The 72,089-nt window shown below is 33.1% G+C and overlaps 2 protein-coding genes and 1 pseudogene across 3 annotated transcripts; 1 reads left to right on the top strand and 2 right to left on the bottom strand.

Moving 5' to 3' along the window:
• Positions 1 to 7,432: 7,432 nt before the first annotated feature.
• LOC130965280 (VIN3-like protein 1) lies at positions 7,433 to 14,760 on the bottom strand. Of its 2 annotated transcripts, XM_057890021.1 has the most exons (5): positions 13,422 to 14,760; positions 12,174 to 12,249; positions 9,943 to 10,570; positions 9,225 to 9,535; positions 7,433 to 9,110 (listed from the first exon to the last, which is right to left on the bottom strand). In XM_057890021.1, the coding sequence occupies exons 2-5, from the start codon at positions 12,202 to 12,204 to the stop codon at positions 7,921 to 7,923; spliced, it is 2,160 nt and encodes a 719-aa protein (XP_057746004.1). In that variant the 5' UTR covers positions 12,205 to 12,249; positions 13,422 to 14,760; the 3' UTR covers positions 7,433 to 7,920. The 2 variants fall into 2 exon arrangements, with proteins under 2 accessions (XP_057746004.1, XP_057746005.1); XM_057890022.1 differs by lacking the exons at positions 12,174 to 12,249; positions 13,422 to 14,760 and adding an exon at positions 10,996 to 11,165.
• Positions 14,761 to 58,818: 44,058 nt separating this feature from the next.
• Positions 58,819 to 66,827, top strand: LOC130965968 (probable ribose-5-phosphate isomerase 3, chloroplastic; annotated as a pseudogene).
• Positions 61,241 to 62,491, bottom strand: LOC130970181 (protein SODIUM POTASSIUM ROOT DEFECTIVE 2-like). Its single transcript, XM_057896173.1, has 4 exons — positions 62,249 to 62,491; positions 61,842 to 62,055; positions 61,692 to 61,767; positions 61,241 to 61,603 (listed from the first exon to the last, which is right to left on the bottom strand). Exons 2-4 carry the CDS (start codon positions 62,037 to 62,039, stop codon positions 61,476 to 61,478), a joined length of 402 nt encoding a protein of 133 aa, XP_057752156.1. The 5' UTR covers positions 62,040 to 62,055; positions 62,249 to 62,491; the 3' UTR covers positions 61,241 to 61,475.
• Positions 66,828 to 72,089: the final 5,262 nt, after the last annotated feature.

The following is a 72,089-nucleotide window of genomic DNA, read 5'->3' as shown; positions in this document are numbered from 1 at the left end:
AAATGTGCAATTTTTCTTCTCAGAAAGTAACTTTTTGTTTGTATCTCAAATTCATTCAATGTCTCAAAATTCCTGATTTGCCGCTAGAACTATTTCAACCACCCTAAGATATATCTAATGACTCTTCAAACATTGAGAAAAGTGTCACATCGAAACACTGTACAAAGTATTTTCTATTGAAAATATAACAACTTGCGTCTGTAGGATTTGCAATCCTATATTATTTGTTCGTTTACAGAAGCGAGAAGCCAACGTTGCATATGCAACGGAGACATCCAACAAGAACTTGAACATCTATTTATTAAAAAAATTAAACTATAAATAATCTATAGTTACTACTGATCTTGGGCTTTTTGCAGTAGAAATATAGGTTTAGAATTTGTTTCACTTTATATTGGAAAAATATGTTTAGTTAGTGTTCAAATTAGAACTCTTTTCTATAGAGTAAACTACTATTTTTAACCATAAAAGTTATAAACGTTGACATATCTATTCATAAAAGAAGAAAATTACCATTTGTATCCATAAAAATGACTTTTGCAAGTAAAATTATCCAAATTCTAAAAAATTAAATAAAAAAGTAGACAACCTTCTTCCACAACGGACACTCTTCCTTTGCAAACCGTCACCACCACTTGAATAAAAGAACAGTATTACGAACCATAGCATCTCTAACTCCCAACCCACCAAACTTCTTAGGAGCTTGCACCACTTCCCATTTCACTAATGCTATATCATTCCTACCATCCTCCTTGCTCCATAGGAATCTTCTCTGCAATAAATTCAACTTCTCAGCAACAGTCTTCGACATCTTATATAAACTCAAATAATACAATGGCAAGCCATTTAAAACAGATTTAATAAGCACCAACTTCCTAGCTTTATTTAACACCTTAGCTTTTCAAAGGCTGAGTTTCTCCTCCACCTTGTTTATAATAGGCTTCCAGGTCTTGACTAACCTCGGATTTGCTCCTAAGGGATTCCAAGGTATTTAACCGGAAGGGTACCTTCCTTACAACCAAGCAAACTACACATGCGTTGGACCCATTGTGCTTCACAATTCATTGGTATCAAGCTAGACTTATCAAAATTAATACTTAGCCCTGACATCAACTCAAAGCAACGCAGGAACCGCTTGTAATTCTTTATAGTCTCCTCTTCTGGCGAGCAAACAGAATAGTGTCATCAGTAAATTGAAGATGTGACAACTCTATACTATCTCTCCCAACCACCAATAGTAAAATACGCCCGTTTGTGACTACCTCCCCGGCCATTCTATGCAGAACATTTACAACCAGCACAAACAACAAAGGAGAAAGCAAGTCACCTTGTCTCAAACCCCTTTCCATTTTGAACGGCCTAGATGGCAACCCATTTATCAATACCGATATAGATATTGTGGTCACACACTCTATAATCCACGCCCTCCACCTACGTCCAAACCCCATCTTTTGCAACACAATGTCAACAAAACTCCACTTGACTCTATCATATGCTTTTTGGAAATCTAGCTTTACTATTGCTACCTCCTTTTTTCTCAGTTTAAGCCATTGAACAGTTTCACATGCAATGAGAGCCCCATCATGTATTTTTCTTCCCTTTACAAATGCACTCTGAGCCTCCCACACTAGCCCTGATATCACTGATCTCATCCTCCTAACTAGCACCTTCGAAATAACCTTATACACACACCCAACCATACTAATTGGCCTCATGTCTTTAATCTCCTTCGCACCAATGAACTTAGGTGCCAAAGCCACCCAAGTGATATTGGAGTTTGTCGGTAACCTGGATGTCTGAAAGAACCCCATCACCGCTGCCGTGATCTCAGACCCAATCTCATCCCAGCATCTCTTAATGAAATTCATGTTGTACCCATCACAACTTGACCCCTTAGATGACTCACAATCCCGTACCACCTCTCTGATCTCCTCAGTCGAGGGCAACGCCTCCAAATTCATAGATTCATCCTTATCTAACCTCCCTACCAGACCATCTCTAAACCCCACCAAAGGAGAATCTTCCTGATGATACAGCTCTTTATAAAACTCTATAATAGCTATTTTAATTCTAGCTTGATTCCTTATCAGTTTGCCATTAACTACCAGTGTATCAATCCTATTATTCCTTCTTCTTGCTGAAGCTATATTGTGAAAGTATCTGGTGTTTTTGTCCATATCCCTCGCTTGTCGAGACCGCGACATCTGTTTCCAGTGAACTTCTTTCCTCACATACCATCTCTTACAGCAAGTGACTAACGCCTTTCTTCTTGCCTCTATCGTTTTATCATATACTCCACTACCTACCATATCATCAATCCTCTTAATCTCTTCCTTAAACTTCAAAATCTTCTTGTCCATCTCACTAAAGTTGGCCTTATGCCATTTCCCTAAAAGAACCGTCAAAGCCTTCAACTTATCTGTGAACTGTATCTCCCCTAAACCTCTCCATTCCTCCTTAACCATTCTAAGAAACCCTTCATGTGTAAACCATGAATCTAAGCTTCGGAACGGCTTCGGACCTCCTCTCAGCATTTCATCTTCCACTATTACAGGGCAGTGATCTAACAAATCCCTTCGTCCACCTCTTAACCGAGTTTCTAGAAACTCTTCTTACCACTCCACACTAACCAAAGCTCTATTAATATGACTGCATGAATGGCCCCGAAACCAGGTAAACTTCTGATCGGTGAGCAGTAAATCCACTAAGTGCATATCTTGTATTCAAGTCTTGAATTCCTCAGCAAACAAAGGTAAACGATTAGTACCTTTTCGTTCTTCCACACGTACTATCTCATTGAAGTCTCCCATAAAACAACAAGGAACCTGACATAACCCAGCTATGTAACTTGAATCCTCCCAAACATGACTCTTCTCTTTTCTACCATGCGCACCATAGACCAAGAAAAAAGCACAGTTAAAATTATTCTTTAATAATACCCCTTCAATACACAACAATCTTTCTCCCTTACAGCAATTATTCAATTTAAACATCATTCATCCCATATGATCAACAGACCCCCGGATGCACCATCAGAGCCTACAAATTCCCACCCTGCACCATCATTCCCCCATATTCTTGCAACGTCGAACATCGTCACTACTCTCCTTTTAGTCTCAATCAATCCTAACAAGTTTAAACTATGTTTATTCTTTAGGTTCTTCACCATTCTTATCTTTCCATCACCCCGCAACTCCCTAGCATTCCATGCACTAAAAATCATTTAAAACTATTTTGACACACCTGTTTTTTATTTTTGGGTATGCACCGCCTCATCTTTGCCTTCTGTTTTCTGAGCTATTTCCTCATTCTGTGCTTGAAGAATTGCCATGATGTCATCCTCCTCGCTATACAACACAGCACCTGATTCCACCGCCAACTCCTAGGCCATTTTGTTTTCTAGCATTTGTTCCTCCAACTTTGAGCCCTGGGTGTCACTATCTCCCTCCTCTTTTTCAGTTTCTACCTATCCAACGAACTGCATAATTCTGTGTCTTTTGCATACCCAACTTCTTCTCCCCATTGACCTCCTAACGTATTGAATGTATCCAATGACCATGCGTGCAATGGAACCCCAACACATTGGAGCCCCACTCTTCGAGTTTCACACCGCTGCGACTCCTCCCACCTCCATACCTTGTGAAACACTTGTAATAGACAATTCAACTGAAAAGTATAAGTGTCGTCAGCATGCAGAACACTATCAAAGGTCAAGAGAGATTTGTACGCTCTCATCTCCCGAATCTGGACCACAGAAGAAAAGTTCTTTGTAATTGTTTCCTTCAAGGAGATGAAATCAATAGGCTTCGTCGTAGCCCCTACGAGACTTCTCTGCAACCATTCCAGATTTTCTTTCGCCACTGCTACTTCCACCTCCTTTCTCCATTCATCTCTATGCAGGTTTTTTACTATTTCCTTCGTCCGTAATTCTTGTCCAATTGACAAAGAATCATTGTTGCCTACTTATCGATATGGTTGACAAAAATTTGGGTCCTGACTGTCATCTCCTCTCCGTTTCTTATTCATGTCTGTTGTTTCTGACACTCTTTTATACCTAGCCTCTCCCACAAAGATGACCTTACTTCTCAGCCTCATTCGATTCATCTCCGCTATGGCTTTCAAGGCTCCTCCTTTCCTCGTATACCGTATTAAAGGAAAAATGTATAAATCACCATTTTTTTGCTTTCGAGAAAGATATATATCGTTGATGCGCCCAGTCCAGTTGAACAACTGGAATAACTCTCTCTTCTAAATGTCTTCAGACAGATTATTCACAAAAATGGAGAAAGACTCATGTTCTAACTGCCGATACTCTTCTCTGTTCCAAATCCTAGGATCTTTGCCATGTTCCTTAGACCTATCCCTCTCTGTGTTTCCTACGCACACTCTCTCTCGCTCTCATTATTCATGTTTTCATTTTAATATCAATCTCGCTACACATTCAATTTTTTTTGGCAATCAAGTCCAACCAAATTGGCTCAAATCCAACAAAACCATTTTCATTACACAGCGTGTACACACACACTTCACTAACGAAAATGAAACACCCGCTTCAAAGACATTTTGCATGCCGCGCTAAAAAAATATGAAAAAGGGTTCTTATCTTCATGTGCCTCCTCCTTTTTTTTCTATTGGTGCTGCTGTTACGTTGCTGCATTTTACTTTTATTTCTCTTCTCCTCCTCTTTTTCATATTATTACAGTCACTTATTCTTTCTTTTTTTTTCTTGGTTTTATTTCTCTCAAGAGAGTAAAATAAGAAGAATTATGAGAAAACGAAATAAGAAGGAACAACACTGAATTATCCAGAATCTATCAGAACAAATAACACTGAATTTTTTTAACAATAACACGTATATTTCTTAGTTTTTACACCGAAATTTTACCACAAAAGTACAAAAATGTCTCTTTTAATACTGTGTTTTTTCTTCTTTTTTTTCTTTCTTCCTTTTTTCTATTGCTCTTATTTCTTCTTTTAGGAGCATTGCTTCTCATATTAGATTTGAATGAACATGTGTATTGTAATTTTATTTAGTTGAATGAATGTAAGTTCCTCTTCTTCTAACTGATTTTGTAGCATTATGTGTTTCTTCTTTTTCTTTGTTTGATTTTTTTTTGTTTTTATTCTTGTTAAAAGAATAAAATAGAAGAATAATGAGAATGTAAAACAAGAAGGAGAAGATAAACAAGAAAAGAAGAAGAAGATGATGATGATAATGAAGAAGAAGCAGGAGAAGGAGTTTTGAGTTATCATTAAGTAATTTCGTGCATTCTGGATTTAAATAAGCTTTAGAATAATCTTTGTAAAATTTTTCAACTTTTTCAAGCGTGTTAAAATTTATTCCAACCTTTGGCACAAGCTGCTCATCAACATCCCACAGAAACTGAAAATACATCGAAAGTATTTACAAAATAAGCCAATTTATAATTCAAAATACACTGAAACTGGAAAATTCATCAAAATAATAATTCAGATTCAGAACTCGTACATTATATTCAAATTCTAACCATGAACATCAATTTTCACAAACAAAAACAAAATTATTCAACTACAGAATCATTAACTACTAATGAACTACATTAACTAGGTTCGAACTTCACCTTAGCCACTTGATTCGATTCAAAATAATAATACAATTCGCTCTAATTCAATTGACAATCTGAACTTAAAAATATATTGAAAGCATTTTCAAAATATACCAATTTATAAATTCAAATACACCGAAACTAAGAACGAAACAGATTCATCAGAGCAATAATTCAGATTCATAACTCGTACATTATATTTAAATTCAAACCATCAACTATGAATATTAATTTTTACAAACGAAAACAAAATTATTTAACTATAGAATCATAAACTAGTAACAAACTACAACTTGATTCGATTCAAAACAATAATCCAATTTCCCTAGTTCAATTAACAGTCTAAATTTGAATCATTCATTGTCTTCGAAAATAAAATACCCATTCAAAGTTGATTTAACAGCTTGATTTCAAAAACTTTGATCCAAATCTTCAAATCAGATAAAAGAACATTGGTCTTGAACGAAGAGAACATAAAGAAGGAAAAGAAACACATAGATAGAAGAAAACGTAGAGAAATTTCAAAAAATAAAACGAAATCCGCATAAAAAATGTAGTTATATATATTCGTATGTTAAGTCAAAAATTTGTTAGAGATAGTGGCACGTGGAGGTGAATTAGGTTAAAGTTATTTGGTTGGATTTAGTTGGTTAAATGATTTGGATGTAGAGATTAATTGTTTTAATATATCAAATCAAACGCATAAAATGATGTATTTATGATATATTTTACTAGTTATTGATAAATATGTATTTTGCCATATAATAATTAATTTTAACAAAATACTTAAATAAAAGTAGTCATTTTTTATTTGAATATAAATTTTTACATATAAATTGTTAAAATAATTTAATTAATTTTAATATTAGACAAAAATTTGAGATAAAATTTATATTATCTATATTTACTAAATAATTTTACTTACGATCCGTGTAATGCACAGGACTTAGGACCCGGCTTGATTTGGTAAAACTTTTTGAAGAGGTACTTGTAATTTTTAAAAGCTCAAGTTCCTCATTTTGTGTTTGGTAAATAAGAAGGACCATGTGCTTGTATTTACCGCTTTTAAAAGATCGGAGTACTTTTCAAAGTTGGCCTGTACTTTTCAAAATTTAAAAGTCTAATATAACCTCATATGTTAACTAATTTTCAAATTTAACACTTACATTTATGTCTATTATAATATTTTTAAATTTTAAAAGCTATTTTACCGAACGCAGTTGTTGTTACTTATGTTTTGAAAGTTATTTTTAATTTGATTTATCAAACATAAATGTTACAACTTTTAAAAAGTCATCTTTTAAAAATTAGCTTTTATAAGCTATTTTTGAAAAGTAAAAACTTTACCAAACTAAGACGAAAAGTAATAGTATTAATGTGTACAATTTTCAAAACTAAATTGTAGCTTTCTAAAAAGCTATTTAAATACTTATAGAAAAGTTAAAAAAAATGATTTCTCTCGTGATAAATTTTTTTTTATCACATTTCTTTTAAAATAGATACTTTTAAAACTAAAAAAATCAAATACAAAATAACTTATTTATAAGCTACTTTTAATATAAGTATTTATTGTTTAATTATTTTTTAAAAAAAAACTTAATTAAAAACTAGGCCTTAATCTAATCTAATATTCTAAAATCTTAAAACAGCTCAACGATTGACAGAGTATCAAACAGTTTATCAATTTTCAAGCAGCTAAAATAAATCCAACTTTACTCCTCGAGACTTTTTTCAGAATCCTATTACGATTGCTTAGGTATAAATTAAAGATTAAAAAGAAAAAGTTGACTGGTATTAATTAAATCAAATCAAATAACATATGTACTTACTTCTTAGTCACCAAAAAATAAAAAAAATAACATGTCCTTCAAATGAAAAGTAATGAGAAGTTCAACACTAAATAAATAAATAATATCGTCAACAAACTATAATTCAAATGACATAATTTCTCCATCTTAACCTAAACATTTTGGATTCAAATTTCATCTCTAACTTTAAAAATAAATAAATAAATAAATAATATCTTTTTTGATTAAATTCATAATAAAGGCGGTAGTCCATGAAATCGCAAAATGGCTACATCTTGAAACTTCACGTCAAAAGATCCTCCGAACCACGGACAAAAGAATTACAGTTTCCACCATCTTCAATGCAAATCCTTTTAATGCAAGATAGAACTTGTCTACAATAAGAATGAATCACTTGGAATGTGATTGACTAAAAAATTGCCTGTACAAGGAAGGCGAAAACAATCAGAGGGTAATTTTGACATAAAAATGGTTAACGTAAGATCCATGGGAATAGCAGCAGACTTGTACAACAGGATTCCACACCCTTAGTTTGATGCCAAAGCTTTATTACAGAATCCAGTTCTTGGCCTCTTGTTGGATATAATGTCATAAAAAGAGTCAACAAGTTGCCCTGCCAAACTGCTTGGATCATCAATGAGAGTTTGAACGAAGGTGTTAACCACTCTGCGTTCTTGGTCTGTTGACCTCAGACTAAACCATGTTAGCAATTTCAACCTAAATTCCTGTTTTATGTGACCCTCACATTCTAGCCAACGAATTACTTTCACGCAATACTCAAAGTTCTCATCCAGGGAAGATGAACCATCAGATATGCGTACAGGAGAACCATTTATCAAAGTACTGTCACAATCATGTATCTCTTCATTCGTGCTTGCTATCCTTTTTCTAGTCACGTCTATGCGAGAGTCGACAGCTGGCACTTCCCCTGTTGGGCGATGGGTCCAGGTTTGGGAATCACCACTCCCATGGGATCTTGCTAAACCATTCTTCTCAAGATCATGAGAGGCAGCATCATCATCTGCCTCAACAGCCTGCATCAAAGTGCAACCATTATCTTCATCCCTGGAAGACTCAAAAGGAGGTGTTAGTTCTTCATTTAAATCTGGAACTGAAACAACATTTAAATCAAGGCCTCGTGGAACTGAAGGCAACTGCTCTTCTGGAGTTTTAGGCTTGACCATTTCACTTTGTCCACAGCACGTTTTCATATCAGCACAGCAAAAATCTTCAAGATAACCTTGTTCCTGAGCCCAAGCTAGATGCAAAATTTTTCCAAGGTCTCGAACCTTAAATCCAGAGTCTTTCATAGTGCGATTGGGCTCAATCTTCGAGCCAGAAGAACAAGCCCCAATTTGAAAATTCTCTCTCTTTCGTACCATAGCAACAGATGGAGGAACGTTTTGAATTATCTCGATGCTCTTCGTGAAACATTTAGCCTCAGAATGACCCAGGTCTCCTGAATCCGTATATGATACAATGCGAAAAGTATATTCTGTACAAGGCTGAAGGTTGGATATCAAAACCCTCCTCTGTGATCTAGGAATCACAGAAACAGGATCTTTGGTGTGTGATTCTTCCCTACTCTTGTAATACCAAAGCTTGTATCCCTTACTGTTCTCAGCCGCCACATTTGATACTTCAAGTAAAATGATTTTGACAGAGGAAGCTGTTACCTCTTCAAAAACAAACTTGCAAGCAGCAGGAAGTGAACCCTCTGTGATGTTAAAAAAAAGATGTCATCATGAATCAAACAATAAAAGTGATGTGAAGAAACCAGCAAGAAATTTGCACAAGCTATTTTAAACAAATTAAGAGAACCAGATCAAACCTCTGGAATCAGGATTCACATTTGGAACACTAGCCAGCCATCTGTCAGCTTTCTCAATAGCAAGAGTGCAGAATTTCTGCACATCACCAGCTATAGGGAGTCTGCTGACAATGCCTCGTGCCATCTTGGCAGAAACCCCATTAACTGGACCAACTTCTGTCTCCAGTTTAGCCTTCGCCTTTTGTACCAGTTCATGCAATTCTTTAAATTTCAAAGTCCCATCCAAGAGCCTGTAGCTCAAATATATCCTGTGACAGAGTGCATCTACACGTCTAGCATCCTTTGCAATAGTTAGCTGTTTCTTCCAGCATCTGCCATTTTTAACCATGAACCACCAATATTATCAAAATAAGGTTGGAAATTCAGTTATAAAAGTTGCAAATGGTATAGATAATACATAGCTTCAACTGTACTGTAAGAGCTGAAAACACCCTATTAGAATTCATCTTCTAAAATCCAAATTGAAGAAAGTAAAAACCGCAAGAGTTTCCCATGCTTTCATGCCACAAACATGAAATGTTAGTGTGCGGTGGGCAGAGAAGAGGCGGGAAACATACACAAATCTTTTAAATTCTATATTCAAAATAGAAGTCAAGAAGCCTTTTTTTTCCTGCTAGACACAGTATAAATCGATTCACCAAATTGGCAAGACCAAACTATATCAAGGGGGGGGGACATAAATTCCCGATAGATCACCAGGTTAGGAAAATCCACTTACTCAAGTATCCCAGTAACTTTGCCACATGATGCACAACAATAGCCACCATCTAGTTGCATCAGTTGTCCATGATCAACAACTCCTACTTTTTCATGTTTGAGAGCACACTCGATATGGCAAGACAATCCACAATAGTCCCCTTGAGTAGATTCAGACAAGCATACCAACCAAAGACTAGGATCTTTGTTATCATCAAAAAGGTGACAAATACAACAAGAACACCGTCTACAAAATGTGTCATCTATAGATAGAACAGCCCTACAGGCAGCATTTTTGCAGATCCAAGAGTTAGAATGTCCAGATTCAGAAGTCTGGTCAGGATTAGGAAAGATCCGCATGGGGTTTTCAGCCTTCCGATTTTGCTTCCTGAAAGGCGGATTTCCAACATTGGAAGCTTTTTTTGAATCTTGTTTCTTAGTTGTCTTACCAGTTGACTTAGTTTCAGCCATCCTTCCTTTTGCAGTAACTTTCTTATGGTCCTTAGCAAAGCACGTTGGAAGAAGTTCCTTCTTCGGACCAGCCTTCACAAACTCTTGAAGGAGTTCTGAACTTCTTGAAGCATCATCAGAATGGCCATTTTTTTCGGGAGTACTTTGCACACTGGAAGAGAGGCTTTGCACACCAGAAACTGAACAGAAAGGCCAACCAACAGAGAAAACAATGGGAAAATTGAAATGATATAGTCAATAAAAACTAGACTCAGAGAAAGACAGCAACAACTGAACAAAATTAACAAAGATAACAGACTACAAAAGTATTGAATGGAAAAATTTAGCCCCAATCCATCATTAGGGGCACCTAGTCACAATAGTGTATAATACAGAAAACAGAGGACAATAAAAATATGGAATAGGATGGTCAAAACTATGTGCATTACACAGGAAATCAATGTAATTGATGTGTAGAATCGAAGAAATGAACAAGAAAAACATAATATATGTTTGAAGAAATAATGGTTTCATATGCAACCTCTGAGAAATTTCCAAAAGGTTATATGTCATCCAAATATCGATTCATTAAGCTTTTTGTGAGACACTAGAAATCATAAACCACCTGATCAAGAAATAACATATAAACGTTGGCTCCTTAGAGGACACCGATTTTTTTTGTAAAAATTCCTCTTTGCAGTGATAGCAATGGTGTTAAATCAAGCCACCTTCAAATTTAAAAGCTTTCAAAATTCCCAGACATCAGCATTGAAATCATGTGCAGAAGCCAACAGCAAACTACATCAGCCATTCAGACACAATCATTTTCAGAACCAGCCAGATCAAACAGAAATATAAATCAGGTATAGGTGTTCTATTCTACCCACAAATGAACATGCTAAGGACAACACCTGGAATCTGGAAGGGGAATATAAGAAAGAAGAAAAAAAAAAGAATACAAGATACAATAAGGAGGAAGAAAGTATCAAGCCATCCTGAATCAGATTGATAAAACAATCTTCAAAATAAATTCCAAGAAAGTTATCAAAATCATTCAAGCACACAAAGTACTAAACAGAAGAAAGGTTACAGGGAGTATCTTAGAGACACCAGATCATTCCTACCACAGGAAAAAAGAAAAAACTATCTTGAAACATTTCATACAAGGAAGCATCTAAATAGCCGCATACAACATAGCAACCCAAGGCATCCAAGTCTAATGTGTGGCTGCTATGATTGAAACCTATTCATATAGATAGGCATCTATGCAAGTGAGAAAGCGTGTTCCAACACTTCACTTTCTTAAGTTGCTATATATATTCAACTACAAGATACATTGTATATTTTGCACCATCTAAACATGGAAAGTGATTATTCAATGTTATTGCTGGTTTAATAAGAAATCATCGCCTTGACATTCCATATCAGAAATTCAAAGAATTGCAACTCAATACGTACATAATAAAAAGGGGTGATTTTTTTTAAGAGTATAAATAAGCTAATCTTAAATGTGTGAATAAATTAGAAATCTGTCTTGTTGATTTTAGAATATGAAAATTTACTAATATATCTTCTACATCAGCAAGTAAATTATAAAATGAACCATGTATCTTTTCTAAAGCCTGATGCCAAGTGCATTCTATACCATACTCCACCTTTTCAATAGATTAACATATGACACTGTGCAAAATAAAATCACTATAGCTAAGGCTCAGCATTATATACAGCATAAAAAGGGAAAATAGATGTTTGTAATGCTAACATTCGAAAGAGAAGATAAAAAGAGAAAGCTCAGAACCACACCTTTACAAACGAATTTCTCTTCTAAGTCCATTAGCAAGTGCTGAACACTACAAGTATACAACTCAATTGCCCTTGTCTGAAAAATGGGATAAATAACATCATAAAGGTGCTGCTTCTGTTAGTGGGATGATCAAAGTAGCGTCATGTACACATTATCACTACACCTTCTGTCTATATAATAGAAAAAGAAAACTTGCAAGTATAGCCTCAACTACGATATTACACCGAAAAAAGTTAAGAAATGGTAATTATCCAGAAAGGTAAATTAAGCATTGCCCTGATCAAGTTAAAATTACAGTTGTCTAAAGATCAAGGACAAGCAACTAAAAGCAACATCAATAAGGAAGTTTAACTTTTGATTGTAGTACACAACTAATATTACTTCCCAAAAAAAAAAAAAGCGATGATATTTCGTGGGAACAATGTGTATTCATAAAGTCAAATACAAGAATGTAGCTCATGCCTCGTGAATAAACCAGCAACAAAGGAGACTCCAATACAGATTCTTAAAAGTGGGTGGGGAAATAAAAAAACAAGACTACAAATATATGTTTTCTTCTCCATTATTTCATCACAGACCACGATCCCTCATGCACAAATAAATAAATAAATAAATAAATAAATAAATAAAAGGAATGGCATATAAACCTCCCTACAACAATTCAAACACCCAATTACGACGACCAAAAAGAAAAAAGAAAAAAACAATCTTTTTTCCCCTAGAACACCAAATTTAGAAAGTAAGTAGATAGATAAATAGACAGATATTGAAAAAACATAATTTATTAATAAATTAATATATATTGTAAATGCCAAATATGAAGCTGAGGAGGAGAGTGGAAAACACGTTAAAATCGCACATCAAGATTCAACAGCTGTTGTCATATGCATTGTGCCGTGCGCAATAACAACGAGCTAAATTAAAGCCAGCTTTTCTATTTTTCTTCTCCTTTCCAAAAGTAGAAACGATTCCAACACGCAAACATAAACGAAGAAAAAACATGTATTTCTTACAAAATCACGAACCGTAATCACAAATCAGACAAAAGCAAAGTGTGAATGAAACGTAGCAAAGCAAAACAAGAACGAATCTGCGTAGTAATAACAAAACAAAACAAAAAAAGAAGAAAGAAGGGAAGGAAAAAGATAACCGGAAAAAAAAAAAGAAGCAATAAATAAATAAAATTTATAAAAGGAAAGAGAAAATTTTGGAAAAGGTGAAGAAGAATCTTGGAGGAGTGGACGTACCTTGGGAAAAATGGGAATGTATCGAGGGTTTATGGAGGGAGCAATTTGCTCCCAAAGGAACAGGAAAACCAATCCAAAGCGCTACTTCTGCTTCTCCGTTGGTTAGTTGTGTTAGCTTCAATACAACAGAGAGAGAGAAAGAGAGAGGAACTTGTACGAGTTGCTCACGTTTTAGAACTGAGGGGGAAGGTGGGGAACATCACGCGCAGAGGAGGGAGCGTGGCGAAGGGAGGCGGAGTAGCACGAAAGAAAGCAGGGGTTTGGGGTTTTCTGCAGGTTCTTGGGAGTTAGGATACTTGCCTCACTCTCGTTGTTATTGCGTGCCTCCTATGCCTACGCTACACGCCTTTAAACTATTTTCCATTCACTTTAATCAACTGCATGGACTTAAATGCCCTTAAATACTCTTGCACGAAATACAATAACTATGACAAATGAATAGCCTGGCTTAGTTTTCCGTTTTTTTCTGAAATAAAATTTCAAAACGCATTAGATATTAGATGCAGACAATTTTTTTTGTCAAAAGAAAATTCAATCGAATGACGAATTCATATTTCTTATAAATTTAAATCAAAAGAAAAATTTTAGGTAATTAATTCTTTTAGCTAATATTTTAATAAATTAGTCAATTTTAAGCTAAATAAAAAGGTAAAAAACGTAAATAAAACTATTGAAACTCATTAGTAGATCCTAAATAAAAAAAAATGTTACGTGAATATTTTTAGTGGACATTTCTATATAAATCGATATAACTAATATTGATTTACAAATGTTGGTAGTAAATCGAATTAGAGTGATTCGATTTATTAGGATGTCAGATAAATTGAATGGATCTAATTCGATTTATGTATGTATATTGTTAATTTTAGTAAATCGAATGTGCTCAACTCAATTTATTTAGTAATACACTGTAAATTGAACCTGGGTGCTTCTATTTACGACTATTCTATCAAAAAATATAAATGGATCCAGACTAATTCGATTTAGCTTGTATTATTAAGTAAATCGAATTGAACACATCCGATTTGTATGAAATCCTAGTAAATCGATACTAACTGTTTCAATTTATATAGAAATGTTCATTAGGAACATTCACGTAACATTTTTTCACCTGAGAGATATACGTAATTTTAAACTTTAATTGGTTTATTAACATTTTTTATCCTAAATAAAAAGAATATTTAAAATTATTAAAAAAATAAAAAAAATTAACAAAAAAGCATCTAAATTTATAAAAATTCAAAATCTACAAAAAAAATTAAAATAGTTAGAAAGAACATCTAAAACTTAACAAAATAAAACTTCTAAAATTATAAAAAAAACATTTAAAACCTCTAAAATTTAAATATTCAAAATTTAAAAATATTATTTATTTTTATTTACTTTTTAATGTATATTCTCAAAAAAAAATTAAAAACATCTAAAATTTAAACACCTAAAACTTAGGTATAAAAACTATCTAAAATGACTTTATTTTTAATAATTGTTTTTATTTACTTTTAATTATATATTCTCAAAAAAATATTTTAAAACATCTAAAATTTAAATATTTAAAATATAAATATAAGAAACATCTTATGCCTTCTTTTTAAATAGTGTGTTTTTATTTATTTTTTATTATATGATTTCAAAAAAATATTTAAAACTTTTAAAATTTAAATATTTAAAATTTAGATATACATAAGAAATATTTGTAAGTGATGCATTTTTTTTTATCATAATTAATTAAAAGAGTTTTGTGTTCAGATGTTAGAATTTTCTGCTAGGTTTCGTATATTATTTTACAATAATTTTTTATATTTTTTTATGTTTTAAATTTTTTTGTTAGCCTTGGATTTTTTATAATGATTTTAGATATTTTTGTTTAGGTATAAATTTTTTTGTTAGATTTTGATTTTTTTATTTAATTTTAGATATTTTTTGTTACTTGTTTATATCCCAACTAATAATTAGTTATTGTTGACTGATACCTTAATTAAGGAATAAGTATTGTTTTTGTCCCTGACGTTGAGGGTCAGAATCGAAACCGTCCTCATCGTAATTTTTTATTTAGAATCATCCTTATTGTTTATTAAAATCGTCCTTTTTAATAAAATTTTTTATTTTATTTCTAAACTACTCATACTTTAATAAAAAATTATAAAATTTATAAAAAATAAAACATGCGTGGGGAGAGGGGGAGGGAAAGGACGCGGGGGTGGGGTGGGGGTGGGAGGAAGGGGAGAGGGGGAGGGGGACGGCAGCAGCGAAGCTTGGAGCCGTCGTCGCCGGACTCGCCGCCTCGCCGCTTCATCAGCAGCTCGCTTTCTGCTTCCGCATCTTACTTCTGCTTTCTTACTTTTCTGATTTGGCTTCTTGCTTCTGCTTCTTGCTTTTTTGCTTCTGCTGCTTCTACTTCTTGGTTTGGTGATGGTTTTGGTGGTGATGGTGTTGGTGTTGATGTTGATGTTGATGTTGGTGTTGATGTTAGTGGTGGTAGTGTTGGTGTTGCTTTTTGTTTCTGCTTCTTGATTTGCTTTTGCTGCTTCTTGCTTTTTGCTTCTGTTGATTTTGAGTTTTTGCATCTGTTTCTGCTTTTTGTGTTGGTGTTGGTGTTGGTGGTGGTGGTGGTGGGTGGTGGTGGAAGAGGAGGAGGTAAGTGCTGGTAGGGGTGAGAGTATTTTTATCCGAAAAAATTAAAAGAACGATTTTAATACGAAAAAAAACGTTAAGAATGATTCTAAATTGAAAATTATTATGGGGACGGTTTCAATTCTAAGCCTCAACGTTAGGGACCAAAATAATACTTATCCCCCTTAATTAATTATCTATTATAATTAAATTGAAAAATGTTCATCCATATTTTTTATTGTCCTTTTGTCTTTTATATTTCTATCTTATAATAAAAATGTATATAAAAATAGAATGTTTATAACTTTTTTTAGAAGAAAACTTTTATTTAAGAAAATAGCCAAAAGCTATTAAGATAAAAAAGAGATCATTTTTATGTTGAACTATAATTTGAGAGGAGATACAAAGTTTGATTACAAAGAATCTTATATGACATGCATAAACAGAGAATCACAATTTTTTTTATTTCTAATTCTCCACAAAAGTATTGTAACATGGAAAAAAATCTTCTCTTATTCTCTAAATAGATCTGCAAGCTTCGTGAATCTGGAAGTACAACTTCCATAAAAAAAAGTTCCTCTTGTTGCATTTTCATTCCATATATGCAATATCATGTTCAAAATATCCATAAAAAAATTAATATACCACAAAAAAAATATACCACAAAGGAAAGAGACCAACCACAAAAAAAATTATTATGGATTTAGATCTGAATCTCAAATCTAAATCTCCAAAAAAAAAAAAAACAGAAAAGAAACAAGAACAGAAAGCAAATAACCAAGAGAAGAAAGATGGGTGAAAGAAAGAAAAGAAGGGGCGGCAAGGAGATGTGGACGGCGAGAGAGTGGCGATAGTGGGAGGTATGACTTGCTAACAGAAAAGAGAGTTTATGACAGTAAACAAAGAGAAGGATGAAAAATGATAAAGAAGGAGAGACAGAGGAGAGATAGAAGAAAAAGGAAAGTTAAAGAAGAGGAGCAGAGGAGGGTCATCACGGTCTAGACTAAGGCAGCGACGACAGTCCTCAAGAGAGATTCACAGGTTTTTTTAAGAGAGAGAAAGAGAGAGAGAGAGGCATTGCAATGAATTTTAGAATGTTTATGATTTTGATAGATATTACATACTCCTAAGATAATAAACTCGTAGTTTATACTTTATCTTAAAAGATTGTTATAGAATCATAATTTGTAATATTTTAAAATGAAACGTAGATGACTCATAAATTAAAAACAATATAAACATATATAATTTTAAAAATATAAAATTAAATTCAAATTTTTACATATATATTTATTATCAACTTTCTTATTTTAGTTATTTATGCAGTATATTAATATACATTAATTACTATAATATAGTCTTTTTTTGTGAAGAAAGATAATTTTATTAGATGTGAATAAAATTATAAATTTTCATAAATAGAACTATCAGCAAAAATAAAAAAGGGGTTTTCACACTCAAAGAAAATGAATATAGTAACAACAAAAATAAACTAAAGAAAAAGAGAAAATTTTAAAATAAAGAGAAAAATAAAAACTACTATTCAAAATATAACAAAACAAATTTAACGCTAATTCTAACTTCTTTTTTTAAATTCAAAATTTAAAATTCAAACACTAGAATTTTTCTATTCCTATTCTTATGTTTTTCTTTTGTCCATGTAATTTAAATATTTCATTCTCTTCTTCTTAACAATAAATTAATAATACATTTGTCCTGCTAATCTAATTTTATTATAAACCAATCAATAGATCAGAATGAAAAAGAAAAAAAAAGTAGAGCAAAATAGAACTTCAGTGTTGAGAGGGCTGAGGAAAAAAAAATGAGAGAAACATAAGAGCAAAGATAATAATTAATGTTAATAGGAAAATAGGAGAGACTGGAGACAGAGGTGGTGAAAAAGAGAAAAGAAAGCTTTAATCGAGAGATAAAGGTAATACAACAACTTCAAGAACAGAGACTATAAAGACGGTGAAAATGAAACAAGACTAGAGTTTTGAGCATTTTCATCACCATAACTTTGGAATAGGCCAACAAAATAAGCTTTTAGCCTCAAGTTTCTCTCTAGACGTGACTCGCTTGCAGAAGCGCGATTTCAACGATTTTGAGAGTTTTTCCGACAATTCTACACGAACGCCATTCCTCTTACTCAAAGAACATAAACGAGACGGAAGGAGGGAGTAAAATCGCAAACTTGTGCGACTTCACGAGTTAATTCGCGATTTTAACTACCCTGCATATTCCTTTGTGAGGACTCAAATATTGATCTCTCGTTACTTTGTTGTTAATTATTAGTTTTTATATATCTTATTTTTTTTGAAAAAGTATTTTTTTCATTTTTTAACTTTATTAGTTTTTTTCTAAATATTAGGTATATATTAAAATCAATTATCAATGTATAATTATAAAATATATATTAAAAATAAATTAAATTACGTATATATTTATATATAAATATATAATAACTAATTTTAGTGATTAATTTTTGTGTATATATAATTTTTTTAAATATAATATATTTGTACAAATTTGGTTGAAAGATTTAATTTCAACTCCCAAATGAGAGGCCTACAATTAAACTGGGCCATATGAATTATATTTTTGATAGGATAAAATATTAAATTATTTTCTTATGTTTGGGCATAATTTTATTTTGGTACTTAAAATTTAAAGTGTTTTATTTAAATTTAAAAAAGTTTTATTTAGTTTCGATATAATCTTACCATGAGGTCAAAATTAAATAATTAACAGAATGTCTTATATGACAGCAGTACAAGAACAAGGTTGATAATCTAGAGAAAAAGTACAAACTTTAGAGGCAATATTTTCTATAGAACTAAAAAGAATAATAAATAAATATATTGATGACCTTGTTCTAGAGCTTGTATTTATTCTTCAAATTGTTGACCTTGTTCTTTTATTACTGTTATGTAGGATATTCTGTTAATTATTTAACTTTGACTTTACAGTGTGACTACATTGAAATTAAATAAAATATTTTTTATTCAAATATAATACTTTAAACTTTAAGAACCAAAATAGAATTATGTCCAAACGTAAGAGATTAATTTAATATTTTATTCTTTTTGATAATTAAATATAAATACTTGTCTTTCATCTGGAATAAAAAAATAAAACACTTTTGTTTTTATGTTCAATTAACTTTAAGAAAAGCGACTTTTGTTTTTAAGTTTGAACTTTCTTTTTTCATGCCTTAAATTGAACGAGATAATTAAATAAATAAGTTATCGATAAAAGAAAATTGATATCCCGACTAATATTGTTGTTAGATTTGTTCTATAGAATATATAATATTGGAAAATTATCAGATGTACCCGGGAACATTGGTGTTCCAGTTATTCTAACCGTTGATTTTAATTAATATATATTATATATATATTTTTTAATTCAGATCAACGGTTAAAACAATTAGAACATCGGTGTTCCCGATACACCTGATAACCTTCCTATAATATTACCTGTATGCCTTCATCATAAAATTTTTTCTCCCTTTCTACATAAGAAACAAGTCTTTTGGTTTATTCTTGTCAAAATACAGTATAATTTTATCATAAAATAAGTTTATTTATTATTCAAACACGGGGCACATGCTAACATAAAACGTGATTAAAACTTTGACCATACTTTTTCTAAGTTGGAATGTGAACCTCAACACAAAATCATTTTCCTGGTAAGTTCATTATCCATTGAGTATAAAACAAATTACAGGGTCACCATCCATAGTGGAGACTAAACCTCGTGACCGTGACTGGTCTCAGTAAGATTCATTGTTATGAAAGAACTCCTAATTAACTTTAATTATTCGGTATTCAAAATGTTTAGTATCATAGAACAGCGTAATAAAATATTACTACGTGTAAGGGTAAGAATGTCCATTAAAATCTTTTGACAACTTAAAAAAAATGGACCTTGTGATTTGTGAATAGCGAATAACTGGAATTGTACTTTTTATTTTTAATATTAAAGTGGTAATGATATTTTTTTAAAATGTGAATTGTTAGGATGTTATTCTTAATTGTAAAATTATTTAATTAGAGAAGTAGAAATTAGACTGTCTGATTTATTAGAGGTACACAAATTGGATCGTCCGATTTATAGAAGTACAGAAATCGCACCGTCCGATTTTTGAGAGGTACACAAATCAGACGTTTAATTTGTGTTAAAAAAATTAAAAAAATTTGAGGTATAGAAATCGGACCCTTCCGATTTGTGTACTTTTCACAATTTTAAAAAATACAAAAAATTACAATGTTAAAGTATATCACTACTTTTACTTCTATAACAAAAAAAATCAGCCTTGTTTTTTAAATAAATAAAATAAATATTTTACTTACGAATATAGATAATTTAGAGAGTTTTTATCTATTTGTATTGTATTACATATCTCATTTACAATGTAAACAAAATAAGAATGCTTATATCTCATTTATATTGTAAATGAAATAAGACACGTCACGAAATTTACGTATCGTGTTTGCACACATATTATGACACGTAGCATTTTTATTTTGAAAACGAGATAAGACTTAGACGCGCTTCTATAAGAAACTCGTTCACAGCACCTCAAGTGTTAGTCTCATTGTCCCTTAACCTTCATTTTTCCCTTTGTCAGATATTTTTCTTAATATTTTTGAGATACTCAGACGTTATGGTACGCACAGATGCACGAGACAATGACATCAACCGCCTAAATGCGACTTAGCATATCGCAGGAGGTAGGGGTGGCAATGGGTAGGGTAGGGTAAGGTTTGGATCCAACCCTAACCCTACCTGCGGGTTGAGAATATCTCAACCCTAACCCTACCTGCTCTTAACCCGCGAGTACCCGACCCTACCCGCGGGTTATAGAAAAGATACACTATTATTATAACTTGATGATAACTCAAAATAGAACTGACTTTTATGTAAAAGAAAATATTAAATTATCAATTAATATTTTTTTTAGTGGCCAATGATCTTTTGCATTTAGTGAGAGGTCTTTGGTTCAACATCCACTTAAAACATATTTTTATATAAGTATATAACATATACATATATAGAGTGCGGGTTGGTCGAGTAGGGTTGAGGCTTAACTCGCACCCTACCCTACCCACTGCGGATCGGATTAGCAATCCTACCCGACCAAGTGGGGTCGGATTGGGTACCCGCGGGTAAGGTACATATTGCCACCCTTAGCAGGAGCGATTGACTTCCAAATTAGTATTGGTTTTTTCCTCTTTTAAATAAATAAGCATATAACTATAGTTATGATACTTTTACACATTTAGTGCTATTATACATAAGTAGAATAGATTACGTTTTGGTAACATAAAATAGGTTAATTGACATGTTATTAGCATTTGTTAGGTGTTATTAGCATTTGTTAGGTGGTAGAATGTATTCTTGGTAAGTATTAATTAATTAAGTAATGTAACTTATTAGTTAATCTAATTTATTTATTAAATATTAATTACGTTTTCTTATTTCTTTAAATCGAATTTTATATTTTTAATTTTAATTTTGAGCATGTTAGATAACTTGTTTTATTGGATATTTGTTGCAATGATGTTAGATAAACTTTTTAAATGTTTAATTTTTAAAGTTAATTATTCTGAAATATGATATAATTGTGTATTATCATTATTTTTATCTTTTTATTTTGGAATAAAAATATTTACAATTGAAATAGATTTGTTATTGAAATATTTTATTTTTTAACAGAGGCCTCGCCTAATACTCCCTAGACGAGTGAGCCACACTCTTACACCACTGGACGCCATTTTTCCTTACTTGAGGGAGGCTAGGTTTGGCAACACAGTGCATCTCAGGGACATTGTCTTTGACAACTCTCTGATTATTGCATTTGTGGAGCGTTGGCGTTTGCAGACCCATACTTTTCACCTAGCTTGGGGTGAGTGCACCATCACCTTGCAGGACATTACGTACCATCTTGAGTTACGCACTCACGGAGAGCCAGTGAGTGTGTGCTTACGTGATTTTCATACATGGTACCAGCACCCGACTTGGGAGTGGGTAGAGGAGCTCCTGAGTGCCAGGCTACCTCATGCTTAGCAGCAGGAGGCATAGAGGAAGGAGTCATTGTCCATCAAGCTAATGTGGCTGAGGGACCGAGTACGGCATATGTCAGCTACTATAGATGCAGCCACCCTCCAAACAATACATGAGGTGTTACATCTTGTTGTTGATCGGGGGTTACCTGATGACAGACAAATCAAACAATCAAGTCCATATTAGGTGGCTGCCCTTATTAGAGGACTTCAAGAGGGCCACAGTCTCTCTTTGGGATCCGCTGTGCTTGCCTGGACATACCACTCCTTATGCTTTGCAACACATCAATCAATCACCGACATTGCTGGATGCACTCTTCTACTAGTCTCGTGGATCTACCATAGATTTTCTCAGTGGTCTCCACCCGAGAGAATAATTCTGACGTTTTCGCTAGCCATTAGGTAACTATTTTCATGTATGATTATTGTACTTTTTATGTATGTAATTCAAAAGTTTGTTTTGTAACACCCTAACTTTTAGCACCTCAGGATCGTACTAAAAGCCTAGGCGTCACGTACCTCTAAACCTTTTTATTCTATACTATCTTTATTTAATATTGAGCCTTTGCGAATACGAACCGATACTTTAATTAAGAAATCAAAAGGAGACTTTATTTTAAATCACTTAACCATAAAAGTATATATTCACATAGCTTTATATACATATACTTATTTCAAGATTCTCAAAAACAAATCTTATCCCTCTAAAAACTAAAAATAATAAACGATGAGGGGAAAATAAATTATAACAATTCAACTCGTGAATATAATCTTCTATGCTTCTGTAGCTCCGCACTAAACCTTCGCGTCTATAGCAGAAAGGGATGGAAATAGGGGGTAAGAACTGGGGAGTTCTTAGTATGGTTGGCGTTAGAAGTTTAGTTCACTATATATATGCTTGGTCAGCAATAACAGTCAACAAAGGACAATCCAATTCAACAATTATAGAACACATCATTCAAACAGCCATTAGCACACCAACAATCACAGGAAACACACTCACAAACAAAAATGCACAAACAAGTATAATGCATGTCTATCCCTAGTGCAGGTAACGAGCTCATCTATCGGTTTCGACCTGCTCCCGACGTAACTCAGCAACCTTTGTATGAGTTTGGTTTTCAGTGCCATAACCTCTGCAAGCAATTACAGGTGTGACTCTCTTGAGCCGAAGTATGCAAATATAACCTCTGTAAGCAACCTCGATCTTACAGGTGAGGCTCTCTCTAGCCAATGTATGTATCGATAACCTCTGTAAGCAACTTCTGTCTTACAGGTGCGACCATCTCCTAGATTGACCGATGTATCTCTGGAAGCAAATCTCAGTGGACTCACCACCATATCTTTGCTCATTTTCAGCAGGTACACAATCATCTCAACTCATTCTCAATGCCAAACAATATCTTTGCTTATCTCCTTTTTTTTCGTTCTTTCTTTCTTTCTTTTCTTTTCTGTGCTCTGCCCTCCAGTGGCAGAGATTCCTTTAAATTCTTTTAATCTTTGCTCTCTACTCTCCTGTGGCAGAGATTTCTTTAGTTAATATATTCTTTTCTTTTCGCTCTCTGTCCTCTTGTGGCAAAAGTTCTTTAGATTCTTTTAATATTTGTTCTCTGCTCTCTTGTGGCAGAGGTTCTTTAATATTTTTCTTTCCTTTTCTTTTCTTTCCTAACATTCCATAATAAAATTTATCTTCGCATTATTCTCTCGCCTATTCCTCAGTGTCTTATGGAAAAGAATTATAAATTACTTTAATTAAATCTGCGTTCTCTAAAACTTTTAAGAATTCTTCTGTTTGCTCTTCTTTGACTTAAATATTCTTAATAAAATGATAATAATATTATAAATATGATAATTTAAATGGTAAATAATATATATATATTTTTCTGAAAACTTAGTTTATAAAATCTTATTTTTAAACTTTTATTAATTACTTTCTAAATCACAAACTTTTTAATATTTTGTTTTTAACCGTAATATTTTATAAAATTATATTTGAACCCTCACTTAGTTTTATATTTATAAAAGTAACCCTAAATTTTTATAAAATACCAATTTTTATTCCCGTACTTTATTTATTACCCAAAATACCTGAAAACTTATATAATTTACAAATTGTACCTTAATTTTTATATACGAATACAATGTTGTCCTTCAAAAATAAAGTTTAAATACTAATTTTTCTCTTATACCAAAACCAGAACCCTTAGCCCTTCCCTTTCAAAATATTACTTGTGTTTTATTCCATTTTCGGGTTTTTCGGTTACCGGTGTTTTTCCGCTTTGAATTTAATCTTTCAACTATCAAATCTCATCAATTTTCTTGAAATATCATATTACAACAGTCCCAAAATTATTAAAACAACCACAGCTGAGCTGTTCCTCCTAGCCAAACCAATAAATCACAAGCAACAACAATAATTCAACATAAATTCATTCAAACTCAAACAATAATCAACCAAATTAACATTCACTTATAAAATTTACATTTATTTATTACAAAGTTACCAAACCCTACTTCCGTACGAAATCAAAATACTCGAAATTTTGGAGAAGCTTTTTAACCGAGCTGGCAAAGAAGAATACGTAAAAAATCATTTGTGCCTCCTAGAACTCCAATTGGCCAAATTTAAACAAAAGGGAAATTACGTTACCGTCAATTTTTACCGAATAAAAATAATGTCAATGTATAAAGAAAAAAGATACAAACATTTTTATCGAATTTAATTTTTTATTGATATTACAGATCACAAAAAATCGAAGTCGGAACAAAAAATCGAAGTCGGAAGATCGAAGAAGCTTCAATTTCCCTTTTTTCTCTCGGTCAATTCTCTTTCTTTTGTTCCTCAAGTTCAACTCGGTGATGAAGTAAAGAGGATGATGATTATTAAATGGAAGGTAACTACGTGTTATGTTAATATACACATATATATGTGTACTTACAAGCCACGTTTGGCTTTCTTGATGGCATTCGGCCAAGAGAATGAAATTAAATAAATATAATATTATGATAATAATAATAATAATAATAATAATAATAATAATAATAATAATAATAAATATTATTATTATAAAAATCAATTTAAATTTTTGTCTATTAAAATAATTTTTAATAAATAATTTAAATTAATAGAATAAGTCATAATTAAATTAAACTTTAATAATAATAAAATTTTATTTAATTATTTTTTGTAAAATAATTTTTTTAAAAATAAAATCTCAATAAATATAATTACACATAAATAATTAATTATTCAATTTTCAAAAATTCAGGGTCTTATGTGTTTCACAAATTGAGAAATTGTTATTGTTGCATATTCTCACAGGTTGATAAGCATGACCCAGTAGAGTTGGGACCAATTTGACCAGCGAATTCTCCGATGGCGTCTTTTATTGGACCAGTTACAATTGGATGAGGTACGTGAAAGTGTTTTAGTTAGTTATATATAAATGATTAGTTCTCTTATATAATGAACTGAACCTGATAATTGTATTAGACTTTATTTTGCAATTTTTATGGATGTTGTACGACAACCCAGCGCTGCAGGCCATCGGTTTGGACTGGTTGAGAGAGGAGACAAAATAGGGGACATGGATGAGTATTGTTTCCCTTGTCTGCTTCAACATTGTTGAATTTCACCATGTTGACCTGGTGAAATGCCAGTTCGGTAGTGAGCAACCAGTGCCTGGAGACCCGGTTAATGTCTACCGATTCCTGACCACCACACGACGGGATGAAGACGTGTGGTGGCCCACTCGTCATTAGCAGTGATATGATAGATGGAGGGTTCGACTTGAGGAAGGCCATAAGATCTCTTTTTATCCATTTAGTGACTATCAGCCTATGTTGGAGTATCGGGGGCTGGTTCCAACATTCCTGCCGCATTAGACATCTGTCCGACTAGGACGTGCTTGATGATCCCAAAACTTTTTACTTTTCCGGATGATGTGTAGCCTACCACCAGTCAGCCTAAGGACGTACTTGACCTTCTCCGGAATGTCCTTGATCATCGTAGGCGTTCCAGGGAGGTTCGAGCAGCTAGTCGAAGGCTGACTAGGATAGAAAGGGTTGTTAGGGACTACGGAAGAGCTGTAACGCCCCGAAAGGAGTAGGTCAAGTCTCGTAGGGAGTGGTTAGATGTCGAGTCTAAGAAGGAGGCAGAATATGCCTGGAAGAAAGAGCATGGTGACATACCAGCCGCGCGAGGAGGCTCATCACCACCACCACCAGGGTCACACACACAGCTAGTTCAGGACGATCATTTTGTGGCCCCACCTGGCTGGGTGAATCTTGGTGCATTGAGCAATCGTCATGAGGCCTCTATGGTCGAGGAAATCTAGTTTGACAAGGCATTTTAGATTCATACCATTGACCAGCATACTATGCAATATATTACGGAGCAGTTCTACACGAACAGAGGGCAGAGTTGCAGACAGGGTCTCCATCGTTCATCTGCTCGTGGATCTACCTCAGTGTGGGTTAGGGGTGGCAAGAGTACCCGACCCGCCCCTACCCGGTCGGGGCGGGTTTAAACCCGACCCGAGGCGGGGCAGGTTTTGATCGGGGCAGGTAGTTTAGCGGGGCGGGGCGGGGTCGGGGTCAGGGTAAACCTGCCCCTACCCATCCCGGAGTACTTAATATATATATGTTTTTAGAGATTAGGGTTTGCCTCCAGTCCACCAACCATCAAACCCCAACCCCAAGTCCCCAAATCCCAAGTTGGCCGTCTTCTTCTTCATAAAACCAAAGCTCTTTGCTCCTCATCTCAGCCTGTCATCCCCTTCCCGCCATTGCGCCCTCGCTGCAGTTCCTTGTCGTTGCTGCAGCTCCTTGCCGTCGTCGCAATTCCTTGGTGTCACCACTTAGTCCCACTGCTCCTTGCTGTCGCTTCTCACCTCCCGCCTGCTCGGCCTGTCGCTGCTCAGCTGCGCAACTCCTCGCCCTCGTTGCTCAGCTCGCACAGCTCCGTAAGTTCCTCTCTCTCTCTAGCTCTCTCTAGCTCTCTAGCTCTCTCTTTCCATAATTGTGAGATCTAAGTTCTTCTCTTGTTTTTCCACAGATTCATCGTTTGGTCACCGTCGCTGTGAGCTTGACCATCGCTGTTGCATGTGAGCCTGTCACCAGAGCCCTTTTCCTCTGTCTCTGACCACCGATAAGTCTTTGAGCCTCTCTATCTTTGTAGATTTGCCATCCCACAAGCATGCTCTACCAGATTTGAAAAATTAAAGTTGTTTTGATTGATAAGAAGTGCATATTTAGTTTTGATAACAATATTTTTGACTGATAAGAAGTGCATGTTTAGTTTTGATTTATCATTTTGACGCATTTTGAATTTTGATTTTAGTCTGATTTTGCAATTGTCATTGAGTACTGAATGGACCCTTCAAGATTAGAGTGATTTGGTTTATGAAAGGGAATATGCTCAAGGTGTTATAATTATGGAGAGAATTGGACATTTGAAATGAGCAGAATTAGTAATGTGCGGTAGTGTTATCCTTGGTAGGGGAAAAAAAGTAGAGAAGATTAGATTCTACCATTAATCTTATATTAAGCAAATTATAGAAGATTGAAAAACTGAGAAGCATGGCTTTTATTACATAACTGAAACTACTGCATTTCTCTCGTCATGCTTCAATTAGTAGCTTTCTTAAGTAATTTGTATGATGATCTTCTTTATACAATATTATCATATGATCCTGTAAGTTTTCTATGTGCAAGACATAAATTTCTTTATAGGTGTTAGCATTTGTTACTTTATATGATTTTGCCTTTATTATGTTCGTTAAAGTGTCTTACTGTTGTTCTATCATATTGAATTGTAGACAAGAATTTGTAATTGTCATTGAGTACATATATATAGAGAGTTTTTTTAAATCAATATAAAAAAAGGACCATTATATTTTATTTATGCCCTCTAACTATTGAATCTCTTTATTATCCTGCACACTTATATATCCCTGTGAATTTTGAATAATTGCAACAGTAGTTGGTGCATCGGCTTATTATATTAGTAACAAAGAAATATTAAAAAATCAGCAGAATTATTTATTATTTTGAAATTGTGCATTCAAATTTTTGGTTGTAGGATAAATTACATAATACTGATTAATTTATTAATTGCTATCTCTTTTGATTTTTAGGTTTGAATATTGACCTTCAAACTTTTAATGATGATGATGTGGAAAGTGATCAAGAATGAGGATTGAAGATTTTTTTATATTTTAATGATGCAATTTCTTTATATTTGTATTTTAGTTTAGTTATTTGATATTGTATGAACTTTTTTTTTAATTTGAACTTATTTGACATTGTATGAATCTTATGTTTGTATTTTAATTTATTTATAAATTTTAAGTTTTTATCTTAATTTATATATAAATTTGTAAAAATTAAAATGTTTTTTAATTTTTATAGGGGCGGGTAGGGGCAGGGCGGGTACCCGTGGGGGCGGGTTAGGGTAGAGTAGCCTACTACCCGCGAGTAGGGGTGGGGCGGGTAGTAGTGGAGTGTAAGGAGGGCGGGGCGGGGTCAGGTAGGGCGAAAACCCGCCCCACTGCCACCCCTATGTGTGTTCCTTACTTGTCACTAGGGCTTAACACCTCATACAGCACAGATGTCCACTCTGGTGCTCAGTATGTGACACCCCCATTGGTCGACTATGGGCAGTTGATGACTACATCACAGCTGATGTCGCCACCACCACTTTATCCACTTGTATAGCCTCGTTACCAGATACAGTCATATTTGTATGTGCAGTACTATGACAGTCATGTGTCTCCACATCTTCCGCACCCTCTACCACTGCACGCATAGCCTCCTCCAGCTCCATGACGTGGCAGACCCTCTCGGCAGACACAACCTCTATTCTGTGGCACTGCGCATTGCTTGCATTACCTGCCTGACCAGCACCAATGATCCACTTTACTTGCTTTTTGTATTATTCAGATTGTATTATGTACTTCATTTATTTTGTGTATTATGTATTATTCAGATTGTATTATGTACTTTATCAGATATTTGGATTGTGTATCGACACTTTAAATAGCTTATTGGAATTTAAATTTTATCTATCGTTGTCTATTGGTTTAGTAACTCTTTCAAGTTTACATGAATAAAGTAAGTTGAATACTAATTTAGATTTTGCATTCAATTGCAAATAAATGAAATAAACAAAACAAAAAAGATAATGACACCATAAAAATACAAGACATAACTAGTGTAAACGATATACTTCAACAGTCACGACACAGCTAGGTATCCTCTGTGGGTTGAATGGGATAGCCTTTCTGAGTATGCCCGGTTTTTCTACAGAACACCGTTTCTCTTGGCGCTAAGCCTTATCCACCTCGTTACGAAATCTGGTAGAAACTGGTCTGCCAGTTGCTTTCATATGCTTAGCGGGATTAGATGCAACCATGTTTTATACCATTCTGAGTTTCTGACCATAGCTTCTTGTCTAGTATCGGGGGAAACTCTACCTCGTATACCTTGAACACAGTCTCTTGCGTGTACACCAGATGAACATATATGCCCCACTCAATACTTGCGGCGGCACAAACAGCAAATGTGTGACAACATGGAAATGAAGTGATTGGAAAATGCCACAGTCACACGTGTCCACACTCAACCAAACACGAAATAAATTTTGAGACCAACCCTCAAACGGCTGAAACTCCTCCACCATAAACACTGAGGCCTTTCTATCGCAGTGCGTAATACACATCTTAGAAATTCCCTCCTTGTTATTTTCAACAGTAGCTATCAGCCACTGAGAATACTAGTTACCCACTATTAGTTGTGCTTGTGCCTCCCTACCCTTCCTGACGAACAACTTCTGCAGCTTCTCGTAAGTGCATCTAATGATGGTTGAAATTGGTATATAATGCGTATCCTTTAGAATTGCATTCATGTACTCGGAGAGGTTCATTGTCATGTGCCCAAACCTGCGATTGCTATCACAATTTTGTAATCATATTTTCTTATTGAATCTATCGGCCCAGTCTACCATCTCACAAGAAAAACCTCTTAAAGCATCCATGTACTACTCGTACCCCAGTCTTGCTTATACTATAAGTAGCATTCATGAGATATCACTTTCCCTTGCCTGATTTGAAATGAGACATGAAGTTTGCGGCCATGTGCTTGACACAATAAGCATGGAACACTCTAGGAGGCTTTCAAATACTATTATCGGCTCTAAGTGCAATCTTGATTTCTTGGGATCTATTAGATATAATAAAAAATTCTTTTTGTGGTGTCACTTGTTGTCTTAAGTTGGTAAGGAAGAACATTCAGGACTTTGTAGTCTCAGACTCAACAATTGCAAATACCACAGGAAGGATATTACTGTTACTAACTTGTGCCACTCCAATTAGCAACACACTACCATATTTGCCATACAGATGCATGCCATCGACGGAGACGAAGGGCTTGCAATGCTTGAAAGCCTCCAGACAGACACGAAAAGCCTAGAATACCTTATCAAATTGGTTGCAATCGCGTACCACCAAGTATCCATCATAGTACAGTATAGCCCTAAAATCACATATTGTTCCAGGACAACAAATCTGCATATTTGCAGCAACCTCAGCACCTTATTATATGAATCATCCCAATCATCGTATATCTGTGCAATTGTCTTTTGCTTTGCCATCCAGACTTTTTGCATAAGGGTTTAAAGTGATAGTTTTGCCTAACTGTACCTTGTAGAACAAGGATAGTGACTAATAGGCTGGACTGTATGAGGGGTAGGATGACACTACAAATGAGACTGTTGTTCAATTGTCAATGATCCTAGGACATGGTGGAGGCTAAACAGGTGTGTGTACCTCAAAATTTATGCACCTCCGTAACAAAATAAAATATATACAATAGGCATTTATAACCAAAATAATCATGATAAATAAAAATATACACCATAATTATACTTGACCTCACCAATATCCAGGATTCTGTCAGAGGACAACACAGATTCTCCAAGAACATCCTGCTATAAATTGCTGGCAACGCATATAGTACTTTAATCAATCCGACTCCACAACTCGGTACTTAATATTTCTTTGAATGTTGAATTTCTTCACACCTTGCATTACTTCCTCTCAACTTTTGAATCTGTGGCTAATGCGAAACTCCACACTACCGTCTATGTTGTAATTATCTCCACCCATGTTGGAAAATAGGATTTTCTCGAGCATCGCGTTCAGATCTAATGTATGATAGTGACTGGGTATAACTGATAAGGCCAGAAATAGTTGCGGGGCAGGAAAAAGATACCGAACTGAAGCCACAACCGGAATCTCTAGTACAAACTCCTCCTCATCATCATCCTCAGAAGAAACACTATCGCTATCAATAACATACTCCTCATCGAATTCCTCACCATCCATGTCCATGTCTACCACTAGAATAGCATAGTAAAATGGTGGTGGTACAAGAGGTGGGTCATCTTAGACAAAATTCAAGTGGCTAGATTCACCACCACCAACATCACCAACCTCTACAGAAAGCTCCATAACTTATTTTGCCATGATTCTCCCATGGATATCAAACATGAGGTGCATATGCTCATTGCCATAAAGCCAAAATAGATGAAATTGAAAACTCCATTTTCCATCAGTGCTAGCAACCTAACCCAACTCTTCCAAGCTCTTTTGTGCTGCGAGCACCAATGTTTGTCAATATTAGACTCTTTAGCTTAAACAAAGAATTTAATATCCGAGTGTGCAACATAATAGGGTTATCACACTTAAATATCACCCCAATGTCACTGTTTCTTATATGACAATTGGGATAGCACTTGCAACCGCATATCCATTACCATTAGATATTTTTTTTTATTAATTTTTGGAAGAAAAATGGAGAAAAAGAAGAAGTGAAATATTTGTGGAGAATACAAATGGTTGAATATCCTTTTATAGCTACTCAAAATTTGTCATACTTTATCTCGTTTACAGTACAAACATCATAACTTTTCCAATATCTCATTTACAATGTAAACAAAATAAGTGTTATATCTCATTTACACTGTAAACAAGATATGTGTTGGTCGTTCTCTCCCATGTGTCACGTATGTAAACGAGATATAAGCATTCTTATTTCGTTTACATTGTAAATAAGATATGTAATGCATTGCAAGTTGATAAAAATGCTACAATTACACCACAAAAAATGCTGAGTATCGTCAAAATTACTGTCAAAATGCATTTGACAGTATAAACGGCACCGAAAACTATTTACGGGGCAGATTACTTCATCCAATGCTAATTACCAGCGGATTTTGCATCATATTTTGCAATTAATGCGATAAAGATAAGCGGTTGGTTACTGTCGAGTTTTTTTATCGTAATTTTGGCGCCATATTATGTTTTGTGGCGCCCATTTACTATTGGATTATTCTACTGGTAAATCCGATGGCATGCAATTTTTTCTTTTTTTGCACAATTAGCGCACAATTAGTAGTCAAATTAATTTTTTTTACAAAATTAGTGCACAAATTCTAAATACCAGAAATTAACTAATAATTTTATTAAATATCAATGACATGAATATAATAAAAAGTTAAAGAAGTAAAATACAATGAAATAGACATAAATAAATTAAATCCCTAAACCGCACGGATCTCGATAATCGTCGTCATCGTCTTCCCCTTGCTGAGGTGACGAACTAGGTGCTGATGTTGGTGCCCCACCAGCAACATCATTGCACACCGCCATCTGGTCTCACAAACTCTAGCCGCTCTAGCTTTTCTATCAGCTTCGACATGATGGCAACGGTGTCTCCCATGCGTGCAAGAAGCTTGTTGTACCTCTGCTCAGAATGCTGAGCTTGTTGGTAAAACTTTTGTGTGAGCTTCTGCACCTGCTCCCTCAAATTGACAACTTTGTCGGGATCGGCCGGCAGGAGTATTGGCGGAGGCAAAGGCAGATAAAGCCGCCATTATGGAGGTGTGGAGGTCGCTAGTGAAGAACGACCCCAACCCGTAATCGCGATTCTTGTAGGGCTCAGAGGCGGTCTCGCGCTAAACTCTACGACTTAGGCATTGGAGCCGGGGTCATCTTCACTAGGTCGAGTTTGCTGGGTCGCAGCCTCCAATCTCTGCGTGTAGTTCTCCTGTGTAACATATGTTGTGATTAGGATGACAATTAATTGACTTTAAATCGAATACATTTCAAACATAGAATTAATTGAAACTCAAATAATGAGCTGCAAACCACTCATCAACAAATCTCTCCTTGTTGGCCTTCAACGTATAGGTATACTTGAAGGTCTCCACCAATGTCGCCTCACTCTCTAATGACTTAGACTACACATATTGAAACCAACCAATAAAATCATTCAAGTAACAAATAATTCAAGTAATAATTAATAAAGCTTAGCAAATTATATACCAACCTGCTCTTCATCTTCATGAAAGTCGCCGAGCCACCAGTATACTTCAACGACCTCAGTGAATCCCTATTAGTTCTGTTTGACAGACAAGGATGCTTGAACCCTTCATCAGTACTAAAATGGATGTTGAGTTCCTTCTTAATATCTAGACAAAGCCAAATCATAAGGTGGTTATTCCCTTGACAAATGTCCTACATCATCTACTGAAATCGCCTAGCTATCTGGTGGTCAGAGATCTTATTGATCAAGATATCATGTTCTCTATCCTATATAAATTTCTTCTACACAAAGTAATTCAATAATATTTGTTAGTCAAAATAAAATACAGTTAATTCAACAACATTAAGTTCTTACCACCAACTTCTAAAATCATCGCTCTCTGGTCTCAGCAGGGATCTTCATGTAGCTCGGCCATGGGTTGTCGTACATGGACTTAATCATATTGGAGATCTCATGTGTACATGCATTGTTGTTTGGTATAAACTTATCAATGAAAAACTTAAGATTAGTAAACACATAAAAAAACATAAAATTTAACAAATTCAAACTAGATTGCGGATAAAAGACATTAAAATAGTACTCATGCATGTATGCCATCAGGCCAAATCCTCATCTGTATGATAGGCGGTAATGGAGGAGCATCTGGTTGAGATGCATTAGAGGAATCACACATCGCAGTTTCTATCGCTGGAGTTAGAGGGGGCGTAGTAAAAGGAGCAACGTAGTTGGGGTTCGGGACCATGATGAACTGTTGGTCTAGTGGACCTGCCTGTGATATCATTGCGGTTGATGGGATAGTCGGGGTAGAGGACGATGACTAAGAAGTCCTTGGGGTACCGGTTGAAATCCTCCCTCTACCATGACCATGAGATCAACTCGTGACACCTCTGCTACCTGTCGTCATGTCTGCAAAGAGAATACCAAGTAACACTATTAAGCATACATACAATACAAATCCTTCAACATTTATATTATTTCTAATAGAATTTGATATAACCTCCCCTAAAATTGGACATACATCCACCTTTACGGTCTCCACAAATCTAACCAACCTTAATCCACAACATCAGTCAAAACTCAATAAAATTCACAATATATATAACAGAATATATTAACTTATTTATACTATTGTATACAGGGACAAAACTAGAGTAATTTTTTTTGGAAGGGGCCAATATAAAAAAGTATAACTTTAGAAGGGGAAAAAACAAAAATTAAGGGGCAATGTAAAAATTAAAGGATTATATACATAAAAAATTTAAATTGGGAGGGGCTATTTTTCCCTTCTAGTATGTGAGGCTCTGCTCTAATTGTATATATTTATAACGACATCATATATATTGATATTTAAATCTCAAAGAATGTCATTATATGTAACGTTGATCATTATACATTATTTGAAAATATAGGAAATTAAGTTAAATTTTACCAAGATTTAAAAAATGAGTGTTAATTGTTGCCTTAAAATAAATTATTTCTCCAATAACTATACATATGAATTAGAATAATCCTAAAATTAATGCACTTACATTGACATAGTAAATGAGTACAACTTAATAGTTTAAATCTAACATATCTTAACAACTTAAATCCTCTAGTCAAAACTAAAAATTAAATCTAACTTGGCATAATACTAATTATCAACTAAAACACAAATTAGATATAGCGGTATATAATCGAGCACTTGGCATGCAAAAGTATCAAACAACAAGAAATAGCACAACCAAGTATTCCTTCAATATCAATTCACACAAATCAGCATCAATGACACAACAATCAGCAGCACATTACATAAATTCAGTAAAAAAATCAATCAATCCAGTCCAAACAAATTAAAATTAGAATTCAAGAAACATAATAGCATGTTGAACTATATATAAACTAACAACAATTTCAATCAGAAAAATCCTACATGTTATGTTTGTTGTTATAATCAAGGGATAAATTCTGGATAAAATTAATTGGTTGATCTATTTAAGTAGATGAAAATGCATGCACCTGTTATAAATTATATATATTTCTATGTAACATAGATAGTATGAAATTGGTTTCTACTAGTTTGGTTTCTGCTACATCTGTATGTCATATGCAGGACTTGATTTATGTTGTGGAAAAGGTAATGCCACAGGTCCATCATCGTTTCTGTATACGGAACCTATGGCAAAATTTTAACAAACAATGGAAGGATCTTGAGCTGAGGAGATTTCTTTAGGAGTGTGCTGCCTCAATCATATTCCAAGACTTTATGGACAACATGGACAAGATAAAGAGGGTGAGTGAAGAAGCATGGACATACCTCAACACATGGTCGAGGCATTCATAGACAAAGTCTTAATTTTTTCACAGGCCAAACCTAGATAATATTTCCAACAATGCATGTAAAATTTTCAATGCACAGATCAAGGAGGCTAGGAACAAGCCAATCATCACATTGCTTGAAGAGGTAAGGATGTTTGTTATGAGATCGATTGCAAAGAATAAAGTAAAGTTGAACAACCATGTCGAAAAATTTTCTCCTGTTATTCAGAGCCGGTTAGAAAAGGTTAGGAAAGAATAAAAGAATTGGGTCCCTGTATGGATTGTAGATGAAGACTATGAAAAGTTTGAGGTTCATGAACACCCAACAAATATAGTTGTTGATCTAGGCAAAAGACTTTATACTTGTCAGCTCTGAATGTTAACAGGTGATGTTTTTTACTTTTACAACAACTTTATTTTCAGTTTCAATATAAGTGGCCTTACTTGAATTATTATGTGATGGTCTGGAGTTAAATTGGAAATGATTAATTTACTATAAGCATTTTCTGTGTTCATGCTTGTGCTGCTCTTGCACGAGTGAACAAGAGACCTGAGGATTTTTGTCACCTTTTGATCACAATGGAGTTATAGAAGAAGACCTATGTACATCATATCAATCCTCTCTTAAGTCAATCCATGTGAAAAAAATTAATCTACAATCATCTATAAGCTCCTAACATTAAACAAAAACTAGAAAAACTCACAACCAAAAAGAAGAAAGGATGCTGATAAGGGTACTCGTGAAAATAAGAAAGCTAAACCAACTGTTAGTCTAAAAAGACAGCTGAAGCCATTCACATGCACATATTGTGAAATAAAAGGCCACACCAAAAGGGGATATAAAAAAAGAGAGCTGATGAGCTTGCTGCTGTTCTTGTAGCTGCAGTGGCTATTGTGGCGACTGCCAAGTCCAAAGCTACTCATATTGGGAGTACACCTGCAGCTGAAGCAAGCAATACTGTCAATGAGGCACCACAAGTAGTTGAAGCTCTTCCTGGTACAGGTATCTAAAATCCTCCTCATGTGGCTGTTACTATCACAGACAATCTTCCACCACCCGTGGGAATTGACTTATCCCCACCAAATTATGGTGGAACACAAGATGAGATAAAATTTGATCCTAACATTTATTTTTTACTTTTTTGTCATAGCTCCTTATTCACACTAATTCAAACTAACAATAACTTTCCTAACTTTAATTAGGCACCACCACCAACGACAACAAAAAGGCCACATAAATTACCAACCAAAAGGAGAAACTCTAAACCATTAGTAACTGCTTCTGTTGATCCCATGCAAGAAGCAAGTGCAGCGACATCTTCTAGGTTAGCAAATTTTTTGAAGTTTTTTTCAAATCCCATATTCAAAGCACCAAGAAAGAAAAATACTTGATATTGGATGTATTAGCTGCTGATGTTTGATTAAAGAAATTTCGGAATCAGATTTTTTTTGTTATTTCTATTTAAGAATAGTACATAACCAGACTGTATGATTTCTTTTTTTTTTGTAGTAAATACTTTACAATTATCCTTTAAACTTGGAGATCTTCTTGTGTTTCTTTCTTATGGCTATTTTATGATGTTTATGTTACATTGACAACGTGTTAATTATAATAAAAAAGCTGCTATTATTAGTTTACTTCTTCTATTTGTTCAATTTGGTTTTTATTTTCATAATCTATCTACACAGACCATACCAATAAACCAAGGAGTGCCCATATATTCATAAACGTATGCTTTCAAATAATTGTTATATTTTTACCATCACAACTAAAATAACAACTAACAATAAAAAAATCAGCAATTCTAACATTTGTATTATATATTTTTAGGTCCTTAATTCAGCCTCCAAATTGTTAATCCTCAAAGCAAGACTGACGCTCACTTCTTCATTGTTATTTGCTGCAGCATCTTCTAAATTTCCATTATCATCTTTTACAATGTCTGCCTTTCGAAAAAACTTACACCATCTTTTTCCACTACTTTGTGTGTAGCAAATTTAAGAGTTAGCATAAATAAACTCAACAATAATTCTTAAAAAACACTCACGTTATAATTCGGGCATCTAAAAAGGGACTTATTTGGGTGAGTATCTGTTCCAAAGCATCAGAGTACATGGCGTTTTTCACACCCATACCGCTCTGGCACTCACAAGGTTCTGCTCCGACTTGGCGTCTTTGTTGTTGATCAAATAGAACTTCCATCACCTTCATTTGAATGTCCAACCATCGTTCTAACCAGTACAGCAACGGCGAAGAAAACGAACAAGGAAAAAGAAGAAGAAGTGGTGTGCTACTTCTACAATTAGGGTAAAAAAGGGGATTACGTCTAAATTGGGTTAAACACTTTCAATTGCTACCTCATGTAACTGTTAGACACTCCAGGGTGCCAGGTCACTCCCACCAAGAAGCAACTTGAACGAAAAATTGCGAAGGAACGAATTTGGTGTGTTTTTTTCAATCTCGAGGACATAAGTAATACAATTGAAAAGTCAGAGATTAAATTGGTGCATTTTGTGAATCTCAATAACTACTTTAGAGTTTAACTCCATTTTAATTATTTGGTGGTAGGATAATTTTAATTCTCATTAAATATAATAATCAACATTGATGGTTTTATATATGTTTCATCAGGGACTTTATAGAGCATTGAGAATACATACGGCAAATTCACATGACGCGAAAATTAATTATTATGACTTTGAAATTATATATCATTTTAATTTTTATTCATCAATCAATAATTATTTAACAAGAGTAATGAATAATTATTTTTTTATAAGTTTTAGATGTGTTAAGAAATTATTTAGTGTGCTTTATAGTTTTAGATGTATTAAAAAATTATTTATGATAAGAAAAATATAAGTACAGATTTAGGTGAATTTTAGATTGTACAAAAAATATTTGTGTATTATCTTATTATTTTAAATGTTAAAAATCATTTATGTTAAGAAAAATATAAGCACAAATTTAAATAAATTTTAGTTTATTATTTTAGATGTGTTATGAATATATGTAAAATAATAAAAAAAACATCACAAAAATAATCATACTAGGAAAAAAGAAAAATAATGTTAAAATACAAACATATAAAATTAAAAATAATTAAATACAAGAGAAAAGAGGTGATATTATTCAAATCCAAGAAAATATCAATAATGATCTATAATGTTTTTACACCTTGAAAAGGAATCATGAAAAAAAATATATCTAATAATTTAAAATAGATATTGGGATAAAATAATAAGAAAATACTACAAAAATGATCAAGAAAGCATTATTTATTTGTGTGTACAAGAAACAATACAAAAATTGTGTATAACAATGTACAATGAGTTTGTCCACAAATAGTTGATAGTGGATTGACTATAACAAATTAGAGTGAGGTTTTTATTTCCAAACGCAAATGAAATATTTTATTTCATTAGAAATAAAATATAGAATCTGGAATTTAGGATGTGAAAAAAAAAAGAAAAATAAAAGATTCTCAAACTTCACAATACAAAAGTATGAGAAGTACGTACTTTTTTGAAAGTGCGAAGATAAAGAAAAATTTAAGTAAGAGTAAAATGAAAACTAACATTAAGAAGTGAAAATTTTAGATAAAATAATTATATGCTAATTGAGCTTCTTGGCTTTATCTACCACTCCTTCAAGTCAACGTCATTGTTGTTTGAAAATTTTTCGACACCATTCTTTCCAAATACACCAAGTAAGGATCAACAAGAATCTAATTGTGTTTAAACTGACAATCTATTGACTTGGTCTAATTACAACCTCCTTCCACTAATCAAAGAAAGACTCACAACTGGGATTCGGAATTAGAAAAGTGATTGAGTTGTGCTTCCAGATTTTCTATGCATGTCCACGTCAGAAAAGGCAATAGAAAACGTCATCTAATTCTAAATGGCAAATTGGGCAAGATGGAGGGGGTATTGTTCAATCTTTGATTGATAAGCTGCATTACTGGCAATCTACTATAAAGGAATTTTTAACAAAAAATGAGAATCTTGTAGGGGACGATAATTTTCCATAGAGAGTTCTAGATATAACGCTATTGCATGATTAGAGGGCAGAAATATGTGGAGACATGATGAAAAAGGTAGGCTATTCTATAGTCAAATAACATTTCATATTCATTTGATTTGTTTAAAAGTCACTATAACTTGTCTTTATCTGTTCCTAGGGTAATTGAGAAAATCCTTTGAGGGATCTCCTATGAAAAAATTCCATCTATTAATGCTTGGTTCTATTGCTTGTTTTCTATCAGCAAGTCTTGCACCCGAAGGATTCGGTTAGAGTCTGAGGGTTGAACCATAGAAGGAGGAATCATGGATGGATAGGGGGAGGCATCCATGGGTCTTTTAATACCCTAATGGAGTCATCAGAGCCAACACTCCAATTAAGGCCTTTTTCTACAATACTTCTGCCCTCTATGATGCTTCTCTATCTCCATGATGGAAAGGTACTAATTTCTGCTTCTAGGATTGAGTTGTAACTGTAATATTTTTCTTTCAGTATTTTAGCTAGAAGTAAATTAGACTGAGTAACTAATCTCCAATATTGTTTTTTCTAAAGCGCCAAGTTTTGAGCCTATAAGTCTTTGAATCCAAGACCTCTTTCTTTTTTTGTTTGGACATTTTATCCCAACAAATCTATGTCATATGTCATTTTGATCATTGCTGTCCTCACCAAAATTGGTTTAGGATACCATGGATTTCAATAAGCAAATTATCCGAAAGTCTAAAACAAGAAAAAGTGTAGATGGGGATCGCTTCTCTTACTGTCCAAAGTAAGACTTGTCTATCACTGTTAGATAATAAGCACTTTTTTCATACTTGTATCTTCTTGAAGACCTTTTCCTTAATAGCTGAGAAGGTGACTTTCTTAGAGCGGTTGATTATGGACGGAAGGCCTAGATACTTATCCTGAGGTCTGAAATAATCATAATAGAGGCTAAAGAAGATCGAAAAGTATTAGGTGTATTGTTGCTAAAAAACTAAGGACTTGTTAAGGTTTACCCTTTGCCCACTGAAACTTTCATAATTAGCTAGCAACTCTAGGATCCTGTCACAATCTTTCTCAGAAGCTTTACAGAACAAGATGAAATCATCCGCAAAGAGTAAATGGTCAATAGTAGTGCATCTTCTGGTAACTTGAATTCCTTGAATGAAACGGTTTTGCTCTATGTTGTGTAGTAAGAAAGAAAGGCCTTTTACACAGAATAAAAAAAGGAAAGGGGATAGAAGATCACTCTGTTGGATGCCTCTATTCTATTTAAAGAAATCGTAGGGTTGACCTTCTATAATAACAGAGTAAGAAACTGTTGTCACCAATTCAGGAATCCACTTTATCTAGGTTTTATCAAAACTTATCTTCTCCATCATAAACTAAAGAAAGTGTCATTCCACCTTGTCATAAATCTTACTCATGTCAAGCTTAAGGGCCATTTCATACTCAAGACCTTTCTTTTTTTACTTGAGGTAGTGCATACATTCGTGTACTATCAGAATATTATTAGAGATAAGCCTCCCCTTGAGAAAAGCATTCTGAGTACAAGCCTATTAGTTTATTCATACACCCCTACAATTTGTGAACTAGAACCTTTGAGATAATCTTATAGAAAATAAAAGATAAAATAATCGGCCTAAATTGTGACATATCACTAGTGATAAGCGAAAATTAAAGCTCATGGATACCAGCAAGTGCACTGGATCGTTTAAGTAATACTACGGTGAGTGGATATTGTTCCCATGAGGATTAAAGAATTGAGCAAGTAATTATCATATTAAATGCCTAATTAGATTAAAAAAACCTGGGTTGATGAAGGCAAAACTTGTATCTTGCTTGGAATTATAAGTGCTTGAGTGCTTGAGAGATAGTGAGCTCGGATGTTGATTGAAAGAAGACAATGATTGTGAGAGTCAAGAACTTCGAAGATATTTATGCTCTTAGGAAAATAACCCTTATTTACTTATTTTGAAGTATGCAAAGTAGGCCTGGCAGTATGAACCGGGTTGGGTCGGCCTGCGGAGCGGGTAGGGTGCGGGTTGAGCCTCAACCCTACCCGCACCTCCCATACTATGTGTTATATATGTTTAAAAATGCTACATATGGGAGTTGAACCAAGGACCTTAAGCATGTGCAAAAGGTTCCTAGCCACTGAACCAAAGATACTTATGTTATTTATAAGATATTTGTGTCATTATAATATTTCTTTTTGTCAACCCGCGGGTAGGATTGAATACCCGCGAGTTGAGCGCGGGTAGGGTTAGGGTTGGGTATTTCTTAACCCGCGGGTAGGGTAGGGTTGAGTATTAGTTAAAAACTCAACCTGCGGGTAGGGTTAGGTTTGGGTTCAAACCCTACCCTACCCTACCCATTGCCACCCCTAATGCAAAGATCTTTCACGACAAATCTTTACTAATTGATTTCTAATTCCTTGGTTTCTCAGTTTCTCTTTAATCAAATGGTTGTCAATTAATTAATTAAACAGTTTAAGCACAAAACTTATTTAGTTTCTAATAAGATTTAAAAGTAGTCCTTAGGTCGAATTATATGTCTCACGTTCAAGCTAGTCCTATCGAGTTAAACCTTAGAAGAAAATACAATTTTTAAAAAGTTATTCTAATTTGAATTATATGTCATATATTCAAAATTAGAGTGATTAAAAATCATGCATGTGTCGCACACTAATTGAACCGAACCACTATTCCTAGCCGAATTTAGAGAGTCATGTGAAAGAGTTTTCAAGCTTTAATTCAAATATCAAATATTTCAATTAAAACAAAAGAATTCAAAAGGGATTACCATACCTTCTGATAATACTAATCCGAATAAAGAACGAATAAATCAATCATGAAATATATTAATGCAAGACTTCAAAATAAAATAAGCGTAGAGTAACAATCCATCGAAAACATAAATAGTGCTCCCAATATTTTGACAGAAAATTAGTTACCCATGGAGGAATGAAATAAAATAAGAAGAAACTATGCTGTAGAATGGGTTTTGGATCTGAAGATCCTCCCCCTCGATGGATTCTCTTATGAACAAAGTTCACTTATTTATATCCTAAGTCTAGAAGTCAAATTCAAAAGTATCATAATCTTATCTTTCGAAAAGAAAGATAAGGTAACTAACTTACTTACTTTACATTCAAATCAAAATAATAATTCAAAATCAAATTCTAACAACCAAATCTTTAATGTATTTAGAAAGAATTAATAACTAATCTTCTAGAGTCTTGAATGTGATTAAGTCTTTAATGATGTGTATAATTGAGATTGGGCCTTAACTATTGCACATTGAGAATTGTAATTGTCTTTACGCTAGGCTTGTATTAGAGGAATTTGAGCGTAAGCCCATAATGCACTTCCTAGGAAGCACACACGCCGAGTGTGTGTCTTGGAGGCTTTGAGGGATGCCCGGCAAATGAAGGGAGAAGACAGAGTCTGTCAGGCATGTGAGGAGGCCGTCGGGCGTGCAGGAGTGAAGGGCGAGGCCCGCCGGGCATGTGGGCTGTCCACCGGGCGTGGGTGTTGAGAAGTTTGAGGTGTTATTTTCGTGTTCCAAAGATGAGGGTAGTGCGTGGCTCAAACTACACGTCCACTATACGTACATACATACATATGCACTTGTATAAAAGTAAAATACATACATATATATCAAGGATAATATACAAAACAAAACCGAAGATGCATAGCTCACAAAAAATGATAAGACAAAAAGCTTATGCAGAAAACCAAAATATAGATTTATATAGAGTTCCAACGGATAATTATAATCAAGCTCTAGATTTGACCTTCGAAGCTAAGGCCGGTTTGTATATATATATATAGGCCAGAGGCCATGATTGGTTAGGTCAGTGGTAAGTTTTGATTAAAATAGTTTCTTAATACACGGTGAAATGTATGGAATATTATTTTACGTGAAATTTTTATAAGAAAAATATGAGTTTTAAATTAGGATAATGAACTGACGAGCACTAAGATTGAAAATAGTTTTATTTAAAATATCTTCTTATGACAATTTTTAAAAAACCTTCTACTGAGAACCAGCGAGGATGATATTCTCACCTCCCTACAGACTTTTCTTTTCAAGACGGACAAAGAAGCTTGTAGAGTTTTTATTAAGTTCTTAGATATTCTGTTTCTATTTGTATACATACGTTATAGATTTTTCTTGCCTTTATTATTATATTTTTGTAAGAGAGATGCGAGTCGTGACTATAATGACATGTATGTATATAATATTTGTAAGTTGATTGAGTAAGAAGTTTTGTATATATGTATATGCTTGTTTTTTTTAATTTAAAATATATTTTTATTCTTTTTAAAAAAATAGCAATACGATTTCGAGTCAAAGGCTCCTATTTTATTATTAAGTATATGAAGTCGCCGTAATACTTCTCACTATCAGAGTGGCGCAGCCGAAAGCGTGACATTCTGATATGAGGGTGTTACACGCAAAACCATCATTAAAAGTACTTTTCCGGCTCAAAAGTCTCTAGTGAAGAAAATAAGCTCATGATAAGCTAATATTTAATATTTACTAGTCCAATTTGACTTAAAGGGATTTATTACCCTCATAAAGTCAAGTTTGGCCTCATTAATTTCCTTTTTTCTATTTAATTTTTGTTTTTTTTATCCTTGGACCTGCCTCACCATTTCTTGTTAGACCGTGGTTCCGGATTTGCGAGATAAATTTGAAAATAGCTAGAAAAGTCTATATCCCGAAAATTGGGTTCTTACAATTGGCGTTTTGAGGCTATCTCTAATCTTTTCATTATGATCAACAATGGTATTAAAATCTCCCATAATAACCACATTACCTTGTAGTTGTTGTAGAGTGGTCGAAACCCCAAGGAACTGAGTGAACCGAACTTGTTCATTGCAATAAAAGTGAACTCCAAGTAGGTTCCATTCGTATTGAAGGAGGTATTTGTCACCTGGACCACTATAAAGTAATTTGAATTACTTACGATCTGCACTACCACATTATTTTTTCATGCAAGAGCTAATCCACCAATATTACCTATTGGATCAGCTATTTTTCAGCTATTATATCCACATAACCTCAATTTTCTTTCCACCTGTTGAGATTAGGTTTTGGTTTCACAAAATAAAAATCATCTCGGGGGAATGGGATTGAGTAATCCCTTTAAGATTGTAGATTGTCAGGGATCTCCCCAAACTCTGACAATTTCAGCAATGATCTTCATATCCCTTGGGTTGCCATTGAACGTCTGGCACCCTTAACCCACTTAGCAGTACTCTGTTTCTCCTCTGCATAGACCTTTTTAAACTCATTTGCATTCTCTTTTCCTTGACTTCTTCTTTTCAGACCTCTAATCATGTTATTTGTATCCGTCTCTTCCTGACCAGTTGCTTTATCTTGGTCTTCTTCCCAGCGCTATCTATGTTGAGTTCATAATGAAAATCAGTTTCCATAGTATTAATAGTACTGGTAATGTCCTCCAAGAGAATTAGTCTCTGAAATTTTATCACCCTCCACATTATCATTATTTTTCTGAATTTTAGCTGACGAGCCTGACATAGATAGATTAGAGAACCCTTCAATTAGCCAATTTGGCATGGGTTTCTTCCTCGGTTGGGTAGGTTTTGAATTGGCTTTTTATGCGCCAAAAGAGTCCTCTCCATCACCAATATCCACTCTCTTATCAACTTGACCAGCCTTGACCCATTCTCTAATTCAGTCTTGCTTGACAGAACCAGAAGCAGAATCAGAGATAAGTAGCGGCGCAGTGTTTCGAATCATGACTAATATGAGCATAGTATGTGCAAAAAATTACAATCCTTTCATAACTCAATCCAATTTTCATAATATGTTGACTTGTGTCAGCCATCCGAATTAAGTCTTTCACCCTTTTTTCTCTATTACTCAGTACTCTAGTTTTAAGAATTCTTGATTCTTTCTTACGGACATTGAAGAAAGCTACCTCCAGAATATAACCAATTTTTTCCCAAATTTGGACCCAGATTCAAAAGGTTGTTGTTTTTCCAGCACCCTAATCCTCTGCCTCTATCCATCTCCTGACCTAAACAATATAATCCTTGAAGAGCCATGTGGATTTTTTCTATTCTGAGAGCATCTAGATCATTTTCAAAAAAGAATTGGAATTAATTGGATCCCTTCTCTATCATTCTAAAACCATATGATTTCTCCCAAATTTTCCTTAAACCATTGTCAATGGTACCAATTGGAAAAATCCTCTGAGTAAAAATACTGCTATATAAATTTTTTGAACAAGCCTCCCATCCGGCTGCGCCACTCTGATAGTGAGAATGTTACGACAATTTTCATATATTTAATAATAAAATATGAGTCTTTAACTCGAAATTGTATCACTATTTTCTTTGAAAAACTGAAAATACTTTTTATTTCAATCAAGCATGCATATATAACCCAATTCATATCACAATCCTCATATACATATACATATACGTACAAAACTTCTTATACAAGTAACTTACAAATATACATACATATATATCATCACAACTCCTATCTCTCTTACAAATATAATAATAAAGGCGAGGGAAAACTATAACTATATATACAATAATATACGATAATCAAATTCGCAGAAGAAACTTCTTAAACTCTTCGTCCATCTTGAAAAGGAAAATCTGTAGTGGGTGAGAAAACCGTCCTCGCTGGTTCTCAATAGAGGGTTTTTAAGAATTATCATAAGAGGATACGTATAAGAAAAGAATTGATTTCAACTGTAGTGATTATCGCTCGTCTTATGAAATCTATTGAAAACATTAATAATTAATTATTCAAAAATTCAAAGTTCACTTCTTTAGTTAAAAGAATTGCAAAATTCAGTTAACAAATCATACCATAATCAATTTCAGCTTCCGGCCCAATCAAATCTCGTTACGGCCTCCAACTAAATCAAATCAACTCGGCATCCAGCCCAACTCAAGTCAAAATACGGCCTTCGGGCCAACTCAAATCAAATCACTATCAAAATCAGTCTCAAAACAGAATCAATTATTGGCATCAAACGATACAATACAAATACACCCAGAGAACAATTGCAGCTAGTACCACATCAGGAACAACCATCAACATCACCATCCCCAGTATAAGGGACCTCTCAGTTGTTTAAGCATGACAAAACAATACAAGAAAAATACAAATAGAGAGAATAGTTATAGCAATTAGTTCAATTAGCATGTATATATAATTATCCAAATAGGCAAGGCAAATACAAAATGCACACCTAAATAATACATAATACACACAAATGTGATATGATGCATGCCTGTCCTAATTACTACATTTGTCTTATCCTCCTCACTACCTGATTCTTGATGTGAATTCCCTCCTCCACTCGAATTCATAATGGGAATGGTATGAATCGGGGCAAAAAAAAGAAATAGTAGATATAATGAAACAAATCAAGAAAAAAGGAAGAAGAATGAGAAAAATAGAGAGATGAAACTATGACAAAGAAAATTGAAAGATATTAAGAAGATTTGATAACTAAAAACTCTATTGTGGGCACTACTTTTAAAATTTTAGTAGAACAAAGAAAAATTAAAAGAATACGTACTTTGCGTACTCTTTGCCCTTATTTCAACGGTTAGAATGAATTTAAAAATGAATTTTAACGTATCTAAATATAAATAATTTAAAATAATTTTAAATTAAAAAATTTCAGGAATAAATTAAACCTGAATTTAATTGGGAGTTATTATTAAAATAGGAGATTAAAATTTTAAAAATAACTAAATTTATTAATTAAGTTTAAAAGCTGAACAAATATTAAATATTTAAAGAAAGAGTAACATTATTGAAATAAACTGTATAACCAATAGTTTTTCCATTAGTATGTAATTAAACTAAGAGAAAATTAACTAAGTAATTATTTTCTGAAAAAAAATGGTGAAAGTTGAATTATTAATTACATGTTTGTTAAAACACTGTTTGTAATTTAGTCTTTTGCATTGAGAAATCTTAAATATTATTACAACTCAATATTGGTGAAGAAAGTGAACACATTTAATATTGCAATTTAGGTTTTACTCTATTTCGAATTTTCGATAATGTCACCTGTTTCGAATTTTGATGGAGAATATAAAATTGTGCCCACAGATTCACTCATTTGATCATCGGAGGCCTTTTCCTATATACGTGACAAATAATATCTAGTTTTAAAATTTAATTAATATGTATCATATAATACATGATAAATTATTATTAGTAAAAATGTTAATTTTTAATAAATTAAATATAAATAAATACATTAAAATTAATTTTTTTTATTTTAATAAAAAGTATTAATTTATAATTTTAATATGTACTTTTAAAATATAAGTTAACTAAATCTTTTAAAAAATATTGGATAATGTTAGTTGATACTTTTACATGTAATTTTATTAAATAAAAGAGAGAGAGATACTAAATGTCTGAATAGTCAATATTTTATTGAATATTAGGTTTATTTCAAAAGAAGTTGTCAATGTATAATAAGGCGAAGAAAGAGAGACGGTGATTAATGATTATGCATGTCACTCAATTACATGAGACGGTGTTTGGCACTTTTTTGTTGCGCTTTGGATTCAATGGGGCGCAGCCACATACACTTATAATAAGACTCAGCTTCCATCGGGCCTCATTGGTTGCCGTGTCTGATTTTGACAACTCTCTAACTCTGCTCCCTCTTCTTTAGTCACCACTCCGCAGTCACCACCCATTCAAAACAATAACAAATAACCCTGCCCAAAAAAAAAAAAAAAAACAAATAACAATGCGATTCCCATGAACCATTTAATTTCATTTTTTTATTTTTTTTATTTTTTTATTGAGACCTGCTATACATACAAGTCTTTTTGGCTTACAAGCTATACAAGTTGATCCAAGTCCAAGAAAAAAATACGCGCACCACTCCTTTAAAATCGAGCGTCCAACGCACATGTTCATTATGCCGCACTCTTCCTCTTCTTCCTCAATCAAAACGCAAACCGTCAAGATTCAAGCAACATTCGAAACAACACGTTCCAACTCCTCGCGAAGAGCAGAAGAAATCAAGAAGAAAAGATACAAATCTCCACAAAAAATCATCAGAAAAAACGAAGAAACATTATTCAAGGTACTGTTTAATTGTTCTTCTAGGTTTTTTTTCTAGATTGTCTCTGCCATGTGCCTCATCCTTAACCAGCAAAACATTGAAAGATTTCAAGAAAAAATATACTGTCTCCCCATATTTTGGGTGTATTTCTTAAATTCTTTGGGTATATTTTTCTAATCCTTTGGGTGTATTTCTGTAACCGTTTGGGTGTATTTTTCATGGTTCTGAAAACCAAACCGGATCGGCCGGTTCAACCGGAAAAACCAAGAACCGGTCACCTAGCCGGTCTGGATAAGGTCAGAAATCGTCTGACAAAAAACTGGTGAGAAAGCCAGTCGAACCGGCGGTTAACCGGTGAACCGGGTGAACCGTCCGGTTTTTTAGTGGTTTTTAGTTTGGATAAACTTCAAAACGGCGTCGTTTTGAAGGTAAAAAAAAAAGAAAAAAAAAAGAAAAAAGAGAAGCTAAACGCACGAACCCTAATCCTATTCTTAGTCTCAACTCTCAACTCTCACACTCTCACAAGAGACACCATAGCCACCACGGGCAGACCCACCGTCGCATAGCCACCCACGATGGAGGAGCCCATCTTCGTCGTCGCATAGCCACCACCATCGCCACCGCATCCTACCGTCCCACAGCCCCTCTTCGCCGTCCTATAGCCCCTCTTCGTCGTCGCCGAGCTCCTCTCTCCATCGTCATCGCCGAGCTCGCCTCCTCTATCGTCGTTGTCGAGCTCGCCTCCTCCATCGTCGCCCTTACTCGCCGCCGGTAATACTCTGCCTTCCACTTCGCCTCCTGTTTAATCGTCGCCTCTTCTTTCCACCTCGCTGCCTTCTGATTTTCTGTGATTGATTTTATGATTTATTAGCTTGCGATTTGTTCATAATTTGTTATCTGTGCTTGATTTTATAAATTTTCTGTTCATAATTTGTTAAGTCTGTGTTCATGTTTTGTTATCTGTGTTCATGTTTTGTTATTTGGATTCATGATTTGGTATCTATTCATGATTTGTTATCTGGATTCATGATGAGGTCATCAGAAAAATTTTGTTTGAGTTGCTGTTCATGATTTGGTATCTGTTCATGATTTGTTCATGATGAAATGAGTTGCTGCTTCATGATTTTAGTTGCTGAATTATTTATTTGTTCATGCTGGATTACATGATTTTGCTTGTTGAGAAACCTAGATTGACTGATCATGAGCCTGATGGAACAGATACTATTTTAACACTAAAAGAATCCTTTTTGAAGGCTTATAAGATTATGGATAAGGAACTGAAATTGCATCCTAATATTGATTGCTTTTGCAGCGAGACTACAGTTGTTACCTTGGTTAAGCAGGTAAGCAATATAAATAATAACAATGTTCAATTGATAATACTTGAATTTGTTTTATATATAATTGTTACCCCTTATGTTTTCTAAGGCAAGGACCTTGTTATTGGAAATGTTGGGGACTCCAGAGCTATATTGGGTACCCGAGATCATGATGATAATCTTATTATTGTTCAATTGACAATTGACCTCAAGCCAAATCTTCCAAGTATGTATCTAGTCTCTTCTGTCCCTCTCTTTCTCCTTTTCATATCTTTGTGTGTGCTCTTATGTTATTGCTGTTTAATCTGAAAATGGAACACCTTTGACTATTTCCTTTATTATTCCTGACTGCTGAACAACATATTCTGTAAAATTGTTGTTCAATAATGTTATGTAGCATTTACCACTTATGCTCTATAGCATTAAGCCATGTCCACCTGAGTGGATCAAATAAATGATCCAACATTTTCTAAGTTGCAAGTTGTTTGACCTATCTTTTTAGCCCTTCTCTGGATCATTTAGACATAATTGTCATGTTATTTACTTGGTTTTGATTTGTATGCTTGTGCTTGTGTATTTTTAGTCTTGTTTCAAAGACGTATGTATGGAAGAATACTATATGTATATGCTACATATTTATGCTTAGGTGCTTACTCTACATAGCTCTCTTCTTGAAGTTCTGCTCTTTATTACGTGAAATTTCAAATTTTTATTAAGTTAAAAATTATTAAATTTATATATTTAAAATTATTTTTAGATTTTTTAATAATTTTATTTAATATTCCAGTTGAACCCCGGTTGAACCCTGGTCGAACCAGTGAACTATTGAACCAGTGACCTCATCGGTTCATTGACCGGTCCGGTTCTCACAACCTTGGTATTTTTATAATCCTTTCTGTAATCATTTGGGTGTATTTCTGTAATCGTTTGGGTGTATTTCTGAAGTTTCAAATTATCTTCAAAACAATTTCAAAGCTTGATTTCAGAAACCATGAAAATCGAAAAAAAACGAAGGAAGAAGGAGATCCAACAAATTTGGCAAGAAATTCGAAAAAAGAAACGAAATTTTTAAAAAAATAGAAGTTATATATTTGCGCGTTAATTGATTTGAATTGATTTAAAAGTCCGTTAAAGAGGCACGTAACATAAACAACGCGTTTATTGGGTTTCGTTTTCTTCAGACTTGTAAAACTTATAAGCCCAAAACACTTGTATGTAGAGATTAATCATTTTCTATTACTCAAGATCGTATCTGTTATGTGATAAGTGAATAAGTGATAACAGATCGAATCCCATGTATAATTTTTTATTTGCTTTAAGAATAAAAGAGTGTCTTTTATGCGTATTGGAATCTATCAATAATATTGAAAAGAAAGGGGTTAACTTAAAAATATTTTAAATTTAAAAATTTAATTTTAAATAATAGAAATAATTTACACCATTAATAAAATATAAAAAATAATATATATTTTTTAAAAATTAATTACTAAATTTATTATTATTATATATATAATATTGAATTATTTTAAATATATATTTTATATTTTAATATATTATTTATAAATTTTTTATTTAAATTACTTAAATATGATAATTACAAAAATATGTAAAATGTATAATATTTATTTTTATTCACAATTGCTCATATTTCGGTTGCAGTGGGATAAATCATGTTATACAAATATTTTAGATATATTGTACTCTAAATGTGAAAGAACCACAAAAATCACATTTCGGGTGCTATCGGGATATGATCAAAATTTAGTAATTCGGTATATAAAACAGAAAAAATAAGCAGAGTGTCCGAAATACATAGAAACGCTATAAAAATGGTGTAGCTAAGATCTGTTGACTTCATTTGGTATATTTTGAGTTTTTGGAAGTTACAAAATATTCATGGTTAGACGAGGGGGTTACGTTTGATCGGACAATATTAACAAGCTGAATGCAACTTGGCATGTGGTCAGTGGTCAATGGTCAGAATATTGGATTTTGAAGTAAGTTTTTATGTCTATTATTTTAATATTTAATTATTTAATATATGTTGATTTATTTAGTTTTTAGTTGATACCATCTTTATATACTAATTAGATGTTCTGTGTTTATTTGAATGAGACTTATTAAAAAATAAAACATTAGAATTTGATTATATATAAAATTATTTTTATTTATCGTGTTAATTTATTATAAAATAATTATATTTTTTATTTATTATTTTTAATTAAATAATATAATATCTTATGAATTAAATTAATTAATGAGTCATGCTTAAATTAATTAGGTATATTGACATACACTTTACCTGTCGTGTTAATTTATTATAAAATAATTATATTTTTTATTTATTATTTTTAATTAAATAATATATTATCTTATAAATTAAATCAGTTAATGCGTCATGCTTCAATTTAATTAGGTATATACAAAATAAATTTTATCTGTCATGTTAGTTTATTATAAATTAATTATATTTTTTCTGTTATTCTTAATTAAATAATATATTATCTTATGAATTAATCAGTTAATGTATCATGCTTAAATTTATTTAAATAATATTATATTATTTAGCAATTAATGCATTCTCTAATGAGTATATGCATTTGATTATTTAATGAGTCATGCTTAAAATTAATTAAATTATATTTGTAATTATTTATTATAAAGTAATAATGCAATAAGCAATTAGTTAAGAAGACTAATGAATAATAGTTATACAACCATCTCGAAATCTCTTGGCACGTTGAGTGATTTTGGAAATTTTACCGCCTGAAGTTTTACCATCTTATATTAAGGAGGGTGGCTTCAGACATGCAGTAGAGTTAAAAAATTTTATTTTCGACAATACTTTATTCTCTGTATTTGTAGGGCGATGGAGACCAAAGACCCATATTTTTTACCTTTCTGGAACGAGGTCACCATCACACTCCAGGATGTGACATACCATATTGAGTTGTGCAAAGATAGCGACCCAATAGGCAGCTGCACTAGAGATATTTAGCAATTTCATGGGCGTCCCACGTGGCAGTGAGTTGCGAATTTGCTTGATGATAAGCCTCCTTCCCAACCCGAAGATAAAAACCAAAATTTCGGATTGAAGATGACTTGGCTCAGGAACAGGGTGTCCCACATTCCAGCAGGGACTGATGCAGCTACTATCTGCTAGTATGCCATATGTTATTTACTTATGTTGATTGGAGGATACTTGTTTACAGACAAGTCACACAACCTTGTCCCCTTCCGATGGTTGTCACTACTGGTGGACTTTGATAGTTGCAGACATTTGTCATGGGACTCTGCGCTGTTGTCGCACACCTATCACTCATTGTGCAACGTTGCCAGGTATGATACTACGGACATTGTTGGGTGCGTGTCGTTGGTCATGTCGTGGATTTACCATAGATTTTTGACTTTCTAAAATATCTATCAATCGTATTTTCATTGTAGTGTGGAACTGCAACACAATCATGTATGGTACCAGAAAGATAGTCAGACAAAGCTTGTAATAGATTGGAAATTTTGTTATATGAATCTACCTAATCGCCATAAATCTGAGCAATTACCTTCTGATTTGTCATCCACACCTTTCAATATGATGGCTTGAAATGATAACTTTGTTTCACTGCACTTTGCAATATTGGGATGGATACAGATGGATCAATATGTAAATTGGTAGGATAATAGTACAAATCAGACTGCTATCTAACTGAGCGTGATCTTGAGACATAGTTGGTGCCAAACAGGTATGTGCCCCCTAAACCTCTGTACCTCCTTACAAGAGAACTCATAAATCTAAACATCTAGCGTATAAATTAGTGTACATTAATTTAATTCTATAAATTGTTAATTGCAACACTTACCAATAGTACAAATTCTATCGATATGCTACACAAAGACTCCATGGACACTCAGCAAAAGATTGCTTGCATCGACAATGGTATTTAAGCCTATCTGACTCTAACACCCTGTACTAGACGCTTTTTTGAATGTTATAATTTTTTACTACCAAGAGAACAACATCTTTACTCCTAAACCTGTGGCACACTCGAAATTCTACCCCTCCACCCGTGTTGTAATCTTCGCTATCGCCAAGATGGAAAAGGCCCTCTAGTTGCATCACATCCAAATTAAGAGTCTGATAATAGCCTGGAACTTCTGATAATTGTGGCACAGCAAACAGAAGAGGAAGAAGAAATCAAACACATCCACCAGTTGGGGTATTCGACATATATTCCTCAGACGACTCACTATTGGTGGACGAACCAGAGTTGATAGCATAATCCGAATCTGACTCCCTGAACTCTACTTCACCATTATCCCATGGATCGGCAAAGTGAATTGGCCTCGCCGGGACCAGAACTTCATGGAGTATTAAATACGATGGCCCAAAACTACCAAACACATCACGAACCCCCGCATACAACTCTATCATATATTGTGGCATTAGTCTACCATGCACATCAAATATTATACTGACGTGCTTCTCGGCCTTTAACCCAAAACGTCTCATTAGTAAAACCTCCAGTAGGCAGCATTGATAGGAATCTATATGCTACTCGACCAATCTCTTTCGAACCGATTGTCCAATATTGCTCAAGATGACATTCTTAAGTGCATCTAGGAATCAACACGGAAGTGCGTAGCATTACAGTTGAATTGCACTCAAATATTACTCCCTCGTCTCTGATGATCCCATTAGAATAAACTACCATATAAAAAACTAATAACTAGCCTTTTTTTTTTGGAAAAAAAGGAAGGTCAAAATAGAAAAAAATAAATAAAATTTGGTATAAGGAATGCAAGCCAAAGAGTTACTTATATAGTTGTTATGTATTTAGGATGTAGAGATTTCTGTTTATTTAAGCACGTATTCTGTCTGGGTACAGTGTTACTATATTAGTTATGGCTGTATTCCGAATACAGTGGTAGAAAATTTATTATGACTCTATCTCGAGTACAGTACATTAATTTGTGCACATTTTTTAATTACTCATATTTCGGATACAGAATACTCGAATTGCGTTTTTAATGATTTTTCGTATTCTATACCCAAGATATATATGTAACGTATATGTAAATGAATAATTACTCTATATTTTATATATTTTTATAAATATTATATTTAATTAATTTAAATAAAAAATTTTATTTATACAAATTACTTGGTTTTTAATATATATGTTGCATAATTATAAAAATATAACTATGGCAGGTAAAAAAATATAGTTAATTTTGGCTATTATCAACGCAAAAAAGAATAAAAAGTAACCTATACATGATTTAATTTTTTTTAACTAAAAATAGAAAAATTTAAACTCACGCCATCTTAAAAAAATATAAAAAAAAATTATACTATTTGAACTATAACTCACTTACATATATTATATGATTTAATTTAATAACTAAAGAAAAATGATTCTTTATTATAAATATTTGGTTTCACTAAAATAGTCAAACACATTCCTCAACCAATATAATTCTGCCAGAAAATAGTGTCTTTATTCTGATTCTGATGCAAAAGGGAAGAATCAGATATCAAGCGTCAACACTACTGCTGTGTAAACGTTACTTTAGAGTACACAAACACAAGAGAAAGATGATGTTTAGATGCAGAAAATAATACTGTAGTATATATGGAAGTCAACTAGCATAGATTCCTGGACTTGCAGCAACCAACCCTGTTCGGTCTATTGCATGCATGAACCTCGAAATAAAACAGGCTAACGAGGTTTTTAAACAATGAAAATAACATAGAAAATTTCAGTAATTTTTAATCGTTATTTTTAATTATAAAAAATATATAATACATATAATTAAGATTAATAATTAAAATTTATTAAAACATATTATTATACTTAAAAATTTTTCAATAAACATAAAAATAAAAATTTGATATCAAAGTCAAATTGTCATTTTCTTTTTTCGAGAAATAAAATATAAAAATACCGCGCACACACGTGACATCCTTCACACCTAAGAGTGATAATGGGTAGGATAAAATAGAGTTTGAATTTAACTTTAATTCTATTCGCGAGTTGATAATATTCCAACCCTAACTATACTTATTCTTAATTCGCAAGTGTCTAACTCTATTAACGGGTTATAAAAAGAATACAACATTATTATATAACTTGATGATGATTTAAAATAAAACTAATTTTTATGTAAAAAACAAACTTATTAAATTATTAATTAATGATCTTCTCTTAGTGGTTAAGGATCTTTTGCATTTAGTGAGAGGTTCTTAGTTCTACATTTACTTAAAATATATTTTTATATAAATATATAATATATACATATATTAGGTGTGGATTGGCTGGGTAGGGTTGAGGCTCAACTTGCACCCTATCCGCACCCTACCTGATGCGAATCGAATCGTCAACCCTACTCGATCGGATTGGATACTCGCAGGTAGATCAACTATTTTAAATATTTTTGAATATCATTTGACTAATATACAAATTAAATTATTTTTAACAAATAAATTTTATTAATTTATATGTATAAATTTTAAAAAATATAAATACAAAATTATATTGATTCACATATACAAATTCTAATAAATATACAAAAATTATTACTAAATAAATATTAACTAAAAATAATAATATTTTGGTGGTTATGTAGCATTATTATATTTAATTTGTATCATAAATACTTTTTGAAGTTTATTATACAACTCTGCTATTGAAGGGAATGAATTCTCTTAATTATTAAAAAAATTGTAGGAGTAAAGTGTGATTTCTAATTTTTTATTATTCTCTTTCTTTTTTTTTGTCCCACTTATAAAATTAATAATAATAGATCATACTTTATTCCTTTAATTGTTAAAAAAAAATTAAGAAGATTCATTTCCACTACTAAAAAGGTAATAAGCTTACGCTTAAAAATATTTAGCTTGTATTTTCTTTTTCTTTTTATAAATCTTATGGTTGGAAAAGAAAATTTATATATTTTTCTAAAATATTTTATAAAAGAAAATTTATTGGTAATGACTAATGAGTTTTACAAAATATATTTTTCTAATAATTCCAAAATGCGTTTTTATATATTAATTTAATAATATATGATACTGAAATTATCTTAAATTCAATCAAGTCAATTTATTTATTTATTGTTTAAAAAATTGTAAATACAATTAAAAAATATTTTTTAATAAGTTAGAATCAATTAGACTCTAATTTTTTAAAATAAAATAACAACATTTTCATCAAATTTTCTAAAAAATAATATCATGAAAGAATTAAATTATAAATTTAAACATTAATTAAGAGATTAATTTACTTGAAATGTTAGACAAATATTTGATTCACCAATATGACAATATCTACTCGAGTATAATCTGTAAGACTCAATCCACAAAAGTTTAAGCCCATAGAAAGATTAATCATCGGCATTAGCTCTTATCTTAGCCGACCCAAAAAAACGCTGTTATTGTTTTAAATGATTCTAATCACAACCCAGAAAAAAAAAAAAGTTAAGAAAACTCACCGAACTCCAGAGATGATATCAATATTAAAATACTGGGGAAAAAGTGCAAGGAGAACAGAAAATTCAGGATATTTGATATAAATCGTAGTGGTATCTGGTACTCAAAATGATGAGGATTGAATCAAGTGATACTCATGGGACTAACTTTATTATACACGGATTTGGATCCTCTAAAGTTTGAATTTCATTTTAGAGAGTAAAGTGTGATCTTCTATCATTGAATAGTTTCTCTTTCATATTTATTCTTAGTCCCACCTATAAAATCAATGATGAAAGATCACATTTTACTCTTTAAAGTAAAATTCAAATTTTAGATGATCCAAATCCATAGGCATTCGGGTATGCAACACAAATCATTATAAGGTGTTCTTATGTTTTTTCTTTTTTTTTCTTTGGACACAAATCAATATAAGGTTAACATCATGTGAAGTAGTTGAAACATTTAATGATGATAGCAAACCGATTCCCCCTTCTGTCCAACTTCTGATTGCGATTCAACTCATATTCTTTAAAATATTAATTTTAATATACAGCAACGGTTTCGTTTGGTTTTTGGAATAATAGAATGTCGAATCAAATTTATATCAAAATTTCAATTCAAAAAATAAATATGACTCTTTTTATAAAAAAAAACTCAATCAAGAATTTATTAAATATGTGTATTAAACACTTACTTATATATAAAATATATGAAATATTTGGTACAAATTATATCAAATATTATAAATATTGATAACAAATAGAAATACAAAAGATAAATGAAATCTTAAATAAATAAAAAACTAAAATTAAAATTGAAAAACAATAAAATACTTAAAAAATAAATTGAAAATTAATTTTAAACACTCACATGTACTTATATTTTATGATTTTTCTTGACTTCAGTGTTATTTGAAAATTATAGAATTTTAATATAATTTTTATATTCAGGTTGAAGTCTATTTTTCTAAAATTTTTTTATTTATAGAATTTTAATATAATTTTTATGTTCAAGTTGAAAATTTTCTAATATCTCCACATTCTTTATTAAAAAAATACTTAAAAAAATAAATTGAAAATTAATTCTAGACACTCACATGTATTTATACTTTATAATTCTCTTTAACGTCAGTGTGACTTAAAAATTATGGAATTGAAAAAGTATAAGAAACTAAGTGTCTAACCAATCAAGAATTCAACAACTCAATTAATTATAATTATTAATAATTAATTTTAAATTTTTTAAATTCAAAATTTAAATAATTAAAAATTGATTAAGTAATCTAATTAAAAACTTATAAAAACATTCCCCTTCTCTCTCACATTAACCTACGCACTCCAACAACAACACACCCCCCCTCTTCCTCACCGTTAGGCCCCCTTTTGCCACTGCCCTCCCTCAAGACGACCTCAAGAAGCTCGCCGCCAACAAGGCCATGGAGTACGTCAAGTCTGGCATGGTCCTCAGCCTCAGCACCGGCTCCACCGCCGCCTTCGTCGTCGTCAAGTTCGGTTATCTCCTCTCCACCGGTCAACTCTCTAGCATCATCGGCGTTCCTACCTCCAAATGCACTGAGGAGCAGGTATGCTCCCTCAGATCCCGCTCTCTCTGTCCTCAACGACAATCTCCGCTTCGATCTCGCCATCGACAGCGCCAATGAGGTGGATCCAACCTCAACTGTGTAAAAAGCCGCGACGACACTCTTTTCCGCGAGAAGATGGTGGAGGCCGCCTCCGACAAGTTCGTTGTGGTGGTTGACGAAATGAAATTCGTGTCAGGGCTCGGTGGTAGCAACCTCGCAATGCCGATGGAGGTGATACAGTTCTGCTGGAAGTACAATCTGGTTCAACATCAGGAGTTATTCAAGAAAGGAGTGGTGGAGCACGGGCTGTTTATGAACAATTGCAGAAATATATAAAAAAATATCTATGTAATATGAAAAAAACATCCTAATGCTTATAGAAAAAATATCCAGTTATATTTTGGCAAAAACAATCTGATACCTATAGGATTTAAAAGAAACCATACAATTCTTAAAAATATAGAGACATCCACATCTGCAACACAAAAAAATTCGAAAAATACATAAAAAAATCCATTTAATATGAAAAAAAACATCTAGATATTTAGTAAAAGAAACGTCTACGTATATCAACTTACCTTTGTTAAGAAGGACTTTGAGGTCCAACCTATTAAAAAGTTGGCAGAAATTGACTAGACTCTTATTGGTTATCTAGCGAAACTAAAAAAATTTTTAATATAATTTTTGTGTTCAGGTTAAAGTCTCTTTATTCTTTTAAATTTTTTCTATTTATAGACTATCCACAATGGCAAATTATAAAATGCTTCTTTTTTTTAGGATCCATCTTTCTTTTTTCTTCGAGTTCTCATAACTCACCATTTTACTTTGACTACGAAGGATCTTATTCTCTAACTTGGACATCTCACATCTTTTTTTTTTTTTTTTTTTTTATCTTGGTCACTAAATATTTATTTCCACATTCTTTGTTTATCATGTGTTAATGAATTGACCTATGTGTTATTAATAAAATTTTGACTTAAACCCTTCTTGGACTCATATTATACAATACATGATGTAATCGACATTCGGTTTCATCATGCACATCTTGTCGAATTTTTGTATTAACCGTGACAAACTTGAATATGTTACATAAATTTCGCAGTGTATATCCGATAAAACCTTCCTGCTGCTCTAGCCGGTAGCACAAATATAACGTAGGATAAGAGGTAAGAACTTATATATATATATATATATATATATATATAATTCAAGACATAGGAACAAAATAAAATTTGTTTAGAGAGGTTAAGGAAGCGTCTAAGTTTGTGATCATCATAATTTAATAATCTTGTTTGCACTAGTGGCAATGACCATAGTTTTCTTGGACGGTCCCATAGATCTTATCTTTGCGTTTAAGCATAAGTATTAATCACCGGCCAACCAACCAAGCAGAGGTTTATATATATATATATATATATATAAAGAAAACTGAAAGAAGATTGATAACTAAAATTTTCCAGTAATAATCAGTCAACATTTTTCTCTCTTTAAATTTCACTTTCTCTTTTCTTAATTTTTAATCACTTATTACTTTGTTAGTTGATTGTTAGATAAAGAAAAGTTAGTTACTTAGCAAAATCGATTTTTTGCTGTTCCTTTTTATTTGCAAACGAGATTCGGGATAGAAGCACCTAATCTCCTATGAACAAGCTACAGTAAGATGGGAGAGTATATGTTAACAGAAAATGCAAAGAAGTATCATAAATTTGTAATTTCCTTTTTTCTTTGGGTTGTAGCTTTACACTAGCGAAATCTTTTGCCATTAAAAGCAAATGCCTGAAATTAGAATTCAGACAAATATAAATACTATTTATATATTAAAATTAATTATTATATATTTTTATATAAATATATATAATTTAATTTATTTTAATATATATTTTATATTTCAATATATATTCTGTATTGTATTAATAGTTAATTGTAGTAGCTAATTTTCCTATAACCTAACATAGCTGACCGACAAAACATAGTAATATGCGAAATTTCACCGGGAGAGACATTAATGCCTCTCTTTTTCATTGTTTCTCTTTAACTTTTCTTTCTTACAAAAGAATTGCTGGAACATGGCATTTAATTTGGCATGGGGTATCAATCTTATGATATTCTATGTATAACAACAACAAAAAGAAAAAAATGACAGAGATAAAATAAGAGTTGTTGAATCTGGTGCTGAGGATGGTGGTTGTGTTGTGAGCAGAAGTTTTTTCCTTATCAGTTTTCAGAGTGGAGAATTCCAAAGCTCTGCATTTTTAACCTTAGATACACTTTCCAATACTTCAAAAGGAAGAATGTCGCCAATAACAACTACCATTTTGGTTTCTAGATCTACCTTGTATGAACTCACACCTGTGTCGTAGAATAGTAAACATAAGTAACTGTTAAAAAAAGGTATGAAATGTTGGAAATAGTAAGGATTATTGGAGTGTGGTCTCACCTTCCAACTTTGAGATATGCTTCTCCACTTTTCTAGCACAACCATGACAATGCATGGATACCCTCAACACCACTATCTGAACATTAGATTAATATGTAAATAAATCAGATAATCAAAATAAAGATGCTAGAAGAAGAATAACACACTAACCTTAGGCTTCAGTTGAAAAGCCAAAGTCTGTTTTCCTGAGACAACATCCTTGAGTCTTAGTTTGTGATCATTATTGCCACTTGCAACCAAAGGCTTGTTCTCGAATTCATCTTCAGCTTCCATGGAATTCAAACAGAAACAAGAGTTTGATCCTGAAGAAAGACAGAACGTGTCTAGCATCCTACCAAGCTTCCCCATCCTATCAAATCTCAAGCTGAATGCAGCAAAATGCAAATCAGGCTAGTTATAACAATAATACCTTATGCTAAACAAAGCTTAATGAATGTCAAATTTTATATATTGGGGAAGAATTGAAGAAGGGCTGGCACAGAACACAATGAACAGACGCAATAGTGATTTAAGGTTGTCATGTGATGAACACTAAACAGAGGACAGTGGACACTGACCAAACTAAAACCCACTTAAGACAGATGACACCATAAAAGGTGGAACATAATATAACATGTGTCTCCTTCACCACTTTAGCTATGGATTATAACAGAGGAAGAAGCTGTGATCATAACACAGGAACAGGAACTAGCAATCACAAACATTATTTTTATATAGTGCGGTTATGTGATGTGATGTGATGTGAATGTGATGAATTTAATAGCCCAAGATCGGGGAAAAGCATATGTAGTAACATCAAAATTAGTGAACTATTATTATATATAAGCATGGTAAAGAGGTCAAATATAAAGTAACAAAGTCAAGGCATATTTGGTAATACATACAACTGTAATGCAAATTGAAAACAAAATAGCTAAAATAAAATCGATGGCCACAACGTGGTTCAAGTATATAGATATATATATGCTCCCCAACCATGTTTTAATAATATTCAAAAATCGTCATGTAGCAATAGTGCACAGTACTGATTGACATCATTATTATTGAATTGAATAATGTATAAGCACGTATCTAATAAACAGCCGGTGAGAAATCACACTCCACACTCTATCTCTCGAACTAAATACTTGATTAGGAGGGTTTGCATGCTTAACTATAGGGTTAATCAATTTTATATTCATAAGTATTAAAGTGGGAAGTGATAGATTAAGGGTGTGTTTGGCAACCACGTTCAAAGAGAAGAAGTACATTTAGATATCTTAAAAGCTGTAATTTTTGGTTTGGTAAATTTTTTATTCATGAACGCAGAAGTGATTTTGCATTCAAAACCACGTTTTCAAGAAGCAACAATTTTAAACTTCTGCATTTCACCAACCGACTTTTAGCCATCAATACTCAATCTTTATTTATCTTTTATCAATTTTATCCTTTATGCATACTATTGTATTATTTATATTATTTTTGTTTATATGAACTATCTTTTTTTATTATTTACTATTTTTTATTAATTATTTATTTGATATTATACACTTTTATAATTATAATTTTTTTGTATTATTTTTATTTTTTTTAATATAATATATTGATCCTATTAAGAAAGTAAATTAAACAAAAAATTAATTATAAATAATAATAATAAAAATTTATAACATACTAAAAAAGAGTACTAAGAGTTTTAAAAAATAAAAATATACTATATAAAAAATATCATAAATTTTTTTTTGATTTATTTCAATTACTACCAAAATAAATATTTATTTTTTTTATTATTTTTAGTACTCTCTAAAATTTATATTTTGTTAGTTTTAATTAAAAGTATATTTTGCTAATTTTTATATATTATTTTTATTTTAGTGTATAAATATTAATTTTATTATAGAATTAATTTTTTTTTTTACCAAAGATAGGACTCGAACCCGCGACCTCTTAAATGAGTATGGGGAGATTATGCCATTTGAGCTATAACTCATTGGCTATTAAGAATTAATTAATAAGATCTATTCAAATATCTAAATTAAAATAATATACAAAAATTATTTAAGTTGATGTCTATTTTAGTAATTTTGTATCTAAAAGTGATTTTAAATAGTGTAATCCAAACAACATTTATTTACTATAATCCATTTTGATATAAATATTGCCAAACATAAATCACTTAACACAAATTTACTTTTCATCAAAATCAAGTTTACAAAATCAATTTTATTCAAACTTTTATTTGCAAACTGTAATTCAAACATACGCTAAGTAATTGTAAATAATTGAGACTCGAAAGAATCTGAAATTGTTGACGTCTTTTGTCTAAGGCTTCAGTGTATAGTAGTTGCGAAATGGGACATGGGCCAGTGCATTATTGGTCACACTTTGAGCTAAGAAGAGAGGCGTTTTTTGGAAATAATTCATTGATTGAATAATTGCGTTAAATAAAAAGTTTCTTTTATCCACAGGTTGGTCCATGTGATAGTGTCAATCACACTGTCGAATTTGGCAAAGCTACAGGCAAAGACAAATGTCAGGGGGCGTGTCTGTCACATGATGAAGTAGAGTGCTTTTATTTCGAGTTTAATCTGCTATATAATGCCTATACCTCAACCAAAAGAATCAAATACCAGTGATTTGAATTATTGTGAAATGTGTATAGTTTTTGGTTATTAACATTATTTAACATGTAAAAACTACGAATTTTTATTATACCATAGGTCGAATATGATATTCCACCTCTCTCTCTCTCTCTCTCTCCAAATGATATATTTTACCCTACATTTCTCAAGTAAAAATTAAAAAAAAAAGTGAGTAAAAAATTAAACTTATTCATTTCTGACCTAATTGGATTATTGCAAAGTGAAACTTATATTATAAATTACACTAATGCTTGCATTATTTGTTTCTTGCGTAAGAGATTCCTTAGAAAAATAATCAATCATATATACCAAACAAATTATATAAGATAGGAGATAAGACATTTGTTTAACTATATTAATTGGATAAGTGGCTCTTTAGTGCAGTGGTGAGTCGTCACATAACTTTCTTCGTTGCCGCCCCGAGCTTCGACTGATACTTAGTAGGCACTATTTTATAGTGGCAGGTCGTAGTGGTTAGTTGCTTCTGGATACTTATTAATGGAAGATACTTAACGCAATTATATCTGAAATCACTACTTTAACATCTTCTCTATTAAAATACTGATTACACAGATCCATGGAAAATATATAGTTTTTTTTTTTTTTGGGTACTGATCGTTAGCTATAACTTGATCACAAAGCTCTTTATAAATTGGAAATCAATAGCCACATGCATAATTCCGTTATTAAAGATAATACATCTTCATAAAGAATCTCTAAAATTACCTAAAAAATAGATCAATTAAGTAATGGTACTATAGCATGTTTGAACTAAAAGTCTATAAAAAAAACTTAAAAGATAACAAGGTACACTATTTATTTTGAATTGCATTATATTCACCTTATTCGCTTTTTAATTTGAGCGTTGAAATGCTTTTATAGATATCTATCACCGCCGTTCTTTAGAGGCTGATATATACCTCATCCAACCCAAGCCAAAGCAAGTTCAACTTTGGACTAGACGAGCCATACCTCTCCCAAGGTGTACCACACAGGAATATTTGGTGCCGGCGACCTTGGGACCGAAATTTTAAACTAATCCACAATCATCTCTTCTACTCTATTTTTACCTCTTTTGTGTAGGTCATAAGCAATGGCGGAAGAGCAAAATAATCCACCTCCTCCTCCTTACACTGAAGCCGAACTATTAGCTATTAATGAGTCTCTACGGGCTGAAAATTAACGGATGGCCGACTTATTAAACCAAAAGCAAACAACCAAAGTAAGGAGGAAGAGCATAAAAGTCCTAGGAACGACAATGATGATGAAGACATACCTCAGAGGCCAAAGCCGCGGTAGCAATCACCCTAAAGTTGACAGTGAAGAGGACCAATCCATTTTCAAAAGATATCATGAGATTTTAAATGCCAAAAAATTTCACTCTGCCAATAATGCTGAAATCCTATGAAGGAATCAGTGATCTAACATCCATGTCACCAAGTTTTATTCAATGATGTTTATGAACGGTGCATCTGATCCCATACTTTATCATATGTTTTCCACTTTCCTAGACGGTGCTACTTAATATAATTTTCTGGTTTATCTACAGGTTCTATATCGAACTTTGACAAGTTAGCCGACCTCTTCGTCAACAATTTCGTAGCTTCAAAGATTTATGTGCATGGCTCAGATTATCTCAGCACCATAAAACAAGGACAACATAAAAGCCTTAAAGACTATATGACAAGGTTTGCTAAGGCTGCTATGAAAATACCTAACCTCAACTCGAATGTTCACCTGCATACGCTGAATAGTGGACTCTGTCTTGGAAAATTCCAAGAAATCATAGATGTGACAAAACCAAAGATGCTAGCCAAGTTTGGAGAAAGGACAATAAGTCGAATTGAAATAGAAGAACTGTGACAAATCCAAAAAGCAAAAAGACCTAACCCTAGCAGAGAGGAGGACAAATGAAACAAACAACCAAACAATGAGGCAGACCAAAAGTCATTCAAACTGACACCGAAATTCGACACGTATACTTCGTTCAACATCAAAAGAGAAGACATCATTATAGATTTGTTGCATTTCAAATTAATCAAACCACCAAACAAAGCGGGAACCTATCAATATCAACAATATGTGGACAAATCTAAGTACTGTACTTTTCACTAGAAGTATGGCTATACCACAGACAACTGTGTCATAGCAAATGATCTCCTTGAGAAGCTAGCTCAACAAGGCCTATTAGACAAATACATCGACAGTCAATGACAGAGACGAAATGCAATAGAACTCAACCAACATTCAAAGTCAAATAACAATTATAGAGACAAAGGAAAAAAGATAAACGAAAATCCTAATTAACCACGTGGCATTATTAATTGTATTTTTGGTGGTTTCGCATGTGAAAGATGCAGTAACTCTGCCAGAAAGAGGTTGTATAGGGATGTCACTGACTGAGTCCAAACCAACCTTAACCACCAATGCAAATATTTTAGATATCACATTCAAATCTTCAGACTTCAAAGCAGTGGATAAAAACCTGAATGACCCTGTAGTTATATCGCTTTAAGTAGGCGAGATGTTGATGAAAATAAGTCCTTTTAGACCTGGAAAACCGTGCAGACATGTTGTTCTATTCTACATATCAAAAAATGAAACTAAGTGGCAAAGTCTTACAGCCATCGACTGGAGAATTGATAGGTTTCTCAGGTGAGCACATTTTGAAAATAACCCTAGGTGAATACCCTAACTGTAAAACCCTAGATATCCAATACGTAGTTGTGGACTATCAAAGCCCATACAATATCATTTTAGAGAGACCTTCTTTGAATATATTTGGTGCAATTGTTTCTACTATACATCTATGTGTTAAGTTTTGTATACAGGATAACAAAATCGTCATGATCCACGCTGACCAAAAAGAGGCTAGACAATGTTATAATGCAAGCTTCAAAACAAATCCCCCAAAGCAATCCGAGAAATAACACATTCATGCAGTCTATAACTCGGAGAGTTTACCTCCCTTGTGCTAAAAAAATTTTTCTTGAAGTATATCAATTTTGAAGAAACATGAGAAGTTTTATATGCTTTATGTATGCGCACGACATGTGCCACCTTTTCAAATTCTGAAATTTGAAAAGACATTTCTAAAATAATTAATGCCTTTGTGCTTTATTCTTTGTGGAAAACGTAATATTTTCTTCAATGAACTAGTATAAAGCATTGCTCCTTCTTCTCTCATCATTTTTTACTTCTACTTTTTCAAACTCCTACTATTATTCATTTCTTCCTTTCTTCTATGTGAGAAATCTTCCTCTTCTTCACTTATACTTTTTTAAACTCCTATTCTTCTTCATATCTTCTTTTATTCTTTGTGAGAAACCTTCCTCTTCTTCTACTACCTTTCTTTATGGCTTTTCCATCTCACAATGTTAATGTTGTCCTGCCTCTTCTATTGTTGCATCATCTTCCCTTCTAATGGCTCCTTTTATCTTTGCTACTGCAACTACTTCTTCTGCGGCTACCACCATCGAAACCACTACTGTCAAGGACACTAAAGAAATTACTAGTGTTGTACAAGGACATGATGATGATGATGTTGAAGAAATTGCTCCCCTTACTATAATGGTGTCTATTGATTAGTTTTATAATCAAAATGGAACACTTAAGGCTCCAAATCCTGCCATTGAAACCACTGAGTTGTAGTGTAGCTAGGCACTTCTTCCTTTTAAGGAAATGACACAACTTATGCATTTCTAGGTCCTCTTTCGACTCGAGATCAACTAGACTTGATTAATTTATTTTTTTCTTCTTCTTCTAACTGTGTTCCTCTTATATTTTGTAAAGGAGTCAAATTAAAGCTACTTATTTCGGTAGTTGAGTTTTTAAAACTTCACTTCCTAAAAAGTCAAGTACCATGTTTGCTGCTTGGATGTCTAAATTAGAATCGTCTTATAAAAATCTTTGGCATGCAGTGGGCATTTGACAAGCCCTAAAATTAGCCACCTTCAACTTATCCAATATCCCACCTTTGCTAGGGTCTAGTCTTTACGTTTGGTGTCCTTTGACCAACAATTTCCATTTCCATACGGCATGATAGGTCTGACCCTTATAGAAGTTTTTGCCTTAACTGGCTCCCATTGATGGGGAAGCTATTTCTTGGGTTACTAAACTTTCTATGTTGGAAGAAGAATTAGACATTAATTTCTAGTCTTATGTTGTGTCAATCTTTATTCATAACGATATAGGTTTGAAAAGTGAACCTGTCACTGAATTTGAACATGTGGCATTTCTCCTACTTTGGCTAAAATGCCTTTGCCTTTTTCTTTAAATCTATTCAAATTCAAAAGAATAACTATCTTTCATTAGCCATCATTAGGTAGTTTTTGAACTACAACTTTCTCTGTCTTCTCCCCAGAAAATATCCAAACCTTTTCTGGATGGTATTCGACTATCGCTTCTATCTTGGCCGAAAATTAAAAATATGTCTGCAAGAGAAGCTTTCTATCACTTCCTCAACACATTTGTAAACATCAAGTTAGAAGATAGCGACCAATATTTCACCAGAACTTTCACTCGGGTCGACAATCACATCACTTTCTTAAATTCATTTGTCAGTTCGAAATCTGAAGACAAAGCAATTATCAATGACCTGTGGACCTATGTCATGACATCTCAATTTCTCCCAGTTAGCTTACCCAAAGGATCGAGCCTCGCTCTCAAAAAGAAAATGGTCACGTATTTCCCTTAATTTATAGCTCGAGAACTTAGGTTAGTCCAAGCTCTTCCTTCTCCTCTCTCCCTTGAAGCTGAAGTACAAATAGAGGTTTCTAATATATGAGTTTAATAGTATTTTGGAGTTAAACCATCAAAGAATGTCAAAGCAGTACCATCGAGCCAATGTAGCAAAGCGCTTTCTTTTAACTCCTGCCTTCGAGGATTGAGGGTCAACATATTTTTCTACTCACAATGCAATTCTCAATTGCAACTTCTCTGATTTGGTTCTTCTTCCTTTGCACTCCTCTTTTTATTTATTAAGCTTTTCAATTTGTTGTATTTTATCAGCTAATTGAGCCAAGTTGAGAAACTTTAGGTTTACTAGTTTTTTTGCGAATATTAAAGTCGGGGCCTTTGATTTCCATTTTGACTGCGTCGGGTCTAGGAATAGGAGTGAAACACTTGTTTTTTATATTCTTAAAACGTATAAGGTAGTCATTAAATGATCCTGCTTTGTCTCTCTTGATTGTAAACAAGTCAGACATACTTACCTTTAATTATCCTCTGAAAAATTATTCATAAAAAACTTCTGTCTAATTGCACCCAACTATAAATTAAATTGGGTTACAAATTTGTAAAAATATTTTTTTTGTAAATAAAGAAGGAAAGTATGTCATCTATAAATATTTATTACTAGTTAACTCTCCTATTTCAAAGAAGGCTGATTTGTCACTCTTGTGTTAAACCTGGCTTTATTCAAAATTTGGTCGACAATTTGAGTTATGTTTTGACCATAAGCTTAGCCAACATTATTTTACCATGCCTCATTAATCATCCTATTAGGATCATTTCCCCTTTGTAAGACTACCGGGAGATTGTTTAGAGGTACACCCCCATATGGGGTATAACATGATTGAATGGTCGATTAATTATCACTGCAATGTCATCGACGCGTCGAACAACTTGCTATATCCTTGCATTATTATTCTCAATCATAGGATTCAAGACAATACTTTGTATAAGTATATTAACTAGATCATGGTGGCTATCATCTATTCATTGCCTAAACATAACTAAGGATTCGACTCTGTTAGGAAGAGCTGTTCTGGCATATATTTGCCTCAGCATTTATGGAAAAGCATATCCTCTAATATTCATTATCGACACACCTCACGGTAACGATCCTAAGCCTTATGTTCAAGGGATACTTGACATAGTTGGTTGCAAAAGTGTCGGTATAGATCCTAAATATGGAGTGTTATTCATTAAATATTGATAGGCACTATAATTAAACTCATTAGGGTTATAACCTCCATGTGCATCCATTAAAGGGTATATTGGAGATGGCAAGGGTTTATATAGAGGATTATTTCGTATTGAAGAAACCTCTCCTATCCTTGGAGTTTGGTTGCCTTCATAGAGTGGGGAGTAATTTGGTGACAATTCATAAGAAGGCCACGTGGTAGGTGTAGTTACGGAATTTCTCCGGGAACAACTACTAGGGTTGTTCTTCGGCTTTCACTAATGGCTGGGGAGGCTATTCTGACCTCTGTGTATCTCATGCTAGTCTCCTCAATATGTCCAGCTTCTCCATTCGACCCTTTTGTTGAAGTAGATGCTCTGTCAAACATATTTATTATTTTATCACTTTGTAATCGCATGCAAAGTTAGGTACTAAACTCAGTCCAAGGACCCATTGGGCATGCCAATTTGTTTTGCTTAACTTTTGTTCGACATCAACATAAGTGTCAATCAAGCTTGTATCAATTATCTTGATGACACGTCATTTTAAATAATTTTTAAAGTTCTTTTTCATTTACTTTCTTAGGTTTTAATTAAATTTATTATGTTTTCTAAAGAAATTTAATAAATAATCAAATATTTGGAGTTGAGATAGTATTTTTATATTTTTAAGAGTTTTTGGCTAAAAAACAAGCAAGAATTAAAATTTTTCACAAAGAAAATACAAGTACAGAGAAGCGTGGCGTAAGGAAGAGAAAGCATGCCCTAAGGAACAAGGAAATAGACCAAGCTCCACGCCTAGCGGACAAGGAAGCACGCCTGGCGAAAGACCCCTAGGCCTGACGGCCTCTTCTCACGCCCGGTGGACCTCTTTGCAGCATTCCCTTACGCTCGACGTCCTAGTTTCCACGTCCGACAGACTTGCCTCACTTGGAAGTGTGTTTTTTTGACTTTTTGCTCAACTTTCTCTAATATAAGTCCGACTTAAAGTTATTACAACTCTCAGAAAGCAATAATTAAGGTCCAAGCTTAGTTATCCACATCATCAGAAGCCTTAATGACTTTCAAACATTGAAGACTCTAGAAGATTAGTTATTAATTCTTTCTAGAAACATAAGAGATTTGGTTGTTAGGATTTGATTTGAATTATGGCTTTGAATTTGAAATTGAAGTTAGTAAGTAGTTATCTTATCTTTCTCTCCGAGAGATAAGATTTGGATAGTTTGAATTTGAATTCTAAAATTTAGGATATAAATAAGTGAACCATATTCACAAAGAAGGATTCCATTCCTCAGCATATCTTCTTGTTTTTTTTCACTTGTCCAAGAAGTTGTGGATGAAGAAATCCTTGAAGATCCTTCATATCCCAGGGATTCTAAAGCTAAAGAGGAACTGGACAATGCATGCTTCATAGAAGATAACATTGATAGGTGCTGTGAAACACCCCAACTACCAACCTAAAAAACTCAACGTCAAGCTAGTGACGATAAAGAAGCGCTTGTTGGGAGGCAACCCAACTATGGTTAGTATTTTCTTTTTCATTCTTGTTTCTTTCAGTTAAGAGACCTTAGTCATCATCATTATTTTCTTCTCCTTATTCCTCATCTTTTGCATACATATTTACCTTCTTTTGATTTACGTACTTACCTTTCAACAAAAAAAATTGGGGTTATACGCCAGGTGGCTATGCTCACACACCTGGCGTATGAACCAGGAAAGCTCTCAGGGGAGTATGCATGCAAGTAGTGACGGATCCATAAAATTTTGATAATGGAGGCAGAATATATATAATATGATAATAATTTTTATAAAAAATATTATATGCACATAAAAAATTAACTACCAAATTATTTATGTATAAATACATGAACTT

Source organism: Arachis stenosperma, chromosome 3 (genome assembly GCF_014773155.1).
Source record: "Arachis stenosperma cultivar V10309 chromosome 3, arast.V10309.gnm1.PFL2, whole genome shotgun sequence".
In the NCBI taxonomy this organism is placed as follows: Eukaryota; Viridiplantae; Streptophyta; class Magnoliopsida; order Fabales; family Fabaceae; genus Arachis; species Arachis stenosperma.
Note: the sequence above shows the minus strand (reverse complement) of the source record. Positions and strands in the feature narration are given on the sequence as shown.

Excerpts from the sequence above, each read along its gene's own strand:
- LOC130965280 (XM_057890021.1), bottom strand. The coding sequence starts at position 12,204 with ATGGACTTAGAAGAGAAATTCGTTTGTAAAG. Across the intron at positions 10,571-12,173 it reads AGAGAAATTCGTTTGTAAAG|TTTCTGGTGTGCAAAGCCTC; the intron begins GTGTGGTTCTGA and ends CTTTCTGTTCAG. Across the intron at positions 9,111-9,224 it reads TGTGAATCCTGATTCCAGAG|AGGGTTCACTTCCTGCTGCT; the intron begins GTTTGATCTGGT and ends TTAACATCACAG.
- LOC130970181 (XM_057896173.1), bottom strand. The coding sequence starts at position 62,039 with ATGGGGAAGCTTGGTAGGATGCTAGACACGTTCTGTCTTTCTTCAGGA. Across the intron at positions 61,768-61,841 it reads CTTTTCAACTGAAGCCTAAG|ATAGTGGTGTTGAGGGTATC; the intron begins GTTAGTGTGTTA and ends TCTAATGTTCAG. Across the intron at positions 61,604-61,691 it reads GCATATCTCAAAGTTGGAAG|GTGTGAGTTCATACAAGGTA; the intron begins GTGAGACCACAC and ends TCTACGACACAG.